The sequence below is a fragment of the Hyaena hyaena genome, unplaced genomic scaffold (genome assembly GCF_003009895.1).
Source record: "Hyaena hyaena isolate Hyena2069 unplaced genomic scaffold, ASM300989v1 scaffold_1112, whole genome shotgun sequence".
Lineage (NCBI taxonomy): Eukaryota > Metazoa > Chordata > Mammalia > Carnivora > Hyaenidae > Hyaena > Hyaena hyaena.
The window spans coordinates 200502-272590 of NW_024081748.1; the positions used below are offsets into that span (position 1 = coordinate 200502).

The 72089-nt window shown below is 44.2% G+C and overlaps 1 protein-coding gene across 1 annotated transcript; it reads right to left on the minus strand.

Moving 5' to 3' along the window:
- Window positions 1-2956: 2956 nt before the first annotated feature.
- Window positions 2957-53279, minus strand: PTCHD1 (patched domain containing 1). Its single transcript, XM_039222364.1, has 3 exons — window positions 52929-53279; window positions 15822-16482; window positions 2957-4611 (listed from the first exon to the last, which is right to left on the minus strand). The coding sequence occupies exons 1-3, from the start codon at window positions 53277-53279 to the stop codon at window positions 2957-2959; spliced, it is 2667 nt and encodes an 888-aa protein (XP_039078295.1).
- Between the last annotated feature and the right edge of the window lie 18810 nt (window positions 53280-72089).

Genomic DNA, 72089 nt, shown 5'->3' on the forward strand with positions numbered 1-72089 from the left:
GGAATATTTTTCTTTGGTAAACAAACACCAACTGAAAACCAACCAAAAAAGCTTCTTTGGTAAAGTGAACATTAATGTCTTGGTTGGAATTAATTGAAAAAGAAAACTTTTGCAAGTGTTTGCCAGGACTCTCCCCTCCCTCTTTGTAGCAATTGCAAAAGTAAAACTTCACCAGGTAAAGACTTAAATTTTATGGGGATGTGATTCTGAGTTGCTTTGAAAGTGGCTTCTCCATGGTGGGGCTAAACCAATGCTGTCAGAGCAATAATCATTAACAAATAATGATCTAACAGTAAATAATAAATCTTGGCATGCAGAGTCCCCTAGTAAAAAAAATTCATTCCACAGTCAGAATTCCATAAGCCTTGATTTCAAGTGCTGAAAAGGGAAGTTGACAAGGTTGAAAATGCCCTTCATTTAAAAATACAATATTCCAAGGTATACAGAGACTCAATCAAGTTGGAAAACTACTATCTGTCATAAAACAGAGTTCCACAGCAAGTCATTCTGGTTGACCAAATTGAATGATTAAATTCTCAACAAAATCCATTTAATTGGTGTGTGTGTTTTATCAGTTCTGTGGAGTAGCTTTAACCCGAGGTACTCCACGTGGCCGACACTAAATCAATGGCTGATTTAGAACACACTGTTCAGAAAATGATTTAGCAACATATGATTCAAGAATAAAACCAATCCCCTCTTCAGCTGTGTTTTATAAATAATAGCCTAGTTGCAGGCCCCTTGGAGAGAGAATTGATCGCAGATCTATTATGCGAACTTGCCCTTTTTTGAGGACTTGTACTTGTCCTCAGATTAAAGCTCATTATCTTCTAGTTGAGTGCATAACACTTTAGTATGATCGCTTAGTGTGTCTGCAGGAGAGATTGCACAAGTGTGTAGTAATGCACTAGCTATGACCCCCTGCACATGTATTTAGAACTGTGAGAACAACAGTACATGAAATAGAAAGCACAGATTTGCACTTGGTGCAGTTACATCTGAATCATTTGGGCATTTTTGCTGTTTGGAAAGACAATGGCAAACCTAAATCCCAAACATACCCAGACATTAAAAAAAAAAAAAAAAGTCTGCCTTGTGGCCAGTAAAGTCCTATGTTCTTTCCTTGGAAATGTACTTTGAAGGGAGTAATAGCCCTCTTAAGGGAAAATCTAAAAGTGGCCTGCCCTGTGTTAGGCATGCTAAAATGATGGAAACCCTCTAGTGGTGTGACCCTGGCCGAGTCGCTTGTTTCTCCTAGGTCTCGGTCTCCTCCTCTGCGGAGGATGGGGAAGTTGCACAGTACGTCCGCTAAGGTCCAGAGAGCAAAGGTGCTTTTGGGAAATGCTTACCACTATAGATGTCTAAATAAGCTACATCTCTAAAAGGGAAAAATACTGCAGACATTTGCCTCAAATGTGACCAGGAGTTAGCTTCATTTTTATAGACATAAAGAAATGCAGGGAACTGGGACAACATACACAGCCTCTTCCAATCAAGCTGTTTCTTTTTAGAGCCTGTGGATACGGCAATCAACAGTATAAACAGTATAAACTAGGTTCATTAATGTACAGAAGGGCCGTGCAGTGCATTAGAGGGGCGCCAGCAAAGGTATGTGTGTGTGTGTGTGTGTGTGTGTGTGTGCGTGTGTGTGTGTGTGTGGTGGGGGGGAGCGGTACCAGGAAGATGAAAGTGCAGCCAGCTTAGCAGGAACGTTTGACCATCACCAGTGATACTTGGTATTGGTGATTACATCTTCCGGTCATTTCCATATGTCTCCCCTTCAGTCATTCATCTCCCTGCCTGCGCTTCTCAACATTTTCTTTGTTTCAGGATTACACTGACCGGAGAACTTTCTTTTCTGCTCTGTGTCTCTGAGCAGCCATGTGTCATTGTGAAGGCAGACCGGCTCTACTAGTTGAAAGCTATGGCAGATAACCATTTCAGTGTTCATTTCTCCTTCCTCAGCTATGCGTAGGCAGATGTTGTTTCTGGGCATCCACGCAAAAACTGCATGTAGGGTCAGACTGCAAACAGCTGTACCAGCTGGCCATATATTTTTGTTAAAATGGAGACGCTGTTTCTGGGTTCAAGTAGACACCTGATTTTCCTCCATCGTGCCAGGTATTTGGGTTTGGCTCTGTTGTTTGGGGTACTCAGAGCCTCCTGCCAAGAGCTGTAACTAATAAAGCACATCCATTTGGTGACACGCAACAAGATATTCCAAAATAGAATCGCCCCAACTCCGCGATGCTGGAGCTGTCATTGGTTTAAAGGTGTATTAACCAAATCATACACACGTTGAAAATATACTGATGGAGTGATATGATCAATTCATTTGAGACAACAAAACTGCCTCACCTGGGTGAATTTAGAGATCACTCAATTTCACTCCGTGGGTGATGGCCACTCTACTGTGTGTCACTTCCAAGGTTCTCGCTTGTTTTTGCCAGCCAGAACTTTTGAAAGCATCTCCTTGGGGTGCTGGGGAGCTAGATGAGACAGCTAAGACCTCAAACCACAGACCCTGCCTGGAGCTACTGCTCTGCAGAAGTTCTGGAAGCTTTATTGTTTGAACAATGCTTAAAGCTATTTCTGCCTTGGCAGCTGACCTTTCAATCAGTAGGTTTTTGTCACAATACCAGCAACATCTGCAGTGTGAATAAAATAGGATTCTGCTTGCTAATAAGCTTTCTTCTATTTGATCTTAGTTTAAGACTGTGTGTATGTGTGTGTGTGTGTGTGTGTGTGTGTGTGTGTGTGTAAATCTTTCTGGTAACAGTCCTTTTGTTTTAAAGACTGGAGATATGCAATGCCCATTTCCCCCCTTGTCCTTTACTTTGGCAATGTCTGTTTCTTATACTTAAAAAAGAAAGAACAACTTTGAATTTGTTTCAGTAACATAATCTCTTTGCTCTCAATAAGACCTAGGGTGAAAATATAACAAGCAGAGACTCTATCACACTGTTGTAATTTGGTCAACCACTCGGGTACTGTCAATATCCACCATTTCCACACATTCAATTTCCTCCCGGTTTTCAGGGTTTTTCTTCTCTTTCCTTTTTTTCTTCGAGGGTGGCAGGAAAGTCAGTATCACAGGTAAAATGGCAAAGCAGTGAAAGAAGGTGACAAATGCTATTAAAAACAAGCACCTGAACAGTGTACAGGTCAGATTTGAAGGCACAGCTGCGAGAGGAATCAGACCAACAAGATAGCAGAGGTAACTCTGTAAAATAGCTACCCCATGCACTTCCAGGGCATTTTTTACCCACTTAGTTCTTGTGAAATCCTTGCCCAGAACGAATGTGGATAACAGTGGAGCACAGTTATCAATTGTGTAGTTAATTCCATAGATTAAGCAGAGCACAGAAATGCAGTCCAGTTCTACTTTCCATAATGTCATGAAACCTATAACTCCAAACTCCACGGACACCACCGTGAGAGTGAGCCAGACGTTAATCAGAGCATCTGCCACCAGGAATGCCGAGAAGAAGAGCAGGAACAAAGCACTGATGCAGGAGTTGTGCAGGGGGGCTCCCAGAGAGGAGGCATATCGATCCATATACACGAAGGACGGGTTGAAGACAATGAACTTCACCTTGGAGGTGACAGAAAGTCTCCTGAGGGTCTCCAGGAGATCATAGAGTTCTTCTCTGTTAGTTTCCATGGTCTTGGCCACCAGAAACATTCTGGAGGCCACTACATCAACCTCATCATTGTACTTTTTAGAGAAGATGATGTCCTCTTGAAAATGTGAAAATTGGGGAGCTTTCAGGAAGGAATTTCTCAACATGTCTGTGAAATTTTTCTTAGGCAAGCCAGTGGACACATTGAGTTTCCGAAGGTAATTTAAGTAGCTCTCAAACCAGGATATCCGCACAAACCCCTTGGTGTATTCTAGCACATCTTCTTGGACGCTAGTGTTCCAGTACTCTATTGACTCGTATATGTAAAACCCAATCACTGGACTGTAGTTACTAAAGTACTTTTGCTGGGCAGTAGTGTACTCGATGGTTTGCGTTGCGGTTGCTACGATGTTACTAAGGTCTGACCCTTCACTGACCTGCAGATAGCCCATTAAGGCAAAGGAAATATAAATAAGGTAAAAGAGAACTACAAAAGGCTTGACATAGGTGTTGGTTATCCAGTCACAGTAATAGCGTTTGAGGAAACATACCAATAGGTGACTCTCGTAAGTGTTCGCTTCCTCGCCATCAGTTGTGTCCTCGCTGAATCTGGCTGTCAGGAGAAACCTGTACCATGCCGGCTTCTCCTGCAATGCCTCGGGCTTTGGGACTTTTCTACAGAAGATACTATGCTGGTAATTGTTTTCTATGTAGCCAGTGAATACCAGGCTGGAACCATAAAACGAGAGTACATAGAGGTAGTTGAAGAAGATTGCAATACAGGAATTGCAGCAGAAAATCCTGGCTGCCTCAATGTTCGTGAAAGGGCTGGCCCCTATGCCAAAGGTGACCAGGTACATGGCAGTGGTGAGAGAAAAGGAGAGCATGGAGTCTGCATAGACTGCTGCAGTTCTCTCTTTAACATGTTGGTCTTCTCTAGTTTTCCTCCAGGAGGATAACATTTCAAAAGTCCCATATAATCCATGACCTGAGGGGGGCAGAAAAAGACCAGATCAAAAGTTGAAAAGACTGCTGTCTTTCAAGAGGGGAACCAACTTGGTTATGGGGGTCTACTGGGTCAAGGGAAATCTATCCAACCCTGGTGGTGACAGGTCAATGCTACTGATTTCTTCTGTGGAAGAGGGACCTGTGTTTTTGCGAATCCTCAATGTGAATGGCTAGTGAAAGGGGGGAGAGAGGAGCTAAGACCTTCACGTTCCCTTCTGGCTGAAGAATGCGGAGTGGACTTTTGCCTACAAAAAGCCGAGGAGACTTGCATCTGTCTCTTGGGGACTATATACGGTGCTAGTTTAGGGCTGGTGGTGCAGCTTGCAGTTTTGTTTGCCTTGGTTGGTGGAACACTCCAGAGAAGGCTCTTGGCCATTCATCCCTTGGCTTGTCCTCCCCCCAAGTCTGGCTGGAAGTTAGCATGGAGGAAGGCAGGGAGTGGGCAGAGGCCTCTGAATATCTCATCGCCTCATTTGAGTTTGGCCAGGTGGAGTGCTTTAGGGAGAAAGAGGCCATGTATTTAATTTGAGCTTTGACAGGAAACTAAACCAATAGCCTCTTCCCCCACCCTCCAAGCATCAGTTCAAGAAGTGCTAAATCTGAGACACAGAGGGAAGCACAATAGGTAGGAATGAGTTGGAGTGAACAGGAAAGATGGAAGATGGAACACAATTCACATGAGCCCTCCCTGCAACTGATAAAAATTAAAATTTGGCTTGTAGGTGTAGGGCTTGCATTTTGTCTTCAGAGACCTGTTTGACCAATTTTGCTTGTTCATAGATGACGCATCAAGCAGGGGGTAACTGTGCTGGCTTCTCTGCACTATGTGGCAATGGCCTCTGAGGGAGAGAGGCTGATCAGTCACCTCTTTCCGTCAGTACTCAGTGCCTCTGTCTCCTTGGTTAGTATTCCAGTAACCCTGGAATAGTGGAAGCACGGTACATGCTCACGTTTTGACTCCGTTCTACTGCTTGAGGCTTGATCTAGCTTGACTACTCCCACCTCTCCTGGTTGGAGACAGACACTTGCCCTATGCCTCTCCGTGGGTTCCCAGGCCACTATAACATCAGAAAGCCCAGCAAAAGTGACCTGTTGTGGCTTTCAGGAACCCCTGTCTTGGCACTGGCATCAGCAGATCTCATCTTTTGCGTCTGTGCCTTGGCATGTTCAGTCCCGTTATTGAGGATAATAAAATCTTTACCTGGTGGTACGACAGTCTTGTTTTTAAAAAGGAATTTAAAATCTCCAGCCAAGCGTAATGCTGGGTGAAGTGAGTCACTGTTATCTGTGTGCACAATAACTGGGTGAACATCTTCCCTTGTGCTCAGGCCTGCGTTTATATCCTGATTGTGAAGTCTTGCTCGGTCTCAAACCTGAATGCCCGTTTCATAGTCGTGATATAGACCTGTTTCCTCCAAAGGATTTGGCATTTATCTTAATTTACTAGGCATCCTTCTACTGCCACTTTTAGAGGTCAGGTCGAGACTGTCAATTTGATAACTAGTACCGTGGTCCCTATTAAATTGGAGACACCGAAACTCCCCAGACGTGCAGTAAAACATGCACTCTTTGACTGCCCTCCTGCTAATTATGTTTCAGAAAGCTAACATCTAGTCTCGGGAGGGAAAACTATTTATTAAGTGTGTTTCCACATTGTGCTCAGGGAGGACTGACCGACCTTCGATGAAAAGTGAACCATTCTAGGACAGTGAGAGTAAAAAGAGGATTAATACCCCCGAGGCATCTGCACGCCGGGGGAACAGTGCTGACCGTGTCATCTGTGGCCATGTAGACCAGGTTTTCAGGGGTAAGACACACTTTGGAGCTCCACTGAAGATGGCAAATGGCAGGTTTTTTCTAGTATTTACTTGCTAGAAACCAGAAAAATGTTTTAAAACAGGGCTTTAGTACTGAGTCATTAAATATGGGAAGAATGTAAGGAAGCATAGAGCAGGATTAAAATTAGTCATGGAGTAGAATTTAAGTGAAATCTGTTCTGCAGTCATTTTTTTTTTTTTTTTTTTTTTTTTTATTTATTTAAAAATTAAAATAATATTTTAATTATATAAAAAAAAATATTATTAAAAAATACCATAAGACTCCATTTCTTACCATGCTGTTGAGTAATCTTAGAGGCTCACTGAGGAAAGGAATTGGAATTAACAGAACTATTAGGTGAAGACAGTGAGGCTCGAAGGTCCAGAATGAAAATAATCAAACTCAAGGGAAGGTGGAACGAGGCTGTTAGCTTGGCTCCTGAGTTCTGTTGTTGCATTTTCAATGCCTTGTCCTTCTATAGTTTGGTCATTTTTATCAAGTCCTGACTCTCCTTGCATAGGTTCTTGGTCTTGGGGGCAGCTCCAGAGAGAATTTTAATTTTATTCTGAGGGGCTCTTGGAAACTATGCCTTTCCTTCATTCCTCTTGTGCCAGAGGTGTGCGTGCGGGCACTCAGAGGCAAGAAGAGGAGGCCCTGACAAAGCACCTGCTCTACCTGGTCACTCAATTTGTTGCTAGTCTTTGTCGGTCTTGCTTCCAAATGCCCCCGCCATCATTCCTGATAAGGCAGATTTTCTTGTTTCTCAAGCCACAAGTTCTGTTTCTCAAGTTCTGTTGAAGAGGTCATTTGAGGGTCTGTTACCCTCAAGGAACGCTGAACTATGGGGTCTCTGTTTTCTGGCCTGGACTCAAGAGAAGTCATATTCCAGAAGCCCTAGACCTGGGGAACACCTTGCCTACTCCCTCAATGCCCCAGAATGCCCGCCCAGCCCATAAATATAGCCACATCCCCTTTGGTTTGGGCTTTCAAGGATATTCTTAGAAATGCAAACCCCTCTGGGACAGTGGTCTCCTGAAGAAGCTTGCCTTAGGTCTGGGGGTAGGACAGAGGCTGGAGATGGGGAGGCAGTGAGGAGGAAATTACAGGTAGGTGGATTTCACAGAGATTAAATCCTTCACTGTTTCCTTCACAGCCAGTGCTGGCTGTATCTTTTGTAGCCACTTCAGAAGCAGGCCAGGGGAAATCAAGGAAAGGCAGGGAAGAAAGATTCAGGTAGGTTCTGTTCCTCTTCACTCTCCTCTCTCAGTGCATGCCTCCCTTCTTTAGCCTCGCCATCATCCACCACTCTCTCAACTTTGGGACTGGGGTCTAGCAAGCAGGACTCTGAGGCCAGAGTTTACAGAGGCAGGCAAACAGTGCGTGTGGATTGAGGATACTTTTCTGAGGTTTGGCTGTCATTTCCCCTATTTTTAAAAGGTGCTTTAAAAGCAAAAATATTGCTGTCTTCTTTGCACTCTAGTTTTTACATTTTCTCTATGAAGTTGGAAGTCTCTAAGCCTTTCTACTAAATCTGACCTCTGTCATTGGCTCAAAGCATCGTTTCGGCAAGGGACCATTATCTAACCTCCAGTGTCCCAAGCCTGTTCACCAGCATTCCCTGGTAGCAGCACTCATATAGGGAACTACCGAAACATGAAGTTCCAAACAGACTCAGCCTTTGGTGACCAGAGGCCCTGTGGTGGTAACAGGAGTCAAGGCTCAACATCGCCATGGCAGGTCCACAGCCCAAGACTTGGAAGTAAAGACTGTGTGATGGTGAGTGCGCCGGGAGCCGACCAATATCCCAGGCCATTCCCTCTCTTACAGTCACAGTATTTAAGGCTGAAGAGTTGCCAAAGGAAACAGTTAAACACTGCATATTGATTCTATCAAATTCTTAAGGTAAAGAAGCTTTCTTTTGAAAGCATAGGCAAGATGTTTGTTTCTGTTTCCGTACATCGCATGTCTGTATATTCCGTGCGTATCACTATGTGTTAAGATACACATCCAGGCTCAAGTTCTCATTAGTCATGAGTGAAGGCTTTGAGGCAACGGGGGCTGTTATCCATGTCCTGGGATGAGGGACCGCAGAGCTCTTCACCACTGTTCAGGTACGGTTTGTATCAGGAGTGCAATTTATATTTTATTAGCAGTAGGCTCTGGGATTGTCATCTAGTACAATCAAATACTCGAGGATTTAAGCTAATATTTTTCCTTCTTTTCCAAGTGATTTTATATCTTTACGTGAGCTTGACTTTCAGGCTTTGGGGCCAGTGATGAGAAAAAGCAGTACAAGTGGTTTACAGCACTAACGGTGGCGAGACCTCACCTGGCTAATCCTCCAGTCACTTGGGGGTGAGTCTCAGAAACACTCACGGATTAAATCTCACCCTCACCCAGACCCTTTTCTGGGGCCTGACCAAAGCCTTCAGGGCTGTTTACAATCAATCCACTAACGTAGGAATCCACCAATGAATTGTTGAGAGTTTACCCAGTAGATGGACTTCTGGAGAGCTGTTCATAAAATGAATCATAGTTTTTCAGGTATTTCATGGTTTTGCTATCAGAGGCAGTCTGGGTGGTTTGTTTATTAATTTTCTGTCAATGGATAATCGCCAGCTAATTGATCTATCTTGTACATCTGAATTCTGTAAGGCTGATTTTCCCTAGGTCCAGATTCCCGTGCCTTCCCCGACACACACACAGCACAGAGGCTGATCACGTTTTCACCTCTTCCATACTAGCAGGATTTCCTCATCTGAGTTCCTAAAAACAAGGAATAGCTGAGACAATAGGAGGTGAAACGGGATGGCTTGCTAATGGATGATCTTTTAGTTTCAGGGTGAAAACATTTAATACTGGGAGACAATGATGCCATTTACAGCATGCCTGGGCAGTACCAGATTTCATATGTGGAAATAAAATTACTTCATTCTTCTAGAAAATCCAGAGTATAATGAATGCATGAGCAAAATCTGCTTAAAACAAATTTTATTCTTAGATGAGGTTCACTAAGTAGCTCATGTTTATAAAATGCTTTTCTTTCAGTGACATCCACATAAATTCATGATTTTTGTTTCTTTGTGAAGAAATGTAAAGTGTATGTTTGTCTGGGTTAAGTAACATCTATTTTCAGGGAGAGTTCATTAATTGAGTTACATTTACACTTTGCCAGTTATAAACATTTACTTTCTATGCCGAATTGTTTGGTTTATCACCGCCTGTTTTGTGTCACAGTTAAGAGTGAGAGTAAAGGAAGATGTACTCTGTTTAAGATGGATGCACACATCAGGCAGGGCAAATACACACATCTTACGCCTTCTACCGGAGACTTGTCACAGTGTGCATTGGGTTTTAATCTGCAAAATGCTTTTTCCTTCATTAGAGAGCTGCAAATAAGAGTCCAGGAAACGAATATGCTAATAGCTCTTTCTTGTTGGAAGAAAGGTATTTAGATACAGTGTGTATGTGCATGTGCATGCACTATATAAAATCAGTGTGTATAAATGGGGCCCACTGTATATGCTATGGTCATTGTGTAATATCTTTTGATAGAGAAAACTATGTAATATATAAATATATGCATATATGTCATATCCTGTTCAGACGTGTTTTATGTATTTATAAAATGTGTGAATGTACACTATGTAATATATAAATAGATAGTATATGTATATTCAAATATTAAAACAATATGCACTACATAATGTTATAAACACATGAAATACATGTATATGCACATGAACTGATTGCATAATACATCACAGTACATAGAATATAGCTAAGGTGATATATATTATGCACCAAGATTATGCACACACACACATACACACCCAATGTGTATGTGTTTATCAGTAGGCTGAAATTTATCGTACTGATGAAGATGAGAAATGCTAGTGCTGCTATACCATTGGTGCAGAGAAGAGGCTAGAATGCCTCTCTCATGTTCCGTCTACAGTTTGGTTCTTGGCTGCTAAAGTAGCCTAGGTGAAATGCAGGGTTTCCTCACCAGTGACTGTGAATCTGCTTGCACTGTGAGCTCCGTAGACCCACGTGGTCCATGCTACCTTGCCCCGGTAGTGACTTTCTGAGATGCTGGTCCAAATGCAACACCAAACTGAGTTTTTTTTCTTTATGGTCCGTTTTTACCAGCTCAGTGTCCTGATGTTGCCTCCTGCTCCCTGACTTCTGTAGAATCTGCCATTTCCCCATTCCCTAGACTAGGTGGTCAGACCACCCAGAGTATACCAGCAGGCCTGGGTCAAAGAGGAAGTGTCATCGTACTCCTCCGCCTTACTGAGCGCTGACAGGACACTGTGCCTTCCTGGACCTGCCCCCTCAGTCCTGTTCTCATTCTCCTTTAAGGCTAAGAAGAGAACAATAAAACGTGATTTGTTCCATCTCCCCAAACCTATTTCTTCTCAACTACCCCATACTGTACTACGGTTGGTAGAGCATAATAAAAGGGTGAGAACTACCCACAAACCTAGATTACACAATCTCCTTGTAAATTAATCCCCAGATGACCCATCATGCATTATAAAAAGATACTCAGGGGAAAAACTTTGAAAATATTTTATGTAATTACTCTCTTAATCAGATGTTAACAAAACTGGGCAAGATTAAACCCTTAATAAAACCAGGTTTATTTCCCCTAGAAATTACTGAACCAGTTCATGATTTATATCCAAGCAGAGTATTTCCACAGTATTCTACTCCATCATGTACATTGTCATATTGTTGCAAATAATGGACCTCTACATTAATGTATTGGGTTGAACTATGAGAAATGATCACTTTGGAGTTAAAAAAAAATGGTTATATATTGGTACCAGTTTTGAGATAAAAAACAGCTGTCTAGTGGCAATTTCATATGGTTTGGACTTTATTATTTGGCTGATTCCCTCCCCCCCATGTTGTCTCATGACTTTAGAAATATACCAGAATGGGGCACCTGGCTGGCTCAGACAGTAAAGCATGTGACATGAGCTTTGAGCCCCACCTTAAGGAAAATAAAAGGAAATATATCAGAATACTCAAACCTTTCAGGTTTGCTTCAGTTTAGAGCAAAAATAATTAGGAATTCTGATTTCTCCAAACTCAATTTCCTGCCCAAGAACTTTTACCTCTTTAGAAGCCTGAGCTTCGTATACTGCAATACCACACCATAATCCAGGTGGCATCAAGTGAGAATGAATTCTTAGAGAATTGAACCTGATCTTCTGGTTTCTGCTAAATACAGATAATCTTAGACTATACCTGAAAGGAACCAAACATGCCTGCTATTATTCTCCTCCTAGCACTTAATTACGTCCTTTCTTCCCTTCCCATCCTCGAATTTGATTGGCCTGGCTTGATAAGTCAGAAGGAAGAGGGTACCCTGGATGTGGCATTTGACTGTCTCAAAATCCCAAAGATTCTCCAGATTCCATTCCCTTCCTGATTTGCATCTGGCCAGGAAAGCTGTGGAAGTAGTAGGCCTGTAAGGAGAGCTTGCATGCAAAAAATCTATGCCAGTTTCTGAAACCATAGCCAACTGTAGGACAATGGTGTAAATTCTCATCCTTTAAAGGAAGTTCTATAAAGGATTAAAATGATGAGTGTCATATGTTTACAAATGGCAGTTCAAGTACCTCTGTACCTGGCGTTAATATAATTTGGAAAGAAAGGATATTACTTTATGCAGAAGGGGTAGGGATGAAATAAACTCTTCTTCAAGTTTATAGTAACTAAAAAATGTCAATGGGCATTTATAATGCTGTAGACCGTTAAGGATTTCAGCTCTAAATATACTGATGTGACTCATATGGACAAGGGTTTTGGCAGAAGTGGGATTGTCTAATATGCATGACACTGATTAAAAACATTCTAAATCATGATGTATCTATGCTTACATCATTGCCAAAATGATTCATCTGTGTAGGATATATTCTTATTGCCAGAGATGTCACGTATCGTCTTGGCTAGAATCACACAGTCACATCCCATTATGGTGAACTCTCAGAGTTTATCCAAATTCTTTCCTATTCTGGAATTTTGTCAGGTTAATACTGCTTGACACACGTGGTCTTAAAATTTTCCATTCTAAATCTTCTGCCATTTTGGCATTTGGCTGGATCTGGCCTTATGTGACCGGCATCACACTGAGAATGTTTAGTTTGTTGAATTTTAAATGTAATGTTTATTGCATTATAGACCTGTTGTTGGCCAAGGAAATGTCTGTATACTAGAGATGTTGTATAAGATACTTTTCCTTCTAAGTGAGGCCATGTAGTTTTAAATTTTTATTTGATATTGTATTTATATAACAGAGAATCAAGAAGTTTTGCTTAAATCTTAACTTAAGCATAGCCATTTTATGGTATAGACAGGCAGATTTTAAAACAGGACAAACAGCTTATTGACTCCTAGTGCAAAAACCCTTAGCACTGCATTTCTCCTTGGTCATTTGAAGTATTTATTGGCATTTTAGGACTGGTCGTCAAAAATCCAGAATTAAACACTGGCCCTAAATGGAACATTTGCAAACATGCCCTTGCCTGTATTTCATTTTACAATCGAATTCTGAGAATGAAGAGTTTATCTGTGCAGTACAGAAGGGTAACCATCCTAAATCCAGGCACTGTTGGCTTTATGAGCATGTGAAGCACCCATTACGTGGTGCAAAGTATTTATTGCAAATGGGCCTTAGCTACTAAAATGCATAGCTTCCTTTCATGTTGTGACTAAGTAATGTGAGATGTCTTTGGGCTGAAAATGTACAGAAAGGTTGCATACCGACTGTCAGCAGGGAAAACCGCCATCAAATCAATGCATGTAACACTCTTCACAAATTGCCAACAAGGGAGTATTGGGTACCTGCAGTGCTTGGTCTCTTTCACCGCAAATGCCAGACTTTTGTGAACTGAACTCTGACGTACAGTTCAGTGATACTCAGTCTCTGTGGAGTTGTGGCACTCCAGTTGCTGGATTTGTTTTCTCAAGCCTCTTCTCAGCTCACAGAATCTTTCCATCTCTTACATCCCTCCCTGCACCAGTACTAGCTGCTATATTCCTTTTTGTGCCAACTTTTGCTTACAATATTTAAAACTTCTTTAAGAAGTACCAAAATTAGTTTTAAGAAATCTTAAATATCATAATCTCTTTTATTTAATAAAATTTATTAGGAGAAGTTTGGAATATTCAGTTTCATTTTACTTGGTGAAATTGATTTTAAGGAGTTTTGACTATTGTTTATTAAATTAATGTTTGTTTATTTTGAGAGAGAGACAGCAAAAGCAAGCGAGCAAGTGTGAGAGAGAGGGGGAGAGAGAGGATCCCAAGAAGGCTACATATGTACTGTCCACACAGAGCCCGATGTAGGGCTCGAACTCACAAACTGTGAGATCATGACCTGAGCCAAAATCAAAAGTTGGATGCTTTACCGCCTGAGCCACCCAGGGGCCCCTATTGCTATGTTATTTTATTTACAAACTAATTTTAAGAAGCCCTAAATATTTAAATTTTATTTTACTTAATGCAGTTAGTTTTTAGGAAGTTTAAATCCTGGATCATCCTCTGGGCCCACTAGTCACACCTTGTGGTGTCATAAAACCAAGGCCAGTAGTCCTTTTTCTAGCTCTGACATTCTCTTTTTCTTTACCTTCAAAACCCACGGTCTCCCTTCAGTTCCCCCCACTCTTTTCTTATTCCTGTCTCTCTTCCTCTTTCAAAACAATCAAAACAAAAAACACCACATTTTTTAAAATGAAAAGTTAAAAAAATAAAACCCAAGCATGGGCCTAATCATAAGCAAAACATCTTAACTTAAAGAAACCTTGACCCAGGCCTCCTTGGAAGCTGATACCCGGTCGCATTCAGTCCTCACGGAACCGCCGAGGATGCCGGCATCCGTGCATATGGACTAGGGGTTAACGAGGCGAGTTATGCTGCCTCCTTAACAGCCCAAATTCAGGAGCAAGTACAGCAGCCCCCTTCTCTGTAGCGTTCCACCTGTAGATGGGCAGCTCACTCGCTCTCCGCGGTGCCCTCTTGCCCAGGAGCCACCCTATATGTTTTGACTGCCCAGGCCTGACGTCCCTTAGGCCTCAGAGCACCCAACGCAGCACGTCAACCCAGGACCTCGCAGCCCCGCCACCCTGCTTGTCATTTGACTGTAATACAGCTGAAATTTCCCGAGTAAATTCTCCCCTTTCTTTCTGCTTCCCCCACACAGGGCATTAGGCATTCTTACAGACTCGAGCAGAGTTCTTTCTCATTCAGTGAAACATGCCACTTCATGTGTCATGTCAGTGTCTGATTCCAGATGACACTTTACTTTTGCTAAAGGAATGGACGAGAGCCTGCCACAGAGAATGGAGAAGCTAAGTCCTGGAGCCCTTGGCCCTCAAGAGCCCTGCCATCAGCCACCCTCCATACCAAATGAACAGAGCAACCGATGTGATATTATAACCACTGTGGCTTTGTTTTGACCATGATCTCTGTCTTGCAGCCCCCAAGAGAGAATGTGCTGGGATTCTCACACCACCATTTTCAAACATTCTCCTGAGTTGATAGCAAGGGTAGGAAAAAAAGATCCCTTCTTACTTAGGTCTTGCTTGTTGCTTTCAGGGTTCCTGTACACTTATCATGTCCCCTTCTATGATGTTCACATCCACTCCATTCATAGCGTGGGGAAACTGAGGGTAGCAGACACTGTCAGTGCCCAACCCACATGCCCTTCCATTCCCTATTCCTGAGCTCACTGAAGACTTCTTACTATAATACCATTCACCTGAGGGATTTTTCCAGCTGCGGAAATGTGCTCTTTCTCAGGGAGAGCCCTCAGTGAATCAGACACAGGCTTTCTGGGTACGTAGCCCAGGTGGCAGCTTCCTCACCCCTCAAGGACAACTCTCTGAGGTGTTTTCTGTTACGTCTCCCAAAGGTCCCCATTGGGATTGAGCCACAGGTGCCTAAAGCAGTAACCTGCCCGTTAACATAGCCTGAATGGTCTTCTCTCCCACCGGGGGCTTCCTGGGCTCACTTCCCAAGTAAGCTACTTATATCTAAATCCTTGTCTCAGCTCTGCTTCTGGGGAAGCCCCACCTAAGACACCGGGGCACCAGAGAAGATTAATATCTGCTAAATGTCATACAGCTACTTAATGGATGACTATTGCTAGGACCCAGGACTTTGGACTTCTGGCCTATTTACCAGATAAGGTTTTCCCTTTCGGATGGCCAGTGCATTATAGATTTGGTCCCAGGACATGTTAGCAAAAGGAAGACCCTCTAATGAAACAGAGTTGTTAGATGGCTACTCCTTGCCTTCTAGGAACCCACTCAGCACCACACAGCAGGAGGAAATAAAAAAATGAAGGGCAGTAATTACCTAGCATGACGAAAGGGACTCCCAGGAAGGTGGAATTGTATTTCCCACCAGTAAGATTGATGATCCCGGCTGCAGTGAGAGTGGCCAGGGTTATGGTCACCAACCCAAGCAGGCCTAGCCAGGGTTTGCTGCGGACGCAGTCCTGCATAGAGCAGCACAGGATGGCCATGGTGACCACCAGGATCAGGCTGGTGACCAGGTAACGTTCTGATACACGGCTGGTCTTCTGGAAATCTTCCCTCAGTGAGGAGGACGTGTAAGGGTACATTTTGACTTTGCTGTTGGATTTCTGGAACAGCCGGACAGTGTCGCAGAAGCTGGACTCCCACCTCTCAGCCACCATGTCGTTGAGACTGTTGATTGACTGAAGGTAGTAGGTGAGCTGGACAGCCTCTGCGGACTTGACCCGGTCCTTGCTGTGCACAGTGACGCCTCCAAGCTGGTGTCCGTTGTACACCGCCCTCCCGTCCTTTAAGTGAGTGATTGGGTAGGTGATAGCAAAATTGGTCCGGTTGGTGGCCCGAGCATTCTTTAGCTCCTCCAGAACATGCACTATGTCATCCACGATGCAAGTCTTATCATTATTCAGGATACATATGTGGGCGAACGTGTAATTAAAACCAGGCCTTGGGACCTGGATCCTGGTCACAGCAGCATGCAACTATGGGGGAAGAAAATGAAAGTCAGTGTTTATTACCCAAAATGTGGCATTAGTGCATGGCATCGGCTCTATGGATTCATGTATCTCTCTGTGGGGTGGGGAGGCTCTCACATGATCTCTAAGCTAAAGAGTTCACATTAAATGTTATAACCTTACATTAGAGATAGGTAGTAATGATTGAAAACCAACAGCAGCAGCACCACCTGGGAACTTACCAGAGATGAAAACTGTCAGGCTCCACCTCAGACCTAGGAGATCAGAATCTCTGGGGTGCAGCCTGGGAATCTGGGTTTTTGCAGGTTCTCCAGAGGATTCTGATAAAGGTACAGTTTGAGATGTGCTGGGTTACTGCACCAGCATTCTTTCTACACGTTCTGTTATTTGGGACTCAATTGGTCTGTGATGCCTGAAAAATCTCATGTATGTCCACTGCCTTGAAGATGTAAGGTACGGTGTGATGAGGCATGGCTTCAAGTGCAGAGGTCCGCCGTAGGCCCCTCCCTTGCTGCCAATTGGTAGGGGAGCCAAATGATTTCCCCATCCAACTCAGTCCCTGAGTGCCATAAAAGATGAGAGGTTCACCTTGAGGGACCTCATATTCTCTGGTGTTCCCTGTAGGCTTACATGCAAAGGCAGGGAAATGTAACTGCAGGAGACTGGCTGGGACACAGGGCAGTCATGCTAAAGGAGTACAGTGGGACTTATTCAGCGCGCCTCACCCCAAGTCACACTGGCCACGTCATGCTCTATCCACCTGTGATCGAAGCGGATACTGGGAAGATGAGCATTCATTTAATGGCTCCTACTCTAGCCAGGCATAGTTCTAGGCCCTTTACACAGATGGACTCATTTAACCCTTACAGAAAACTATCAAGTAGGTACAAGTCCCAGTCTCATTTTACAGATGAGGAAACTGAGACACAGTTACTTGCCCAAGGTCACACGCACAGTATGAGAGGACGCTTGGCTAGCCTGGGCAGTCTGTCTCCAGAACGCCAGCTCCCAGCCCCTCGCCCCACACCTCTAGGTTAACAATGCTGGAGGGCGGTTGAACCAAGGTACTTGCTAGCAACGAATCGCCACATTTATGCTTTCGCTGCCCAACCCCTAAAAAATCCCAAGTGCTCAAGTTCACGTATGTAGGAGTATGCGTACTCTACAGTCCAAGGCTTGTTCTTTGTGAAATGTGCCCAGTCTGTAAAATGAGGCCAGTGGTGGACATGTAATGGAGTGTTAGGTAGATGAGTGTGCCTGTGCCTAGCAATGAGTGGGATCTCTCAAGAAGAGAGGGAGCCACTGAGTATCTAATGGATGAAGAAAAACTTTTTGTATGTAAAGGGAATAAAGTTTAACATCCAATTGCCACACTGTGACTGTGCCACTATAACTCATAACCTTCTGAGCATCTCCATGACCCTGATATATTTTCTCTTAAATCTGCTCTAGATGGATTATTTGTGAAGACATTCTGCTGTGCACGTGCCAGGGTGTGTGGGATATTGATTATGCTCTTGGAAAATGTCAGAGGGGCACCAGCTGTCCGTCTTTTAGTTAGCACAGGGCATGAGTTGTTAACCCTGATTCTCAGTGTACCCTCTCCACATCTCCTTGTGGGCACCACCCTTCAGGCTGGGAAACACTTCATCGTATGACGTTTGGCCGAAATATTTTGAGTTCTTTCCTACAGACAGACAGACACACACACACACACACACACACACACACACACAATCTCCCAGAAATAACTAAGAGATTATTTTTACAAAACTCTAGCTAAATTTTTGTTTTGATGCTTTGGGATTAATGAGGAGCAAAATGTCTTACATGATTTTAATCTGTGAGTGTGTCTTTTAATCCACTCTTCTTTCTCTAAGCATGGCCCAGTGAATTTTGATTAAAAGAACTTCCAACTACAAAAAAATCCCAACTATAAAGTTATTTTGGGGAGAGAAGAACCAAGAGAACTTTAAAGACAAGAGAGAGTTTTGATAACTGTTAAAAGACACACTTTGCAGATTCAGAATAGGCTAGAAAAGGAGTGGTATTGAAAGCATGCATATGTGTAATATTTAGTGCATTGTTTGTTCCTATGAGCAGTCTAATAAATCTCCCTTAGAGTGATTACTAAATATGTCAAGAGAAAAAGATTGCCAAATAAGATGGTGTTAAGCCACAGGGTTGAACCCAGTTATAGCAAGGGGATATTTTCCATCCATTCTCTACGGCGACCATGCCCTGCTGGGTGGGGCACTGTAAACTATTTAGTGATCTGCCAATTCTGCAGATCTACTGCCATGGCCCCCGGGATGACAGACCGAAGAAAGCAGCCACTATGTTAACTCCTGTCCCAGCAGACCACGGGAGGGAGACTTGGGCAGGGAGACCTTCGTGAAGGTGGAGAAGGAAGGTTTCTTAGTTCTCAGGAAGAGAGCTGCTGTGAGACGCAGCTGCTTTGAATTTCCAATGGAAAGGTGGGTGGAACATGTGTCACTCTTCCTTCTGAGTGGCAGGGAGATGCTGAGTGATGAAGCATCCAGAGAGAGGGTGTTCGCTGAGGCCACCCACCTGGCAGGAGGAGTCTGTGGGATTCTGCTCTGGGATCAGAGGTGAGAGGGTGATAAAGGAATGGGGAAGAATGGGAGACTCTCTCCTGTGACTTCTGAAACTTCTCACTTCTGCTCTTTGGTTGTTGTGAGGGCACATCAAGCACACACACTGTCTACTCTTGCCTGGCCATGTGCTACCTGGGTATCAACCTGTATAGGGTTTTACTTTTCTAAAGGAGCCCTGCTCAGGACAGTAGAGACATTAGCAGGTGCCTTTGATACATTCACAGGGGAACAAGGAAGCCAGAGATTGAAGCTATGCTCTTTTTTTCTTTATATTTACTTTTAGTTCCTGCCTTGGAAAAGGAAGGTGAAAATGATGACAGGTTAGTTTGTGATTTTATCCTTTTATTAAATTAAAAAAAATTTTTTTAATGTTTTATTTCTGAGAGAGCGAGAGAGACAGCGTGAGCAGGGGACGGTCAGAGAGAGAGGGAGACACAGAATCTGAAACAGGCTCCAGGCTCTGAGCTGGCTGTCAGCCCAGAGCCTGACACACGGCTCGAACCCACGAACTGTGAGATAATGAGCCGAAGTTGGGTGCTTAACCGACTGAGCCACCCAGGTGCACCTATAGTGATTTTATCTTTGCCTTTCAATTATGCTCTTCTCTTGGGGCTGGAAGGGGTAAAGAAAGCCAGGAGAACATCAGAGCATGATGGAGAAATGGTGAGCGAGACACCTCAGTCCACCAAATGGACAACCTCAAGCTACACGGGCTTATTATTGAGCTAGGTAAGACAATGTCAGAAAAAAGCAGGGGGAAATGACACAAAGTCAGAGTCCTGACCCTTAATATAGTCTGAATCTGCCATGTGAATCAACACATAATCCGTGTTTCCATAACTGTGTATAAATTCTATATTAGTCACTCAACACACATTCAATAAGTACTCCTCAAGTCTACTGTGTTGTCAATAATAGGATAATTACCCTGAATTTAGTGTGCTCACACTCACACACAGAAAATCACAGAAGAGATACAACATTCAAAACAAAGGGAACATTCTAACAGTAGACAGTGCCAAGCACTTTGTACTGGTAAGGCCTGATGCAGTGTCAATCCCGATCACAATATTTTCTGTTCTGTGTTTGCTGCCAAAGAGGCCAGAACTGAATGTTAAATTGAGGTTGATTCCCAGGCTGTGAGTATGCTGCTTAAATTGTTATTAGCTGCTTTGCGCTCATCACCCTTCAGGTTAAGAATAACAGTAATAGTAACTAGTTTGCTAAGTACTTTCTTTACAGTTTACAAATGTATTCAGTACAAGGTCCTCTGGAAATGATTAAATGATTACCTTCATTTTCTACCTGGAGCAGTTGAGGCCTAAAGAATATCAATAGCTCACCTAAGCTGATCCAGTGAGTAAAGGGCAGAGGTAGGGTCTTGGGTGCAGTGGGATGCGTGGCCCTAGCCCAGCACAGACCACTTTAGACGACGACGAAGAGGACTTGAGGGAGGGTGCGGCACTGTCAGCCTGCCCGGTTCAAATGACTGGGCCTCGCTGTGACAGAGCTGCAAGCTGGCTGTATTTGGGGATCTGGGGTTCGTTAAGAGAGACCAGAAATAATCCCAAGAGCCAAACCTCATCTGTAGATGGCAGCGTTAGGTGGCCGTACTAACAGGTAGTGAAGGGGATCAGTTTTGACTTCTTTTTCTTTTTTTAAATGTTTTTATTTATTTCTGAGAGAGAGAGAGAGAGAGAGAGAGAGAGAGAGACAGCGACAGTGTGAGGAGGGGAGGGTCAGAGAGAGGGAGATACAGAATCTGAAGCAGGCTCCAGGCTCTGAGCTAGCTGTCAGCACAGAGCCCAGTGCGGGGTTCGAACCCATGACCCATGAGATCACGACCTGAGCCGAAGTCGGGTGCTTAACCGACTGAACCACCCAGGCACTCCGAGCCTACTGACTTTTCTTAACCTCCATCCAGACTCTGTAGTTGCCACATCAAACTTTGCAAAGACAGACTAACAAAGAAGAAAGGCTGTGGGACACAATGGAATCCAGCAGAAAGAAGTTTTGGCTTCAAGTCTGGCTTCTGCTGCCTATGTAGGAGTGTCAGATACCCTAAGAATGTCACTCTTTCAGGTCTCAGATTTATCAGTAAAAAACAGGAGGGTGGTTTAGCTAATCTTTATGGACAGACCCTTTTGGTTCTAACACGACCTAATTCTAAGATGAGTGACATCCATATACTATATGATCAGATTCTGGGTGAGAGAAAGTTAACTTCATAAATATCAATTTGAGATTTATTATAGCTGCTTGAAGCATGCTTTTCCAACACATTGAAGTTCTTTTTAGGTCAATGACAGATCTGATAGTAGTTGAAACCCAGAAAGGAAACCACAGGGTAGGGAAAATAGGTTTACTGAAAAAAAATAAAATAAAAAAGACTCCCTTCTCTGAGTGATTTCCCGTTCTAGGGAGGCACTGGCTCTTATAATCCCCTTCTGCCAGAGCCTGGGACAAAGCCAGTGTGGGCTGCCGGTCACGACAGGCCAGAGTCTAATTTCCTCTCTGCCTCTCCTTGGCACACTCAGATCTTCCTCAGAAGACAGCAGGGGCACCTTGTAGAGAGTACAGAAAGGATCTGGGAGGAAGGAAGTGTCTGCTCCTGAGCGGTGATTAACAGAGGAAAAATACCTGTGGGTTCACAGGATCTTTTACAATACCTTTCAGGTCTTTTTGTATTTGTTTTTTGTGGAAAAGGACTGGAAAGCCACTCTGCCAGGCAGGGCAGTTAACAGGCTCTGGGAGCAGCCTCAAGCTGTCCTTGGCAAGCTCACCTGTGAGGGGAGACTTGGAGGAGGCGAGGATCGCCTGATCCCCAGGGGGAGTCAGTCTGATGATCCACCTTTATCAGCTGCCTTCCTTTTCTTGTCTCACCTTCCCGTCCCCTCCTTCTGCCACTCACAAAGGAGCTGCATTCATTAAAACCATTTTTCAAACATCTTCTTTTTAAGTGATCTCTATGCCCAAGGTGGGGCTTGAACTTACAACCCCAAGATCAAGAGTTGCATGCTCTACCCACTGAACCAGCCAGCCAGGCACCCCTGTTAAAACACCTTAAAAGGGGAGGTTGTTCGTTTGCTTGTCTCACTCCTATCACTTGTGCCCAAATAATTATCTTCAAAGTGACACTAAATCAAAATTGCTTTAAAAATGCTTTCAAGGAATATCTGGTTTTCAACCCCAAATGAAATGTCTTCTTCATTGAATCCCTCCAAATTCCCGGGCTTAATCTAGGTCTCTATTCTGCAACTGTAAGTGGGTAGGAACTGACTGGCAAGGGATCCCCACCCAGGTCACAGGAAAACACCTTGAAGTGGACAGACCTGGTCTCGGCAGTTCATCAATTACGCTAGTTCCCTCGGTGTTATGTTCTGTCTTTGCAGGATCTCACTCTCACCCACTCTCTTTCCTCTTCTTTTAATAGAAATGCATTACATCAGAACACCACAAGTCGCAAGTTGGGGATTGTTACCGTGATTCATTTGTAGTGCAGCCAAAAGCAAGTTAGTCATCCCTTAATAAGTGAACAGAAATATCATTCTGCCTTTGAAACATTACATGTTTGGAGGACACCAAATTTAAGCTGTGGATGTAGCCAAACAAGTGACTATCTGTCTACACGCTTCTTTACATGTGTGCCTGGTGTCAGGCTGACCTGCTCTAGTGACAAAAGACAAATGGCGACCTCTGTCAATACTGTAGTGTCATTGGAGGTCCAGGAGAGTGGGATGTGGGATGTGTCGGTTCTTCTTGCTTTACCAGGGGGTAAATGCTCTTACTGCTGATGTTGACACTAAAAAGCAGCCAAGAAAGCCCCACATTGTAATTCCCAAAACACGGTGTTTGTCTCTGCAGCCTTGGCTGAAAAAGCAATGCAGCTTTTGACTTGAAGCAAATAAATATGAGATTTTAGAAACAAAAACATAGTAATGACGAAGGAAAAGGCAACTACAATATCTTCTTGCATCTTTTGCCCGATTCCACATTGGTCTGGAGGTTTCAAAGACAATGAGATCCAGTAATCTCTGTTTCTGTAGCCTGGGGAAAATTTCATTTGGTCTTACTTTAAAAAATTCCTTGATATCATGAAGACCCCTGGAAATCTGTTATGTTAAACTTTCTAATTAGAGTGGTTATCTTTGAATCCCATTGTCCTCACTTGACTTTCATGGTCAGATTTAAGCTTTGGTTGAGCAAGTCTGTGGGTCATGAGTTTGGCTGAATACCTGGTAAGAGGACAGAATGCTCTCAGAAATGGGAGAATATTAAAGCTGGTGGGCCAAGAGGCAAAGAGAAGTCCCAAAGAGCCAGACGCCTGAGGAATATGTAACAGCAGTTTTAAGGTTTGGTCGGGAGGCCACAAATAACTCTTCAAGGGACAGGAAAAACAGGGTACCAAGGACTTCCGGGTTTGGAAAATGACCGTGACCATGAGTGGGAAGAGCACTGGATCAGGAGTCAGAAGACTTCCATTTAAATTCTGGTGTTGCGTCCTTGCTGACCACACGAGTTAGAGAGAAGTAAAAAACAAGCCTTTTAGAACATACATCATGCCACTTCCCTGCTCTGAATCCTTCAGTGGTTTCCCACGGCACTGATAGCCAACACCCGAGTCCTGACTGTAGCCAACAAGGTGGCACGTTGTCCTCGATGATAGCTCGGGTCCTGTCTCACCATGCCCTAGTCATATGGCTCATCTTTCTCTTAATTCTGCTAGCAGCGTCCTTCCTCCAGATAGCTTTGCTTCCTTCACTTCCCTGCTCGGATGTCATCATCTTCTCTGACCCCACCCCCAGTTAGAAAAAATAGCATCCCTCACTATTTCCATCAGTTTTTCTCATTTAAAGTTTTTCATGGCACTAACTGTGATATGACATTGTGTTATGTATCTCTTTTTGTTTCTTTATTCTGCTGCTCCCCGTAAAATAGGAGTTCTGCCATGCTGGTGTGTTTGTCTACTTGGTCTACTTCTACATCTCCACTACCTAGAGCAGTTCCTACCACATATGCTCAATAGTTACAGAGTAAACATATGAAAATATAATAATCTTGTGAGTGAATGGATTTTAGTCTGTCTCATGGGCAAGAGGAGGGCCAAATGAAGTGATGGAGGGGATGCATTTTGTAAATCCTAGAGGGACACGCGAATGTGACTGCAGTTATTACACAGCAGGGAGGTGTGGAATGGTATTTTTTCTGGCACAGGTCCCACAGCTGTCCACATACAACCCTGGAGTTGATTCCTCATAGTCCTGGAGCCCCTGATCTTTCCTGGGGTTTGACAATATCTTGTGCTTTAGTGGGAAGGACATGAGTTACGAAGTCAGAACGCCACTAGTTCAAATCCTGCCTTTGTTAGTTCTACCTATGGGACCCTAGCAAACACAGCTGGGCTCTGGCCCTGTTGTCTCACAACTTCGTTGCCCGCTGGTCCTGCTTCCAGCCTGACGTGGAAATATTGGGGCACTAACATACTCTCTTAGTTCCAAGCAGGTTGGACCTATGACTAAATACCCCAGCTCCCTTGTCCTCAAGGTGGAATGACTGCAGCATGTGTTCCTTCCTGTTTCCAGAGTTCCCCAGCAGGATAACGCTCCAGCTACCCAGAGGGTAACTAGCTGGACAAGGTCCCTGTAACTTACCACTTCCCCTTCCCTGTTGTATGTTGCCATTCTCTTACCAGTGCTTGCTGGGATTGTCTTCTAAACATACTATTCGTATTGTGTCTCTGACTCTGGGCCAAGTTCTGGAGGAACCCAAACTGAGACGATGACTTCAGGCATTTAATTCAGTTTCATTATCTGTAAAATGGGGATCACTCTGACCGCATAGTGTCATTATGAGGATCAAGTGTGGAAAGATATAAAAGGTGTCTGCCCTGGCGTTTACTCTTGGATTAAACCATATGAAACTGCCATTTCTGTAGGTGACAGAGTGGTTCAGTGTTGGCAGTTTTTTGTAGTTCACCCAACTGACCTTCAGTTAGGGTCTGTTCTTTCTCCCTCTTGGCCTCTCTTCTTTTCCATGAGCCCTGACAGACCCGGAACCTCCCTTGTTGGAGTACCAGACAATTTTATTTGGTTTTCAGGGTACAGTTTGGTGGTATCGGGACAGGCTTTTAGGAAAAAGACAGTAGTTCTGGGCTAGGAAAGTTCTATCATATCCACAAATGAGACTGCAGATACCGCGGGCATGACGAGACCCTGCATGCAACTGGAACTCACACTTTTAGCAGCTGCGGCCTAAGAAAAATATGTAAAACGCTATATAACCCACATCCCTGAAATATCTGAAATGGCAAATCGTTAAAAACAATGTTAAATCTACAAAATTATGAAAAAGTGTCTCCATCAGATGAACTCTGGCAATTTTTATTTCCTTCCAAGGATTTACTAAGGTTCTAATGAGCACAGAGCTTGAGAACAGTGTAAATTATGGCTGATATAAGAAGGAACAAGAAAAAGAGTTACACATAATGATATGGTAATGGCACTCCTGAATGATGGTCCATGAGCTTTACAAGACTGAGCATGTGATGTAATTCAAAGAAGAGTATGTTACCTGATGGTGCATTTTCCCACCGGAAATAATGTCTTTTGTTTTGTTATCAAGGTTCTCCAACAAAACTACTGCTCTTAAAAATCAGAGTAGTGATGCCCGCCACTGCCCTCCTTTCCTGTATCTGGAAAGAGGCCTTATGGAGCGCAGAGTCAAGGCAGTGATGGTTTCTGGGATTCAGTTTTCTTGGGCCTGGGCCCTTCTGGAAAGTGCTTATGTTGGTGGCACAGTCTGGCTTGGTGGATGTAGTCTGCTTGCGCTCACATGCCAGCTTTGGCACTCAGTGATTGTGTGATCCTGGACACTAAGCTGGAACAGCTCTCTCTGCCTCACTTTCCTCATCTGTAAAATGGGACCAATCATAGTACCTATCTCAGTGAGATTGTTGGAGGATAAATGAGAAGTTGAATGTGCACTGGTCTATACGGTCTCCAACAAACAAGTGGTTCCCAGTAAGGGTTTGTTAGCAAAAACAAAACACACCATTTCTATCCTCTGTTTTGCCTTGCCCCCCATAACTTTTTTTCTTTAACTCAACAATGGTTCCTCAATTGGTCTTGAAAAGTATATTCAGTGAGATGTAAACATGACATATTTTTGCTCACATCTTTACTGAGAAACTAAGGGGTAAATGCATACATCAGTACAAATATTTGAAGAGAGTAGCTGGGTTGTATATGTTTAAAAGTTGCTACTCCCCAGTTGCAGGATCACCACCCAGCCTGACACCATCACACTGTTTCCAGGTTAGCTGCCTACTTAGATTACTGTGCACATCAGACCAGGCTGGGAAGTGTGGTGGGGGCAAAAGAAGAAAACTGAAAGGTATTAAGTGCATATTTCATGCTAGGCTTTGTACAGAGAATGCTACACCTGTTAACCTCATTTAATCCTCATGGGAATTCGGGGAGGCGGACTGTTACATCCCCATTCACAGGTGGGGAAACTGAGCTGCAAGGAGCTTAAATAAGTGCCCCATGGTCACAGATTTAGCGTGTGGATCAACCTACATTTAAATCCTGGGCTTGGTATGTTGTTCCCTAGCGGGAGGTCCTTTGGCAAAGTAAAGACTTCACCCCCCGATTTCTGTGCTTTGGCCATTTGGATATTGATACATTTGTGTCTGGGTATTAGGCTTCAGCACAGTCAAGCCACAGTAGGAGATGTTTAACAGCAGTTACGAACTGCAAGTGGTGATGACATAGCAAAGTCAAGGAGCCAAACATGAGAAAGCCACCCAGCAGAAGCAGGGAGACTCAGGTACTAAGCACTGGGACTCTGGAAAGATCTTTACAACAGAAAACTCAGAGAGGGGCCACAAGCCCATTACCAACGACAGGCATGCACAACCAGCTGGAGGTGAAGAAGACAGATATGTAGATGCAAGATTTTCATGAGTCCAAATGGCATCCTTTCTGTCTTGCATGTTTCCTGTGTGACAACATGCCGCCCGACCCCCCTCCCCCTCCCCCCCGCACACACAGAAGGAAAAAGAGAAAAAATACTGTACAGAACATACTAGTGAAAGGATCTGGCAATTTGGGAATTTATTGCAAAACATTGGATTGAGATTGGGGATCCTACAGGATGGGCATATTGCCCCTCCTCAAAGGCTGTTTAAGACCAGAATATATTTGCGCCCTAAGGGCAAGGACTCTGTCCCACTCTATCTTGTATCCCTGGCACATACAGGAAGCCCAACAAAGATGTACTGACTGAACCTTCCATGTTTGTTCCTTCTTGCTGATTTATATTTTCTCTGGTGACATTGAATGATACTTCATTTGTACCCAAGGGCTACTGTGCTACATGCATATCATTTCCATCTTAAATAAACAGATGACATTGAATTTAGTCCCGCCGCTTATGCTGCAGACAAATGGCTGATCTCATTAGATAAATGGATATGGTTAGGCTATAATCTAAAAAATGTAAGAGCAGAGAAACAATTTAGGTAGGAGATTGGGTACTGAAATAATTACGTATTATACTTAATTGTAGAGTAGTTTGAATTATTTTTGTTGTGTATTTGTTGGAATTCTATTTTTGGAGGAGAATTCTTTAAATACACAAAAGTTTAGAGATAGAGAGCTGGTGGCATGCACTAACCAATTCTGAATTCTGAAGTCCTTTTGCTAGACTCTTAAGTTTCTTAAGGTAAAACTATGTCTTAATGTTCTTTATTTTCCCAGGACTTATATTAATATCCAGCATAGGGTAGACACTTCATACATGTTCACTAAATAGTTCATAGCTATACTGGTGATGAAATGGAGAGGACTTTGTCCCAGCAAAGCAAAAGTGCTGTGGCCTCCCAGCTGCTGCCTGTCTGAGACCCATCACAGGTTTTACATGTGCGAGCCCTGCAAAATTTAATCAGCCAAGTGTGTGAGCCATTGCCAGCATTAAAGCGAGATAGAATCACCCAGAGTGACATCTTTGGACATGAAAGCAATCTTTGCTCCTGGCTGGGTGAAGCCACGTCACTCAGACAACCAAATGGAAGCCATCTGTCAATTCTAGCAGGGCTGGTGTGCTTAGGGCAAGTAGATGGAATGTCTGAGGACGCTGGAGATGCACTCCACCTCTGTAGTAGTGAGCCGAACTGGGTTACATGAGAGCCAAATTCCGCAAGACAACAGAGCTTTGCCATGGAAGAAAGTTGCAGTGGTAGGAGGGTGGGAAGTAGTTAGAGGTGGAAGGAGTTTTCCAGATGCCTTTCCCGGAGGACTGTCTGATAACAGGATAGTGTCACCTGTAATAAAAGTCTAGGTTCCATCGGCAGTGACGGGTCTGCAAACCAAAGGATTGCTGTCTTGTGCCCGCTGTGAGGCATGAATGGATGAAATTAACAGTGCCCTCCTGCACTCTCAAAAGTATTCCAGTCTGGATGATAAATTATCTGATCACCCTGCCCACTGACAGCATTAACATGGGGGGGGGGGAGCAGAATCCGCAAATAGACATGACATTGATGTAGGTACCTGAGAGTTTTTATATTTTATGTAGAGCTTGACGCAAACAAAGTCCAAATCACCCAGGGCCTTGTCTGCTGAACTTTGGAGACAGAGTTTGTTTTGCTGTCAACTGGGCCCCAAGAAGAGTTTTAAGCAGGGGGTGAGATGATCAGAACTGTGGGCAGATTACTCTGTGTGCAGTGCAGTAGGCAGACTGCGAAGGGTGGAGAGCAGAGGCAGGGAGTTGCAAATGAAGGTCTGAACCACCGTGGACATATTGGCATGAAAGAGGCAGAACACTGATGTCTCTCTCTCTCTCTCTTTTTTTCTTAAGATCTGGACAGCTTAGCTCAGAGAGTAAGCCAGGGAGTCAAATGTGATGACAATTCTTAGACCTAAGGTACTGATTAAACATTTGAGCTGCTACATCAATGGATTGCAGATTTATAAATGTACAGATCTAGCTGATGTGTGCCCTTGCTCCTTTCTGTTTGTATGCCTTCCAAGTGCAGCCATAGACCACACAAATACAGAAGTTCTTGGCCAATCGCTTCAAGTTCCTCTGTCGCAGATGCACTTGGCACCCTGCTCAGATCCTCTAGTGCTCACCTCTTGAGAGCACACCTGCCTGACTGCAAATGCCAGCACCCATGCTTCTTTGTCAGAGAGCCCACTCTGCCATCTGCTTGGCAGACCAGAAGTTCTGGGGCATTAACACCCCCTGGGGGCAGACTTCAACCAATGACAGATGGGACTTGGCATGGAAATACCCAGTTTTCTTCCCCATGGGTGGGACTATTCATGGGTGAGTGTGTTTTAAATTGGTTCCCAGAGCTTCCCCAGTAGGGCTGTGCTCCATTGCCTTCCAGCTATGGCCTGCCTGATCACATACCCCTTTAGGCTCCTTCCCCTTTCTGTCTCCTTCTGTTTGCTGCCCTGCACCCCTTCTGGTCGCCCTTCACCTCCCAAACCTGTACTTGATTTCCTGTTTCAAGGTCTGCTTCTGGGGGAACCCAAACTAAGAGAATGTCTAACAACGGTCAGAGTTTCTGGAATTCGTTTCCTGCTGTTCTCAAAACACTAAAGCATTCTAAAAGCAACTCCCAGTTTCCTATGTATTCAAATACAGTTATGTCAAAAGAAACAGACTCTTAGCTGTAGAGAACAAACTGATGGTTACTGGAAGGGATGTGGGAGGGGATGGGTGAAAGAGGGGATGGGGGGATTAAGGAGTCCGCTTGTCGTCATGAGCACTGGGTGTTGTAGAGAAGAGCTGAATCACTATTATCATACACCTGAAACCAATATAACACTGTATGTTAACTGGTTTTTAAGTAAGAACTTAGAAAAGTAAAGTATTCAGAGTTCCCTTCCAAACCCCCCAAACCCAAATATGGTTATGTCAAAATAAAACGCAACCCTTAGGGAGTAAAGTTAGGATCTTTCGAGCTTTCCTTCATACTCAATCTTTTGATGGTGGACAGATTTTTGGGGATGCTGCCAACTTGCATACTGTAGGTATGCAACAAATATTTCTCACCCAGCTCTGAAGTTCGCGAATGGAGATGGCCATGCTATCGGCTGCACTTCTCCCTCGTGTGGGATATAGTCCAGTCTTTTCATTTAAGTCTGAAGCTGATAGCATGTTGGGTCTAGGGTATACTCATGACAAGAATCACCATAACTCCTCCAGAAGGGCTTAGGCCTACATCCAGCCAGGAACAGAGAACTGTGAGATGACATGATCTTTCATCTTTCTTCCTGCTGACGATAAAGGAAGCAGGCATTTCTTTGGCTTTTACTGTATTTGAAAAAAAAAAATACTCAGACACAGCGGCCTCTTTGCTTCCTTCTGGAATATTTCAGCAGGTGAGGTCTGAGGCTTCGGTGTTCTCTGTTGACAGCAAAGGCTAGAATATTGCCCAAGTTGGATGTGAGTTCCTATCTTTACACTTCTAGATTTCTGCTGTTATGGTGGTAGGTATGTGGGAGAGACAGCTGATGTGTTCACTGGATTCCTTCCCAGGCAGTGATGTGCCTGGGGAGTCTGTGCTGGTGGAGGCAGATTCTTCATGCACCGGCCCTGCTGCCGGGACAGGTGTTGAAAGTCTCTATGATGGCGGTGTGTCGGATGTCAGTAAAACTAAGATGATCTTTCTGTCAAGATTCAGGCTGCCTTCTTGTCATTACTCACCATCACTGGATGCCCTGTGCTGCTGGGATGGTAGTCTGACTCTTCCACCTTATGAATAGGATCACTGAATACAATGTATGTGTGTATGCTCTTCATTATTGAGGTATAACATCTGTACAGTAACACATACAGATCTTTTATACTGCTCAGTGAATCTTTATACATACATACCTGTATGAGTATTGCTCAGATCGAGAACAACTACAGCATCCAGAAGTCCCCCCACAACCCCCAGAGCAAAGCTATTCTGATTTTTGTCAACGTTGATAAGGTTGCTTATTCTGAATTTCTGATAAACACAACAATGCCGTCTGCACTGATTTGTGTCCGCCTTCTTTTACTCAACCCACGGCTTGTGAGCTTCACCCATATTGTGTTTATCAGTAGTTTGTTACTTATTTTGGCTGTGTAGGATTTCATTGCATGAAAATACCACAATTTATTTTTCTTCTCCTGTTGGTGGACCTTTTGGGTTATTTCCAGTTTGGGGTTATCAGAAATAAAAGTGCAATGAACATTCTTGTGCAAGTCCTTTGGTGGCCATATGCAGTCATGTCTTTCAGGTATATACAGTGCTGTGTTGCTACACGTTTAACAGAAAGTTCAGCAGCAAAAGAAGCTCTGATTCCAAAGCATTTGTAAATATCCCCACTGTGGTCAGTTTCAAGCTACCTAGGGGATGTGGGTTAGGAAGGGAGATGCCATATCAACTTTCAGGAGCCAGTAGGAGCCAGCCTCATTATGCCCATAGAATTTGGGGATCAGAGGGTAAGCATGTATTTAAAGTTTTCCAAAGGGATTGTACCATTTTACATTCCCAAGAGCAATGTGTGAAAGTTCTAGTTGCCCCAGATCCTCTGCAATACTTAGTATTATCACTCTTTGAAATTGTTCCTGTTCTGGTGAGTGTGTACTAGTATCTTGTTTTGGTTTCAGTTTGCACCCAATGATGCCTGAAGGTAACTAAGCACCTTTGCACATGCATATTAGCTGTGTGGCTGTCATCTTTTCCAAAGGGCCTAATGTAGCCTTTTCCCTGTTTGGATATTGGGTTGTTTCATCTTTTCCTTATTGATTTGCAGGAGACTATCTAATTCAAGGTAGCTGAGACTGACTGTAGAGACTGAAAGAAAGAAGAGCCCTGGACGTAGCCTAGCATGCTAGAACCTGACACAGGGGTCACAGACACTGGTGTTCCTAGCTAAGTGACCACCTGATAACCTTGAGCAAATTCCCCTTCTTGAGCCTCACTGTCTTCATCATCAAGATGGGATGAATGTCTAGAAGTGCTGTTGATTCTGAATGAGACAATGCAGGCAGCGTGCTCAGCAGAAGAGCACATTGTGGGTTCTTTGTAAGTGTTGGCACCTTTCCTCACCACCATCAGAAAGTGTCACTGGCATCTTTACCCATAGTTTCCTGAAGCACATGGTGGTTTTAACGTAATGCCTGGAAATCCCCTATTCTTCCTGGCTGACCCATGGTATTCTTGTCGTAGAGTAACTGCCTGTCTCTTGATGTGAGGGTTTCACTGTTTGTGAGAAGCAGCATGTGTCTTTTTGGGGAGGCACGATGGCAAGGTTTGCGATCATGATATTCTGCAGTGCCATATTTGATGTGAGGCAGGAAGGATGTGCAGGGCACTTTTTAGAGCCCCATTCCTCTATTTGAGGGAGATGCTGCTGCAGGCCGGCAGCCTCGAGAAACGGGCCACTTTGGAAATGGCTGCTCAGTGAGTAGTCAAGTCCCAGTCCCCAGCCCTCCCTTCTGGGGGTTAGGACTTGAGACAAGTAATACGCCTGGCTCGTGCATCACCTCCTCCAGGAAGCCTGCCCTAGAAAATCAGATGAGATTCTCCCTGGTCCCCTGTGTGGGGACACATCTGTCTCCTCACTTGTCATATTTATAAGGACATCTTTCAGCTCTTTAAGCCTTGTTCTTTGTTACGTCCTGACTCCCAGCACAGTGCAGGCACACAATACCCAAGACAGAAATATTCTGGACAAGCCAACAGACTCTTGTCCAATTGCCTTAGCATCACCGGCATGCATTAAACAGCTTCCTCTTTCATGTCCTGAATCCTAGTTAGATACTGCGATTGAGTGACTGAGCAAAAGTACTAGCTACTTCACAAAAACTCAGAGGGGAAAAAAAAACAAATGGACCAAAAAAGCAAACAAGAGGAAGCGGAACATGTGGGGGAAAGGTGACTGCTACAATGAGTATATGTACTTTTATGTCTAAAGGTAAAGATGTTGTGGCAATTTACACACAAAACTAAACAGCACAGCAATGCTTTTCCAGCCCAGCCATCAGGGGAATACACAGGCAGGTATTAATATATGCTGCTCCTGAAAGAATGAGACAGTAGAATTAGGAATAAAGAGATTTTTAAATTCTCAGTCTATCATTTCCTCTCTCCTTTGCCAAGCTTTAGTAGCTTTATCAGAATCAATAGAAACAAGCCTGCAGATCTCAAACTAAGTTTAGGTTTCTTTCAAAAATGGATGAGCTTATGTGTTCCTCTGTTACCGTGTAAATACCATAGCTGGTAGAAAGCTGAGGGGTAATAGAACCTGGAACAGAGAAGTATCCTTGTAAATGCCACCTGAACATTTTTCACATTAACCATTTAACATAATCGTTAAACTCTGCCAGGTGCTTATGCATTATTGTAATGGGTATGAGAGGGTTTTGTAACTACTCTTTTTAAGTTAAAAAAGAAAAAAAGGCAAAAATGTCCTTGACAGAGAAAATCAGAATGCTAAAGAGCAGACCATTTTGAAACAGGAGCATTTTCACGGTGCTTTGCACACAACTTTATAGAGACAGCTCCCGATAGGCAGCAAGCAACTCTCAGGAGGGAAACCCCAGATTGTTCTTGTGAGCGGAGACTGGTGGCTTTGGCAGGTCACCCTGTAAAAGACAATCCATTAGCCATCGGCCGCTTCCCACTTGGGGCTCTGAAGGCTCGGTGCATTCTTCCAGAACACCTTCCATGGAGCCTAGGGGTTTATGAGCAGTGAGTGCTGACATTGGAGGCTCCGTGCGTCTGCTGTCCTGCCGTTCCAGAAGAGCAGGGTCAGTGACCACACTCGGCACCTGTTGCAGAGTTTGGAAGGGTTCCAAAAAACAGCCTCACCAACCAACCAACCCAACATGCAAGTCTCGGGTGGAGGAAGATGGATCCAGTGTCTAGGTGGATTTAGGAGAAAGGTTGGGCTAGCAGCACTAAAAACAAGCAGTTTCACCTCGTTCCTGAAGCTTTTAGCTCAGGCTCCTAAAGATTTCTTTGTTTGTATAAATATTTCACACTTTGAGTTCAACAGAAAGTTGTTGCTTTTAATAAGCTGAGGTTATGCTCAGATGGCACAAACAGTCGAACTAAGGTTTTATTTTCATTTAAGAATGTATTTGTTCAGATGAGCTATGGGAAGACAGCTGGGTTGCAAGGATTAGGGATTTCTGCACTTCAACTCCCAAGGTTTACAATTTTCCTCAACATAAAACAGGTGGAAGAGGAAGGGCTACTTCCCTAATTTATCCTGGCTGTCTCTTTGCTGCCTCCTCCTCCTCCTCTGCCGGTTAGCAGCACGACTGGATTGCAAACCTGTGAGGTTTACCCTGCACTTCCCGCCTCCTCAGCCTCAGCCAGCTGCTTGCAACCCTGCTCATTTGAACCACCTGTGGAGTGCTAAAAACTCAGATGCCTGGGCCCAGCCTTGCCCCTTGGAATTGGCATCTCTTGAGGAGGGTTCGGGCGTCTGTATTTTCAAAAGCTTCCCGGGGGCCTATACACACAGCCAACGTCGACAGTCCTTGAATCATTCCTCCAGTCCTGCTCATTCCACCTCCCAAATCTCTCCAATCCATCCTCTTCCATTTCCATTGCTCCTGATTTGGTGATAGCCCTGATAATCTATGCGGACGACAGAGACGGCTTCCCAACTCATCCTTTTTGCTTTTAGTCAATCCTCCAATCTGCCACCAGATTTATTTTTCTAAAACACAAATTCAAACCTGCCATCCCTCTGCTTTAAGTCCTCCAATGGCTCTCCTCCGAATGAATGACGGAAGCTGTTTATTTCTTAGATGATGATGGAGAACAGCTGCTCCTCATCCTAGGCAGGCTCTCTCTTAGCTTAAAATGCTTTCTTTTTAACCTTTTCTTTGAAAATAATTTAAGACTTGCAAGAAGATGTAAATGTAGATCAGAGCTCCTGTGTATCCATCACCCAGCTTCCCCTAATGATAGCTTCTTACATAACCATAGTACAGGATCAAAACCATGAAGCCAGCCGGGGGCACCTGGGTGGCTCAGTTCGACTTTGGCCCAGGTTGTGATCTCAAGGTCTATGAGTTCAAGGCCCGCATCAGGCTATCTACTGATAGCCTGGAGCCTGCTTCGGATTCTGTGTCTCCCTCTCTCTCTGCTTCTCCCCCACTCATGCTCTGTCTCTCTCTTTCAAAAATAAATAAACATGAAAAAAAAACCCATGAAACTAACTTTGGTACACTACTATCAACTACAGATCTTATTTGGATTTCTCTAGTTTTTACATGCACTCTTTGTACATGTCTGTGTGCATGTGCACATAGAATACTATAACATTTTACCATGAGCTAAATACAGTTTAAAAAATACCTCTTTTTCTGTGTAGTACTGGTTCTCAACTGTGGTTTCACATTAGAAGTTCCTAGGGGATGGGATGCTTGGGAGGCTCAGTTGGGTAAGCATCCACCTTCAGTTCAGGTCATAATCTCGTGGTTCATGAGTTTGAGCCCCACATCGGGCTCTGCACTGATGGTGCGGAGCCCACTGCAGATCCTCTGTTCCCCTCTGTCTCTCCCAATTCCCTGTGTTCTCTCTCTCTTTCTCAAAAATAAATAAACATTAAAAAAAGTTACTGGGGGAGCTTTAAAAAAGTACCCATCTCTGGCCCCACTGTAGACCATGCTTTTGGTCCAGCATTTCTCAGATTTTCACATGCACACAAATCACTTGGGGATCTTGCAGAAATGCAGACTCTGATCTAGTAGGTCTGGGTGGAGCCTGGGATTCTGCATTTCTAACAAGATGCCAGGGGATGCGATGGCTGTTACTGCTACTGTGAGTCTGTAGACCACATTTGAAGTAGGCCACCCTGTTGCCAGACCTAGAGAATGACAATCTTGGGGGTTGGGGAAGTGAAGACCTGGTATGTTTGAATTACTCCAGTGACTCTACCATGTTGCCAGGGTTGAGAACCACTGAGCTATGTGATGGAATTTGAAGGCTAGGTCACCCTTGGTGGTCACATAGTCCCAGCTTCTGTTTGAACCATTCTAGGTCATTTCCTTCTCCTCTGATGAGCCGTCCAAATGCCAACCAACCCTTGAAGTTAAGAATCCTTCTATGTAACCCACACTGGTTTTCTGAAATTTAAAACTATCCAGTGTGACCTCTCTCAATTTGCCTTTCAGTTCCACTTCTGTTTCTTTTCTATGCTTTTGCCCATCTTGAGACAAAAGGAAAGATGAGATTCTTTCAAACCAAAATTTTGCTAAAGAGATGGCTTCCTATTTACTACCCAGTCTCTTTTAATTCACTTGTCATTTGCCCTCCATGCCCATAAATACTAGACCAATGTTCACTTTCTTTAGCACTTGACAAGATGTTCTTTCAGCTACTGACCTTGTTTTCTGTCTTGTAGAGAAAAACCCAAGCCATCAGATGGAAATTACCTTCAACTTACTGCTACCATATCCATAAAAATATTCACATCTATCTGTTTCTGTCCTCTCTTCCTGTGGAAATCAAGGTCAGAACTCTTCCTCTAAGATCCGTTTCTTCCACTGGATTCTGGCTTTCCTTTCCTTCTTCCTAGTCATGTGTATCTCCGCCACCATGTCTCTGTTTCTACTAGTCCCTTCCCATGAGCTTTGAAATATGCTTATGTCTCTCCCATGTTAAAAAAAAAAAAAAGGCCCCATTGACCCTACTTCACTTCCAGCTTCTGCTACATCTTCCCTTCTTTCAGGAGCTCTTTATATTCTCTGTCTCCAGCCACACTTCAGAGAGTGATTCATGCTTGCTAACTTCATTTCCTCACCTCCCACTCACTCCTCAAACCACTCCAGACTCAACTCTATCCCAGCACTCAACCAAAACTCAACAATGACTTCTAAGCATGCAGCTCCAGTGGCTACTTTTCAGTCCTCCCTTTCCTAAACTCCTAGCAGATACTCACAGTTAAGTCAATAATGTGGGGCCAAAGTGGTACTTGAAAAATATGTAAGATGGTTAAGCATCCTGAGCCTTTCAGAGGGAAGCCAGTAGGCTCCATTAAAGCATGGGTGTGCTTTCTTCACTGCTGCATCCTCTACTAGGTGCCTGGCACACAAAGGTGCTCACTAAATATGTGTGATTTGACGCAAACTCTCCCTCTGCCACGGTGAATTCCATGACATGACCTTCTCCTCTCCTCCTACCTTCCGACCTTTTCACATTCAAATGAACTCATCTTAGGCAGTGAATGCCACTGCCATGGTTTGGCTTGTCACCTTTATGCCATCCAGTCGGTTCACATCAATCCCTCACCTCTTTTCCAGACTCCAGGCCTGTATTTCCATCTTTCTCCTAAAGATTTGCAAATCCATATTATGGCAATATTTCAACTGGTATATATCCAACGGCAGAATCTTTTCCTCCAGATTTGTTCTTCTACCTGTTTCCTATTATCTATCACTCACAGCATCCTCCTCTTTCTACTTACCCAGGTGAGAAACCTCTAAGCCAGTATCACCCTTTCCCCTTTGTTACTCATGTCCTGTTGATTCCATCTCCCTATTTTAGGGATAATATTTTCAGTATGTTCTGAAGCATATTAGTTCCTTGGGATATTGTTATGTGTCACCAAAAAAGTAAAAAGTATCAGTGATCACATAAACTTGAAAAATGCTGAGCTGGACAGAGTTAAATAGATTTCTTTAGGAGTAACTTTTAAAAACCTTTGATACACTAATGTGCATTCAGTAAGGGGGTTCTGATATTGAGATACCATAAACATTGTTTCCCATAGGTTTAGTCACAGACCGCCCCCCCACCCCCCCTTTTTTTTTTTTTTTGCAACATTGAAGGAAACTTTCCTAAAACACATTTTGGAAAATGGTGGCCTAATCCATCTCCTTTTTTCTTCTATCATCCTATTCAAAGCCTCTTGCTTACAGACTTAAAGGGTGGAGGGGGCGGATCTTTCTGTCGCCAATATCTTGCCTCTGCAACTTAACCCCTACCCTTCTATAAGAACTATCCTTATAAAAATTGGATCATGACTCTCCCCAGAATATAAGACACCCTGCCCCTTCCTTCTAAGTCATCTGTATCCTTACCGATTTTCTGCTTGCTTGCCCTGTCAATTACTAACAGACAAATATTAAAGTCTCCAACTAGAATAGTGGGTTTGTCTCTTTCTCCTTCCATTTCTATCAGTTCTATTATGTACTTTAATGCTTTGTTGTTAGGTGCAGACGTGTTTAGGGTCTAATGTCTTTTTGGAGAATCGATCCCTTTATCATTATATAATGCCCTCTTTATTCCTGACTCAATTTCTTTGTTTTGAAGTTAGCCACATCTGAAATTAATACAGCTAATCCAGCTTTCTGGTGATTAATGTTAACATGGTATAGCTTCCTCTACGCATTTAGTTTTAACCTATCTCAGTCTTTATATTTAAAGTGGGTTTCTCATAGACATCGTAGAATTGGGTCTTGTTTTTTCTTAGTCCACTCTGACAGTCACTGTCTTTTAATCAGTATATTGATAGCATTGACATCTAAAGTAATTACTGATACAATTGGAGTAATATCTGCTGTGATTGTAACTGCTCTCTATTTGTTGCATTTGTTCTCCCCCCTTTCTTTTTTCTGTCTTATCTGCTTTTAATTGATAATTTTTCCATTTTATATCTTACCTCGATAGATCAATTTTACTTCTTTCAAAAAAATGTTTAGTGGTTGCCCTAGTACTTACAACATCTATTTACACCTAATCTAAGCACATCTTCAAATAATACTGTAATGCTGCATGTGTAGTAAAGCTGGGTTATAAGAGAGTATTTCCAATTCCTCCCTCCTGTCCCTGGTGACATGGCTGACATTCATTCCACTTAATTTGTATGTTATAACCATATAATACATTGTTACTATTATTGCTTTAAATAGTTATCGTTTTGATTAATTAAGAATAAGAAAACTAAAAAAAAATAAAAAAAATAAAAAGATTTTACCTTTTATTCCTTTCTTTTTTATTTTTTAATGTTTTATTTATTTCTAGGAGAGAGAGAGACAGCGTGAGCAGAGGAGGGTCAGAGAGAGAGGGAGTCACAGACTGAAACAGGTTCCAGGCTCTGAGCTGGCAGTCAGCACAGAGCCTGACGCGGGGCCCGAACCCACGAACCGCGAGATCATGACCTAAGTGAAGGTGGGACGCTTAACCGACTAAGCTATCCAGGCGCCCCATTTTATTCCTTTCTTAATACTCATCTAATAGAGCTGAGATTTTGACCCATATAATTTTTCTTTTGCTTGAACAACATTCTTGCAGGGCAAGTCTGCAGGCAGTGAATTCTTTCAGTTTTTGTTTGTCTGAGAATTTTTTCTTATATCTTCTGCACTTTGAAGCATAATTTTGCTGGATATAGAATTTTAGGTTGGGGAGATTTTTTTTCTTTCAACTGTTTATAAATATTTCATTCCACTCTCTTCCTGCTTGTGTGGTCTTTTATGAGAAGTCTGATAGAATTCTTATCCCCGTTTCTCTATATATACAGAATTTCCCCCATCCTGTCTTCTACCCAGCTTCTTCAAGATTTCCTCTTTGTTTTTGGTTTTCTGTAGTTTGAATATGATACACCTAAGTGTGGCTTTATGGGCACTTATACCCTTGGTTCTCTCTGGCTACCTAGATCTGTAGTTTTGCATCCATGATTAATTTTGTAAAGTTCTTGGCCATTATTACTTTAAATATTTCTTCTGCTGCATTCTCTCTTCTCCTTTTGGCATTCTAATTGAGTCTGTACTTTGGTATTATTCTACAATTTTTGTATGTTCTGGGGTGTTTCCACTCTTCTATCTCTTTGTGCTTCAGTTTGTGAAGTTTCTATTAGCTTGTACTCTAGCTCACTGATTCTTTCCTGGGCAGTGTTGAGCCTACTGGTGAGTCCATCAAAACCATTCTTCATTTCTGCTACAGTTTCAGTTTCTAGCATTTCCTTTTGATTCATCCTGAGAGTTTCCATCTCTCTATTTACATCATCTCTTTGTTCTTAATGTCTGATTTTTCCATTAAAGCCCATAACATATTAAACATAGTTATTTTAAATTTCCTGACTGATAATTCTAACATCTGTGTCATATCTGAGTATGGTACTGATGCTTCCTTTGTCTCTTTGGACTGTATTTTTTCTTTTGGCATGCCTTATAATTTTCTTTTCCAACTCCGGACATGTTGTATTAGTTAAAATCAACTGAGGTAAACAGGCCTTTATAGTGAGGGCTTCTGTTAGTCTGGTGGAGTTGGGTGGAGTTGGAGATATATTTAATGTTTGCTGTGAATATATGTACCAAAAGCTTCCAATTCCTCCATTGTCATTGTTTTTGTTTATCCTCTTGAATTTGGGCTTCCCTATGTACTCCTTCTCAGAGAGAGTTTGTGTCTTGCAGCTATAGTCCACTATTATTATACTGGAACCTTGTTGATATGGTAAGATTTAGGGAGAGCAAACACTATATAAGCTCCTGATGAAATCTCAGTCTTTAAGTGGGCCGGTGTGTTTTGGGGCTGTGACTTTCACAAATATTTCTCCAGAGGTAAAGTTTTTCCCCTGTCCCCTACTTCCTTCCCTGCATATAGCATTTCTGGTCTATTTCCTTGAAGTCCTGACACCTGTGAATTCTTTTCCCCCACTTAGGTGACACAGAAAGGCTGAAGGGGGCTTCAGTGGGTAGGAACCTAGGACAAAGTTTCAGAATTGCTCTCTAGTAAAATCTCTAGACAGTAGGCCTTTGTTATGGAGGAAACTGGGTAGATTTCACAGTGATTACTCTTCCTCCTCTCCCTGCCAGACCTTCACCTTGGACTCTGATGGGGTTTCTGGAGGTGAAGCCCAAGAAAGTGTGGGGCTCCTGATTCCTCTCCCTTTAAAGACAGTGACCGCAGCTCCCAGGAGTCTCTCATTCTCATGCTACTCTACACTCATGGCTCCCCCAGTTTGTCAAAATTACCATTTAAGTGTTTCTACCAGAGCCTGCTGCTTCAGGTAAGCACATTATGTCTGTATCTCTATGGATGTGCCTGCCTCTACAGATTTTGGGATGACAATTTCCCTGTGACCTCAGTTCTTTGATATGTCCAAGAGCAGTCACTGATTTTCAGTTTGTCTATGTTTTTGTTAGTGTAAGGATGGGAGTGACCCGTTCCAAACTATTTACCTGTTGAAGCTGAATCCTGATACTGCAGGATTTCCCTGCTACTGCGCACCCTTACTCTGTTACTGATTGAAATACTGCCTCCAGGCCATCAGCCACTGGGGCCATGCCTCACTCATCTCTTTGTGTATTTTGTGGAGGCAATCTGGTGTAGTTGTTTTTAAATGATGCTTTAGAAGCCAGTCCTGTGTTTGAATCTTTATTCCACTGCTTATTAATTAAGCCCTATGAGGTAGCAGTTATTTTATCTGTGAAAAGCAGCAGTGTTGACTAGAACTTTCTCTGATGATGTAGCCGTTCTTTACCTGTTCTGTCCATTACAGGCACGTGTGGCTATTGAGCATTTGAAAAGTGGCTACTGCAACTGAGGGAATGAATGTTTAATTTTATTTATTTAAATTTAAGTCAAATTGCTACGTGTGGCTAATGGCACCTGAATTAGACAGTGCAGGTCTAAGGCTTTAAAAATGTAAACAGTGGATGAACAGATATGCTATTTTTTGTTTTCTTTGGGTCATTCAAAGTAAAACTAGAGGCAGATGTACTATTACACTATCTGGGAGTATAAGGCCATGCCAACAAAACTTTTAGTTAGTAAAAGGTAGCCATGGACTCTATAGGCACTTTTTACAAAAGGAGATGGTGATGTGAAATGTATCAGTGGACTGTGGTACTTTTTCTTTTCCCTTGGGAATCCTCAGAGACTTGTTCTCTTGCCCTGGACAAACGTGTGTTCATTGCAGATACTGTGAGATTTGTGTGGCTTTAGGCACGTGGCACTTTATGAATTTTGTTTCTATCCTTTTATCTTCTTATCCTGTGATGATGATATTGCTGGTCCCATTTTATGGGTGAGAAAATTGAGACCCCAGAGGGGTTAAGTGACTTGATCAAAGACACATTAATGGTTTACAGCCTCAAACCCAGAACTGTGGGGCTCTGAAATGCCTATTTCCACTATGCCCAAACTAGCACTTACTGAACGTGACTCCGGTTCTGCTTTCTCTCTCTTCAACATCACTGACATCAGTTAGTAGCTGAAACTGGACATTGGCTGCCAGGGCCCTCCCTGCAGACACCTCACCTCTGGCAACTACAGAGCTGATTCCTTGTCTCAAAAACACAACGTGCAGCTCCTTTGTGTACCTACTGTGCCATCTTGTTTGATGTGAAGAAAGTTTCTACAGAGGCAAATGGAGGGTCACCCGTGTGGGGAGTCTTTGGGAGAAATTCTGGAAGCCTTGGCAATTGCACATGAAGGGAGCAACGACATCCACAGTGTAGATGTGTGTGGGGGCAGGGGACTTATCTCCCCCCATTCCATCTCAGAGGGTCCTTTTTTCTGTTCTGCCGTCTTCTCCTAAACCCCAGCCCCTAGAGACAGGCAACAGAGCAAGCCCCTGTGTCCGATCTGTTCGCCTTGAACTGCACACTAAAAAGGGTCTGACTTATGTAGTACCTTTGCACAACAGGTGTTACACTGTCATTCACAATTAACTGCTGGGCAAATATATTTTGCACCCTGCCTATATGTGTGGGCCAAGTTCTACAGAGAGGGAGACTGTATTTTTGGAATTAGACCTGGCAGCTAATTACTAAGGTGCATTACAGAAGTGGTTCTCAAAGTATGTTCCCTGGACCAGCAGGAATGGCACCATCTTAGGAACCTGTTAGAAATGCAAATCTCGGGGCGCCTGGGTGACTCGGTCGGTTAAACATCCGACTTTGGCTTAGGTCATGATCTTATGGTGGGTGGGTTTGAGCCCCGCATAGGGCTCTATGCTGAAAGCTCAGAGCCTGCAGCCTGCTTCAGATTCTGTCTCTCCCTCTTTCTGCCCCTCCCCACTCTCTCTCTCTCTCTCTCAAAAATAAATAAATATTAAAAAAAAAAAAAAAGAAAAGCAAATTCTCAGGCCCCACCTCAGACCTACAAAATCCGAAACTCTGGGGGTGAGACCCAATGTCTGTGTTCACTGCTCTCATCAGTGTGGCCCTCAGGCCAGCAGCGATAGTGGCCCTGGGACCTTGTTAGAAGTGTAGGGACTCAGGCCTGCTCTCCCAGACCTACACCAAATCAGAATATGTGTGTTCGTATTCCCAGGGAATTTGGAAGCATATTCAAATTTGAGAAGAACTGCTAATCCTCACTTACACTGATGTTAGTTCCGTTTGAACGGTTCAGGCATAGAGAACCAGGTAGGCAGGGGAATTTTCTTTGGTGGATTTGATTTTGATCCTAAATAATTATAGATTTCTTTTATAACCCCATAAAAAGAAATGTTAGAAAGGATAAGGTGGGGGAAATGCATTGACCTAAATGATTAAAACCCCCCAGTCAGCAAAATGTTATATTTCACAGTTTCAAAGGGCTTTACAGTGATCACTCTGCCTGTGTCTCCTGATCTCTGACAATTCCGGACACACTTCTCTTTGAAGTGCTTGCAGATCTACTTACGTTGGTGAGATTTCTCAGGGAAACACTGTAGTCATGTAAATTAACTCTCTCACCTAAGTTGTTGGAGGATCCCTGCCTGGCTTGCTGTGAGGAGCGGTGAAGAAAACCTTCCAACAGGGCCTCAAGGCCTCCCAGAGCTGTTAATTCCAAAGACACTTCACAGGGCAGCATGTGAAGGCTTCCTTTGTGTGCGAAGCCCCGTCAAGCAGGAAGATGAGGTTCTGAACCCTGAGAAAGCATCTTGAGGAGGCAAAATGTAGTCCATCCGTTCCCCTCGCCCCCTGCCACAGCTCTGCCTGCCTGAGAACTTAAGAGCTGCATGGTCCACAGTAGGATGAAGCCAGTCGTTTGTTGTGACTCCAATGGAGTCATTAAAGACCAACAAATTGCCGATTCGAGTATTAAGAACCTAGATTGAGCACCTGTTATTGCCTGGTGGATCAAAGACAAAAATGCTTACGTGTGTATTTACTCAACAGGCAGTGATGGCTCTGGAAGGGTTGGCACATATGAAAAGATAACAGTCATTTTCAAGGCCAAGAGCAGAAATGCTAACCCACCCGGTGGAAGGGTGTAGTCACACAGTGCTGTCACATACCTTGTTGCAGTGCATCCTTACCATAGGTGGCTGCGGAGGATGGTATTACAGTCAGTGCACAGGAGGAACCTGCTTCTCAGAGACGTTAGGCAACTAACTCAAAGCCACATTCTTAGGAAAACTGGGACTTGAGCTTGGCTTTTCTGACCCCAGATCCAGTGTTCTGTTCACAACCGTGCAGTTTGAGCCTTGCCACTCAGAGTGTGCTCCACTGATCCCCAGCATCACCCAAGAGCATGTTAGAGATCCAGAATTGCGGGTGTCACCCCAGGCTGAATCAGAATCTGTATTTTCACAAGATGTCTGGGTCAAGTGTGGGCACATGAGAGAGTCTGAGAGCCAGTAATCTTTTACTCAGTACGACCGCTTGCCTAGGTGCCAAACCCAAAGCAAAAACAGAAACAGAAGGCAATAATGCAGACCTCACAAAACTAAGGTACTGAGTATCACAAAGGTTTTGGGGACCACTTATAGTGATGCATATTTTCCCCCTTGAGACAGTTAGATGGAATTGACATAGCTGTGGTATTTGGCAAAGTCGTGGAGCCTGTGAAAAAATGGGCAAAAGAATCTCATCTTCAGTGCTGACAAATGATCAGTTCTGGTGTGACCAATATAAATCAATAGGGAAGGGAGAGCACATTTTCCCTCCTAGAAGCCATCAACCAGCAAGAATTTATCAACTACCTGCCGCATACTCCACGTTATGCTAGGTTCTAGGAGAAATTCAAGAGTAGGAGACGTTCTTCCTGCCCTTGAAGAGCTTCCGATCTTGTTCAAGAGAAAGTATCCTGTGACAGTACAGCAAATTATATAATAAAGTATAGTGAAGCATTAAGGAATGTGGATATGGCCGAAAGCCTGATGGATTTAAGGAAGGGAAGGAGCCACGAATGTGGGAAGGCCTCATAAAGTAGGAGGCATGTGAGTTGGACCCAAAGTAAGGAATGAATGCATTTCTAGGGAGGAGAGCAACAGAAGCCCATGTGTGGAGGTAGAGCTATGAGAATCAGTCCTGCAGACTTCTCTAGGACTCACAGGGGGAAGGGGGGGCTAGATCCATGCCACTCAGACCTGGGGGTTTAGCATAGAAAACCCCAAGTCCTTGAGGCGAACTGGCCCTGTTGGGAAGCATCTTTACTGCTGTCCAGTGGCTGAACTGAAATCATTAAAATGGCAGTGGGTCAAGTCAAATTCAAGAATAACTAAACATCTGTGCTGGATCATCCTTGCCTGTAAGCTTCATGGAGATGGGGTCATGTCTATTTTGTTGAGTGAAGGGATGAACATCCCTGAGGAATGAGAGCCCTGAGATGTTAACTCTAGATGGGTGTGAGACCCTTGGGGCAGATGCTCTCAGGGCCCCACCCATACCCTCTCAGCTCACACTCCTCTCTACATGCCAAGTCCTCTCGCTCTGAACACCTGCAGCTCTTTGCCTGAGGGGTTTGTAAAACAACGATTCTGTTACAGGGACACTTACGGCATCTGGAATTGTCAAACACTTATTTAGTGCCCGTGGATATTGGGGAATAAATATCCGGCTTCTTCCACAGATGCAATAGTTTGGACGTGTGCTCTCATTGGCCCCCAGAGTTCCCCAGTGAGATGGAGCCCCAGGTGCCCACAGGGGACACTTGGCTCCTGTGATAGGCTGTCTGCTTCTCCATTTCCTGTCCCCACTTTCTTACCAATATTTTTGGATATCACCTTGCCAAGTATCTGCTTGTGTTAAAATCCTCATCTCAACCATACTTAGAGCCCACAAGTTCAACTGAAAGTGGAAGATCTAACAGTGGGGATCTTTGAAAAGACGAGAAACAATATTCTCAGGAGGATTTCTTACAGAGCAAGAAGATAAAAATAGCTTCCCCATTCCTTCATTGCCTCCTTTGTTTCAAAATATGAATTCTGAAGTTGGAGGCATGACACATTATCCAGGGCTTCCCATATAAAATAACAACCGGTGTTGATCCCCCCCCCTTTTTTTTTTTGTATCTGAAAGGTTAGAGATTACTCACCTCCCCTGCTGGTCATTAAATCAGTGTGGCAGGACTCCTCGGAAGTTCTGTGGCCTTCCGGGCATGTGGCGGCAGACAGGCCTGCTTGCTGTGATGTGCTACCAAGCAGGTGACTTCAAAGGTCGACTTCAAGCCTATCTCGAGTATCACTTGGGGCTCACACTGAGCCCCGAAGTCAGGTACCAGATGGCGTATCTCACCGAGTTAGAGCTGACCAGATCGCCAGCACCTTGCACCTCCCGAGCTCCTGTGCCAGCGGGTGCCTCCCCCTCTCCAGCAGGGCAGCAGGAACTTCTTTCAGCCTGCCTCTCCTTCCCTCAGGCATGGTAAGGAATCACCAGTTAGATGCTCAGCTGTTCTGTGAGGTTCAGGAGTGTGCTGAGTCCTGAGAGCTTCGGTTTTGGTGTTAAATTTTGAAAATCATGCTTCTCTTACTCTAATAGAGCATCTGTCAAGATACTAGGAGTCCTTAGAAAGGTGGCCTTCCTCTCACACTACCGCTTTAGTAGTAAACATTTGAGTTTAAATGAACACTTTACCCAGATTTGTCCAAAGTGCTTATCCACCTGGGGAAGTAAGAGATTGCTCCCCAAATCTCAAAGATACAAGCGGGGTGGGCATTAGAGGATACTATTTGCACCACTGAAATGTGCTCAGAAGTCGGACAACCTTAGAAGAACACTGTACTTGGATGATTGAGATGCACTCCTATGAAGTGCAAGGAGAATGAATAGCGATCTCTATCTCTCCTTAATTTTCCCCTAGTGCAAAGATAAAATGCAGAAGGCAATTGGCTGGCCTAGCAGATGCACGCACACGGCCCTTTCAGGCTCGTGCTCAATCTTTTCTAAGACTATCTGCCACTAGAATAACTCACTGGAGGGCCCGGGCTGCTCAAGTCATCAGAGCACCTGTCACCAGGAAAAGCGCCCTGAGATGCCAAGAGCAGATTCCAGCATCAGCATCTGCAGAGACGCCCCTGAAGGTGGCCTCCAAACCCAGGGCTCTTTGGTCTACTGTTCCTTGCGGGCAAGCTCTTTGTTTTTTCATTTAACGTTCAGCAAAGCCAAGCAGTTGGAGCAGGCAACAAGGCACCGCCTCCTGCCTCCTCAGTGGGCTACAGCTCACAGTGGCCCTGACACAGTGTCAGGAGAAGGCCAGCCTGGGTGCGGAGCGGTGACTGCTGCTGATGGAGGGGCAGGCCTGCTGCTGATGGAGGGGCAGGCCTGCCACTGAAGGCCACTCTGACAAGTTTCAAGGCCAGCGTCAATTCAGCAGCTTTGCTATCCCAGCAGTTAGACTGCATTCGGTTCCTTGGGCTTTAGGCAGGATTTAGACCATAAAGGACAGAGGTGTAGGGGACAGTGGGACAACCGCACCTCAGGGAAGCTTACCCTGGAGAATCTGATCTCTCCCCAACCGCGGAAAGAGCATCTCCTAAGAGGTGGTAGTATTTGGCCCCAGCCAAAGTTCTGTAACATAGGAACTTCTCTTTGGCATTCTTTCATTTTATATACTCAGTGCAGCTGGAAATAAAGCCCTAACAAAGCAAGAGAAACAAACAGACAAAAAAATCTTTCAAGCAGGGTCAGGGCCAGATAATCCTTTGCTGAGGGGTGCTGTCCTGTGCATACAGGATGTTTCACAGCATCTGTGACCTCCACCCACTAGATGCCAGCAGCAGCCCACCTCCAGTTGGGACAGTTGAAAGTGTCTCCACCTATTGCCAAGTGTCCCCTGGGCGGCAAAAGCACCCCTCAGTGAGACCCGCTGCCTTCCAGGTTATTTGATGGTGCTGACTTCCTGTAATTGCCCCAGTAACGGGGTTTGGAATACAGTACGGGATCTTCTTCATGTAAAAGACCAAAGAGTAAATATTTCTAGGCTTTGAGAGCCATGTGCCATCTCTGCCTCATTTTCTTTGTTTTTGTTTGGTTCTGTGTTAACTTCCTGTAATTGCCCTAGTAAAGGGGTTTAGAATATAGTACGGGAACTTCTTCATGTAAACGACCAAAGAGTAAATATTGTTAGGGTTTGAGAGCCTTGTGCCATCTCTGCCTCATTTTCTTTGTTTTTGTTTTGTTCTGTTACAATCTTTTAAAAATATAAAAACTCCTTCTGAGCTCAAAGCTAGGTTGGAACGTGCTAATCCTTAGCCTGTGGAGAGAGGGTGGTGATGGCCATTCCCACAACGACTGCAAGTGCTCAGGCGGTATTTAGAAACACTGGGGTCTGGATCCTGCTACCAGGTCTTCATGACCCTGACCTAGCAGTTATGCTGCCCTTCTTGGGAAGCCTGAAGTAATTAACCCCAAATTAAATTCTATTAATCTTGTTTTGCAACCTAGTTCTGTTTAATGTATTTAATCATAATAAGTTTAAATAAAGGACAAAGTCAGCATTTGAACAAAGTGAGATTCCCCCGTAAGCGGAAGAATGTCTGCATGGTGAGGATGTGTCCTTCTACTGGTTTGGAATAAACTATCCTGTGAGGGACCTCCGCAGAGGACAGTGTACAAGGAAATGCCCACACACAATTCCCAAACTAATTGAAATATGTTTTAATAGGACTACAGACGTTATCAAGGAAGGGTGAATCTGGAAAAAGAAAAGCCTAGAAACTGCTTGTGGAGCTATAAACATTTTTAAAATGTCATTTTGAAAATACATGTCAAAGTAGTTTCTATGGAATTTTCTGTGTCTATCCCTTTAGCGTCTGAGTAAACTAGGGCAAGTGCACTGGACAAGTTGTTTCTTGCAGGTTTACATGTGCCAGGGACTGTGTGAGGCATTGGAACTGAATCTACCTGGACAGTGATTTTTCCAGTGAAACATTTTATATTTCTGTCTTTGTGTATTGCTAATTCCAAATATCTGATGTTTTACTTTGGGCGTTTAGAGTTTTTACATGTGGATTTTCATGGACAACAGACAGAATCAGTCAAGAAACTGGCCTTATGATCTGGTTAATACTGTTAGGACAACACCATGAGATGGGCATGAGGCTCTGGTCAAGTATAGTTCATTTGAGTTTTAAAAATGTACATTTCAAAGCATTCAAGTGGTTTATCAGATGGGAGGCAGTGATTATAGTGAAGAGTACTGGTCTGAGAGTCAAAACCCTGTCCTGTCCTGATTCTGTCATTGCCTTCTTTCCATGGGTAAGTGAATTAATTTCTATGGTGATTTCTCATCTGTAAAATGGGATCATAGAATGTATACCCTCAGGTGTTTACCGTATTTAAACGTACTGTGTATGTATAACTTACAGAGTGCCATAAAAGTCATGTCATTATTATAAGGCCTGGGCTAAACAGGCTCTTCCTTCTCCACAGATGATTCTGGAATAAATCAAGTACTGTCTTGGTCACTGCCCAGGTCAATTACCAACAAGACCTTACACTTTATTTTCAGCAGTCAAGAAGAAACATACTTATAAAAGCTCATGAGGTGCTCCTCTGAAATTTGCTCTCAGATGAACATCATGAATTTTCTGTTAAAATATAATAATGAGCTAAATTTAATCTTCTAGTGAAACGAAGACATTTAAAGATGTTCAGAAATTAATGGTTGATCCTTTACCAGCACCATCAGGCCCCACCCACCTATACCCCCAAACTACATCTCTGCTCCAGAGACTTCCAAGGAAACCAGTGCTAGGGACGGTCATGCTTCTCATAGTTTGGGGTCGAAATCTACACTGCAGACTGAGTATGTGAACCATGTCACTTGCACAAATTTGAGAAAGCTTCTCCAAATGAGATCAGCTGGATTTTCAAATGTGGGTTGTTATTATTTTTTTGGTGATACTCTCAATTATATGAAAAAAAAAATCAACCTGGGTTTTTACTTTTTGTCATCATCCCTCTTCCATCTATTTTTGGTCAGAAAGTAGCTGTATTAATAGCCTGAGAAGGGGAGGGATCCCCTTCAGTAAATAGGTACAATCGCAGAGCACTATGAGGAGTAAATGACACACAGCCCTGCAACCTACTTCCTCCGGTTTCGCAGGGGGGCCCGTGAAAGCCTTTCCGAAACCCTGCTTAGCTCTGTCCACTTCGTTTCGAATGTGATGCCATCCAATGGGCAGGAGCCGGATGGAGTTGTGTGCAATGTGAGCTGTCAGGGCCGTCCTTGATGCCAGCAGCAAAGTACCAGGATAACACTAGTATGGGCAGGAACAGGGACTCTTTGACTCTTAACACCTTTTGTAAAGGACAGATCTTCATCCTATCTCTAATGGAAAGAAAGAAAAATAATGATAAGTGCTCATTCCCACACTTTCCATTTCCATGACTACTGGAGGTCCATCTTTCTGTCCCCAGCTCTGTACCTACCCAATACAGGAGTTGGATGTAGAAAGAAAAATGGATGTATAAAATTGAAGGCAATTCCCTCAGTTTCCTAGGTCTAAGTTATGAGTTTATATAAACTAAGTGAATTCATTTGACCAGAGAGCCATCAGCTAGAAATGGCTTCTGACCACACTGATTTGGTTTTGATTTTCCCCAGACATCTAGCATATGAAAAACATATTTCACATCTCGAATCTGAAAACAATTCACTGACAAGACCATTGTCCTTTAAAAGTTGCCCTTTAGCCATGAGGCAAAGACAGCCTCCCTTTCTCTCCAGTCCCAACTTTCTCAGATAATACGGTTTTCTGTCCTGAACAGGTCAAAATCAAATAGGAGAGAAAGAATCCTGTTGAAAAGAGACCTGATGTGCCTGTTGGTGTCTCATTAACCTTGAGAGTGAATGTAACTGGTGACTGCCCGTCACAAGTGGCGTGACAGTTTGTTGGGGGGAGGGGGAAGCCAGTGGAAACATCATCGGGTGGGGGTGGGGAATATAGACAGAAACATCATTTAGTAGACTATATATCAAAACACGGGGCAGCTTTCCAACCGTCGGGACTGGCTAAATTATAGTTTCTTTAAACGTGCGATGAAACTACTATGTGTTTTCTTGGGCAAGCATTTGAAGCAGTATTCTTCTATGTGTCATAATATGTTCACTGAAGTACTGGCGCGCACGCACACGCACACACACACACACACTCACACACCAGTTCGATGCTGGAAGCATGATCATAAGAAAAGCAAATATTTCCGGACTACTGTTACTAAGGTTCTGTGATGATGTGTGAGCCATTAAAAATATCACAAGCCACCCAATGTGGCAAGGTCCTAATTCCACCGAGTCCCCTGTCAGGTTCCCCTCATTACTAATTGCTGATTGATAACACATCGACAGATAGAAGAAGGAAAATAACATAAGGAAATTAGCTGGTCTCCAGGAATAAAGGGTTACCCAGAGAGGAAAAGAGGGTAGAGTTCCCCAGGTTCACAGGCTAACTCCCCTTGGCATAAGTAGACTAGAAATCTAATCGGCCTCTAATCCCAGATCTGGACAGGAGCCCTTCCTAAAACTAGCACCTTTCCTGGCTCTGCCCCAAGGCTCTGGCTGGGGCTGGTTCCTGCTGGCCCTCTGCAGAGGGGCACCTTAAGTAAACAAGCCCCATAATCCTCACCAGGGGCTTGAATGGAACATTCTCACCTCTTTCTGCTTTTCTCTCTCAAGGTCTCCACTTTTCCATCTTTAGTCCTCACTCTTCTGCTTTTCTTAGGAACTTCCTGAAAGTTATCACCATTAACCTCACTTTTCACATCAAATTCCCACCTCGGGCTGACGGCACAACCTGTTTCCACTAGTGTCACCCACTGACCAGCTGCTTCATTTCCTGTGCTCTTCTTGGAGCCACGCAGCCTGGCTTCTGACCTCCCTCTTCTGGCTCTGCCCCTCACCCTCACGTCCAAATGCACCCAAATAAAAGTGGATTAATCGAATTTCTATTTTCCCAAAGAAGTTTTTGCATTTCGAAAGAAGGGAGCTACGTGAAAGACGAAATAACTGCGAATTACAGACACCATTTCCTACCCCAGAAGACAGAGACGGCCACCTCGCTCTGGGGAAAAGGGCAGCCGGGCCGCTCCTTGTCCTCGCCAGGGACCACACTTCTTGCTTGGGTGGGTAGGAGGCATTTTCCTCACCATCCCGCTTCACGTTCCTTCGCCCCCTCCCGGCCCCTGCAAGCAGCCTTTCCCACATCACTCCAAAGGCCAGAGAAAGGGAGAAGAGAATGGGAGAGGGGACTCTGAATCGCCCCCAAGCATAATACTTTGTTTTCAAGTAGCAGGACTTTCCAGAATGTCTCCTCGGGGTTCGGCTCCTTCCTGGCCCAGTTACCCCCAAGTCTCCCCACCAAGACCACTGCAACCAAAACAAGCGCACAGACCACAGCACCGTGGCTGCCGCCGCCCCAACTGTTGCAGCAGCTGCCGGGGTGGCGGCGACAGTGGCGAGGGCAGGGCCGGGCCCGGACCTGGACGCTCCCCGCCCGGGAGGCTAGGAGGCTCCGGGCGGCCTCTGAGGGGCACGCGGTGCAGGGGAGCCCCTGCGGCAGCCGCCTGGGATGGTAGAGGCGGCGCTCTCAGCCCGGACCCCCGCGCAGAGCCTGCCCAGCCGCGCCAGCGGCACTGGCGGGAGGCTGCCCGCGCCCGCCCCTCTCTCACCTTTAAGATCAGGTCAGTGTGATGCTGGTCCAGCATGTTGGCTTTCTGGAAGGAGGTGACGATGACCCGGCCGTAGCGCCCGGGGGTCTGCAGGTCCGAGTAGAGTCGGTGTTTGGAGCGGTTGACAGGGAAGAGGCTGTTGACGAGGTTGCGCTCGATCTTGGCGAGGCTGTGCTGGGGCGCCAGCAGGTGCTCCACGCTCTCCTCGACCTGGTAGCGGCTGAAGCTGGCGCCGAGCAGGATGGAGATGAGCACGGGCGCCGAGGCGAAGAAGACCGGGTGACTGGCAATGAAGTGGCCGAGCCGGGAGAAACACGTCCTCAAGCCCCTGTGCAGAACCTGCCGCAGCATCCTAGAGCAGAGCGGGCGCGGGAGGAGGGCGAGGCGCACGCTCGGCGCGGGCTCGGGCGGCGGCGGCGGCGGCGGCGGCGGTGGCGGCGCCCGCGGCGGCGGCGGCGGCGGCGGCGGCGGCGGCGGAGGCGAGACCCGGAGCTCTCCCGGAGCCGCGGCACCACCATCGGGGAGTCCCGCGCCGCGCCTCGGGAGGGTCCCCTCGGGCCGGAGACACGCCCTCCTGCCCGCGGCCGCGCGGGCCCAGAGAGCCCCCCAGCCTGGCGGCCTCCGCGCCGCCCCCACCCCGCCCTACCCCGTGCGCCCTCCCCACCCCCCGCCGCCTCCCCGCACGAGGGGCTCTGCGCGGCGAGGCCGCGTCCTGGCTCAGCGCGGCAGGGGCCCGGAGCAGCCCCCGTGGCGCGTCATGACCCCACTCACCCGACCCCCAAGGCCAACGAGGGGTGGCGCGGGGAGCGGCGGCAGCGCTATCTCGGGGAGACTCTGCGCCCCAGCCTAGGAACACGAGGACGGAGAATTCCAGGCTACACCCAGTCCCCTCCCCTCCCAGCGCTCCCCTCCCCCGGCCCGGCCGCCGCGCACGCCCTCCCCTCCCCTGTCCTTCACCGGGGAGACCCAGAGATGAATAAAGAAATGGCCCTGGTTTTCCAAACAAAAAGTAAAGAGTTCTCCCGGGGGGCGTCGGGTGGACCCGCTCAGAGCCAAGTACCCCCAGAGGCGGAAAGGAGGAGGCTGAAGACTGCGTGCGCCCCGGCTCTCGCCAGGCTCAGGTGGTGGCGCGCACTGGCTGGTGCGGAGAGGGGGTGGGGAGCGAAGACGCTCGAACGTGGATATCACGCCTCCTCTCAAGTAAGAGCCATTTAAATTATCCCCAACACTGCAGCTGCCGCGGGACCGCGGGGTCCAAGTGTGCGTCTTGGGCACGTCCACCCAAAAGGCGTCCGTGGAGGATCATTCTTCTTGCCCTCAGGGTCGCTCCAGAGTGTATTGGAGCAGTTCTGCTGCGCGCCCCTCAACCTGCGCGCCCACCCTGTCCCCCAGTAATAAAAGTGCTGGTACTAATGGTCAGTCGGCGGAGCTCCCGGACTCCCGGCTCTCCGCCTTGCCTCCTCCTCCTCCCTCTGTCGTCACAGGCGGGTCTGGGGGACCTGGTGCTGCAGGGCTGGAGCGGGCGCCCCTGCGGGCGGGCGTAGAGTGTTTGTGAACCGGGAGTCTGTAGCGTTACTCTTCTCTCCAACACCCCGCCGTCTCATTCTCAAAGGCGCAAGTGTGGGAGTGGGGGACACCTTATCTCAGACCTGGAAAGATACTGGTCTCCGAGCATACCGAGCCGCAGGGGGCGCGGGGGAGCCCGGGGGGCGCCGACGTCTCGGCAAAGTTGGGCGTGTGCGTGTGCGCGCCAGCCTCGAGCTAGCAGGCAGCCACTGTGGTTCCCCTCGCACTCCCCTTCCAGAGAATTTCCCGAGAAGGCGGGCGCCGGCTTCGGGCCCGGGATAGACCTGCGGCGGCGGCGGGAACGGCCACGCACAGGTACAATTTAGCGCGTTTCGTTGTGCGCTGTAAGCCCTGGGGTCCATGCATTGCAACTCAAACTGAGCCGGATCTCGGAGTCTGGGTTACTGAGGCGTTCAGTCCGGCTAAGGGGGTGGGGACCGGTGCGCGGTGGAGGGGTCCCAAGGTTCGGCGCTCCGAGCGCTGGGTTTTCCCGTTCCACGCCTCCAGTCGCTCCTGCTTGGCCTCCTAGTGCCAAGGGTCAAAGGAAAGGCGGTGGCGACTGGAGGCGCGGTCCCTGGAGTGTAGCCCGCACTACTGAGCATGGACTTGGATACTGAAGCTGAAGGGAGGCGGAATAGGGAGAGGAAGAGGAGAAGTACGGGGAGGAGGAAGCGGAAGAGCGGGAAGAGCAGAGGGAGAGAGAGATGGGTGGGAGAACGCGATTCAGGGAGGTGTTCCCCTAATGTTCCTATTCCAGACTCCCCAGTGCCAGGCGGCCCTCCACTTCTCAAACTGAACTTGGGAACTTGCATGTTAGAAACAGGAAGTCTTGGGCTGGGAAATCCTCCTTTTTTGGTTTCTCTCCTCCCTTCCCCCACACCAGACCCTCCTTCCTACATTCCCTCAGCAACACCTGCAACTGCTGCGGTGCCCACCCCGGGGGCGCACCCGCTCAGCTCTGACTGCTCCCTAGGTCCTTCTACCCAGCTGTACTGTAGTCCACTTTCTCTGCCCACCGTCGCTCATTCCCCACACCGATCTCTTTTTCCAAAGGCTCCCCCGGGCGCCTAGGTTCAACCATAAGCTTCCAGCCAACACCCCCACCCCCACCCCAGTACCGCCGTCCCCAGGAGGGACACATTGGGAGCGGCTAGAAATTCCCCTGCAACACTCCACTCGTGCCCTTCCCCCAACATCGTAATTTCTGCTCGAGGAGACGCCGCTGCTCTGCAGCGCTTTGCTGATTCACGATGATCGCGGAGGGAAAAGCCTCTTTGACTTGTGCCCCTGCAACTGGCAAGGCAAGCGCAAGTGGCTGCGAGGGCACACGTTTCGGGAAACCACCCACCACTGCGCCGCCAAGGTGCTAAATGGCAGGGTGGATGCCCTGCGTGGCTCTCAGCTGGGGCAGAAGGAAAGGCAGAAAGGGCGGGGTTGCGGGTGCGGTGGCAGTGGCAAATACTGTGAGCCCAGTTCTTTGCCGCTGAGCTGGCGGCAGCTGGTGGGTGGGCACCTCTCAGGAGGCCTAAAGTCAGTCATTGGCGCGGGGAGCGAACAGAGATGTTTCATGTGCCCTGATGCCAGCGCAGTGGCAGAAGCGAGAGAAGGGAAACCAGCCGCCGACAGGTCTCCTTGGGAGCCTTTAACATTTTGGCGAAGCTCTTTTCATTCTGAAGTCTTTGTCCTTCCAAATGATTCCCTCCTAACCTTGGTTCGCTCTGGTCCCTGGAATTTCTGGTCTTTTAATGGTGGCCCTCGCGCAGGGTGCAGAGCAGATGCCCCCTTTCTCAGCGCCTGGGCCGAATCTTTGAGCGGGATAAACCCAGCTTTGCTCAGCTGGCGGGGGTGGGAGTGTTGTCCTCCCACTCAGAAAGGGCCTTTCCTTTGAGACCCTGGAATTTGCTTCTAGTCCTTCCTACTCTGTTCCTAATCTTCATGTATATGTGGGGCAACTTCCGCGGTCCCTCATTTAATTCAGAAACCCCCAATGGCCTGGGAGAGTATCTTCCTGCCACTTTTTATTGCAGGAAATTCTATTAGCATTACCTAAATTGAGTTGGAGCAAGGGGGGGGGGGGCTTGCCTTGTCCAGATTTGATTTTTCTTCTTTTGATTCAGACGTTGGAGGGAGGGTTGCCACCACCAAGACCTGGGTTTGCATTTGGGGCAATGACCTTGGAAATAGAGTTTCCATGAGTACATTCATAAATTACTCCTTTTTGTGATGAAGAATTAATACATATTAATTGTAGAAGATTTAGAAAATAAGAACTAGAAAAAGAAGGAAAGAAAATGACACCCCTATCCCTGTTACTCCCGCCACCTTTCAGAGGTAGCATCTGTTGCTAATTTATTGTACACACAGACAACACAATATAGAGGTTCAGGCCGTGGGTTCCATAGCCACTAAGTTAATCCGTGCTCCACTACTTACTATGATACATTGGGTGAGTAACTTCACCTCCTTATGCCATACTTTCCTGTTCTGGAAAATGGGAATGATTAATAAGACCTACCTCATAGAGTCGCTGTAAGGAATAAATAAAAGATCTAAGGCACATAAAGCAGTGCCTGGTATATCACAAACACCTAGTTAATGATACTTGTCATAATTCTAGTCTTTCTTGAATATGTGTATGTGTGAAAAAGAAAATCAGTCCCTGCCATCCAGAAGTTGGCCTGTTATTATCATTTGGGACTAGGTGGCACTAGGAGCTGCGCTGTTGCTCCCAACTAAGTTTCATTGTTTTCCTTTTGAATAAAAGCCATTCTCTAAAACACTAATGTCGGGTAAGGTCATTGTGTAACTGTGATGGATCCAGACAAAATTAGGACCACTCCATAATCATGTCTGAACATAGATGAAGCATGAACCTTGTCCACATCCCCAAAATGATCAAACATGCCCCTATCTTGGATAATAGGAGTGATTATCATGTTTTTTATTTTTAAACAAATTGGAGCTTTAATTTTGGTCTGACCTTGTCTCCTAGATAAAGATTTGTTAAGACACCCAGTCATGAAACTACCCCTGCTTCCTGACAGTATCCAATCCACAGCAAGCCCCACTGCCTTAAATCTTCCCCCAGATTACTTAATACAAGCCCAGGTCCTTCTTATTGAGATGCTCCTCAGTTCCCCATGGTACATGTTCTTGTCATGGTACATGTTCTGAAAGAAAAATAAACCCAATTCATTCAACTGCTGGTGTGTTCCTGGTGGTCTTTGGCAAGAGGGCTTAGGCAATGTATGTAAAATGTTTATATTCTTTTTTTCCTAAAATTGAAAGTTATAATAAACATTCTGTTTGGTAAACATTTTCTTCCATTATATAGATTGTAACCATTTTCTCATGTTGACCAATACCGCCACAGAACATTTTTAAAATTAATTTTTAACGTTTATTTATTTATTTATGTATTTATTTATTTATGAATAGTTTATTGTCAAGTTGGTTTCCATATAAGACCCAGTGCTCATCCCCACAAGTGCCCTCCTCCATGCCTATCACCCCCTTCCCCCTCCCCCCACCCCATCAGCCATCATTTTGTTCTCAGCATTCAAGAGTCCATGAGAGACTCTTGAACGTTTATTTATTTTTGAGAGACAGAGACAGAGCATGAGTTGGGGAGGGGCTGAGAGAGAGGGAGACACAGAATCTGAAGCAGGCTCCATGCTCTGAGCTGTCAGTACAGAATCGGATGCAGGGCTCGAATTCATGGACCACGAGATTATGACCTGAGCTGAAGTCAGACACTTAACCAGTAACTGAGCCATCCAGGCACCCCCGGAAAATTTTAATGGCTGCATAGAATTCCATCAGATGGCTAAAACTTAATTTATTTAACTTAAACTCTATTGTTGGAAATTTCGGGCTTTTAAAAAAATGTTTTACTGTTATAAATAATACTGACATGAACATCCTTTACATAAATCTCTCACCTACATCTCTATTTTCTTAGGGTCAAATATCCACCACAACATTTTAGACTGCTCCTAACAGATGACTCTCTAACTTTTGTTAAATTGGAAGGTACAAGGGCATTCCTTCACGGGGATCAAATTTCTTGATAAAATAAATGAAGCATTCTCATTTGGGAAGGGATTCCTATCATCTGTTACATTTGGAGTAAGTCTCAGCTCAGTCTTGCTCAGAGATGCCAGAGGGATTAGTCATGGTGTAGAGGGAGTGTGGACCCAAAATAAAAGCTCATTCAGCTTGATAAGGTTAGAAACAAGGGGCTATTGTTGTGTAGCAAGCGCGTCGAACATTAGCTTTCAATCATCACACCACCATTTTATTTTGCCTGAGAAACAAAATATTTCCATTCATATAATCTTAAGTCTAAACAGTTCAATGTTAACTATGAAATCACCATGCTTAGTGAGATCATGCAAAGAATAGGCAGCTGCAAGTTAGGGTGGCACTTAGGACAGTGTGCTTATCATTACTTTATGTTACTCCCGTCTCAATAACACTGATCTTTTTTAATGTTTTATTTATTTCTGAGAGAGAGATAGAGACAGCGTGAGCAGGGAAGGATCAGAGAGAGAGACACAGAATCCGAAGCAGGCTCCAGGCTCTGAGCTAGCTGTCAGCACAGAGCCTGACGCGGGGCTCGAACCCATGAACCGTGAGATCAATGACCTGAGCCGAGTCGGACGCTTAACCGACTGAGCCACCCAGGTACCCCAACACTGATATTTTTTTAAGTGGTAGATGTTTCTGTCATCCTGAAAGATCTAGGTAAGATTTCTTGGAGAATGGAAACACCTGTGGGGGAGGCCAAAGTATAATAAGAGTTTTCCTTTAGAGTGGGGAAGGTCCCCTGGCAAGCATCATTGTTACCTTGAATGGGGATGTCCCCATGAAATATCTGCTGGGACTCAGTCCTATTTTGACCAAGAAGCTGTTTTATACATAGCAAGACTGTACTCCCTGATATTTTACCCAAAGAGAGTCTTCTGAAGATAGTTTAAACTTGCAGTTGAAGAGAGAACACGTGTGGCAAGTCCTAATAGGCTGCTTAAAATAAGGAGTCACACCGCTATGTGTGGATGATCCCCATTCAAAAGTGTGCTAATTGGATATCTGTATTTTTCAGGATTTTCCAACTCAGTAGGATCTCAGTATCATCATGAGCCTTTTAAAAAAGTGGTCTGAGTGCCTGCGTGACTCAGTTGGTTAAGTGTCTGACTTCAGGTCAGGTCATGATCTCGCAGTTTGTGAGTTTGAGCCCTTTGTTGGGCTGTGTGCTGACAGCTCAGAGCCTGGAGCCTGCTTTGAATTTTGTGTCTCCCTCTCTTTCTGCCCCTCTCCTGCTCACACCTGTCTCTGTCTTTCTCTCTCTCAAAAATAAATAAAACATTTAAAAAAAGTGGTCTTTGATGACATAGGAAAAAAGTCATGCAGAATTATTTTCCTGAATAAACATAGGACTCCTGGCTAAGAGAGGGATAGGCTATTTCATGCATTGATTCAAGGAGAGACATTTTGGAACACAGTATCTGGGTCCGTTTGTGTTTACCCAGGTCCAAGTCTGCTTTGCTTTTTTCTTCTAACAGAAAGCATGGCCTTACCTTCTCTTCACCTTCCAAAATCCTTCCATCCTCAGTGTTCTCTTAAGATCATAGCTCACATATCTAATAAGCTTTCTCTGACTGGCACACCAATATTGATTAATTTAAGTCGATTAAGTAATTTTATTTGGATTATCACTAGGTTCCTACTGTAGTCAACAACTAGGAGAAATTGAACAAAGGATTTCCTGCTCTCAATGAATTTTTAGTTTAATAGGTTTGGATAAATATACTGAGCATTAAAATATGAACCTGATGAGGCACCTGGGTGGCTTGGTCGGTTAAGCATCTGACTTTTGATTTTGACTCAGGCCATGATCTCACGGTTCATGGATTCAAGCCCATGTCAGGCTCCACGCTGACAATACAGAGCCTGCTTGGGATTTCCTCTCTCTCTCTGCCCCTTCTCCACTCATTCTCTCTCTCTCTCTCTCTCTCTCTCTCTCAAAATAAACTTAAAGAAATATGAACCTGAGTAAGTGAAACACCAAAGGAGAGTTCACAATAATGGTGTGGGGTCTCAAAAAAGCATGATATCTGGTTGGTCTCTAGTTTTAGAATACCTTTAGCCTAGAATTAGCATCTTGCTTTTATGAACATCTTTGTTATCTAATGTTCTAGATATCTATGTTTTAATAATGTTATAGGTCAGGGTTTTTTTTTTTTTGGATAGCCTTTTGATTACTTGGCTGGGCTGCTAGAGGATCCCTTTCTCTCCTTCCTTGGGATGGTCCTGAAGTTTTGGGAAATCTTGAGTAATTCCACTTTCCTGATATCAAACTAAGTGCAACTCAGGCTTTTTTCATTAAGTTAAGCTAGCTTTCCTTCTGTTGCACCTAAACCAGGAGAGTTTAGGTACATTATTCACTTTCAGCACCAGGGACAGATCCATTTAAATCTAGTTACTCCTCCCCCTTCCAACCCCCATAGCTTCTAAATTGTTATTAGAGAAAAATCAGAGCTAAAGAGATTCTTTAGAATAATATAATCCAAGAGGTAGATCATTTTTTCTAAGCCAGGTCAAATAAATGGAAATATATTTAAATTGGTTGGCCACTAAATCAATAGAATCACACTCAAAATTGTGCCCAATACTTTTGCCTTTATGAGGTGTTTGTTTGGGGAGGGGGACATTTAAAAATATACATTAGAACTGCCTCTAAATTATAATCACTTGAAGTTTGAGAGTAATTGTGTGGAAAACTTACAGGAAGGCTAGAACAAGGGGGAAAGAACATTTTAATGAGTTTTATGTGCTAAGTTTAGCCCTAGGCACTTTCCCATATCTTACCTTTGTAATTTGCAAAATCACTGCAGGCTATTAAGAATTGTCGAACCCATTTGAAAGAGAGGAAACTGAAGATTAAGATTAAATATCTTGTGCAGGGTTACACTGTAATGGAAGCATAAATAGAATCAAGTCTATCTGATATCAAAATCTATGTTTTTCTGTTCTGTCATTCTTCTAAGCAGAATTGACTTAATTCCTGTTCTAAAATGCCTTGACTGGGTATCATAATATGTCAAAAACATCTTAATCAGATAACATGATATGCTATGAATATTATAAACAACTTAATGCTATTTCTGTATTTGGGGTCCATATAATAGTGTTGTAAAGTGGCAATTTTGTGGCCTATCCATTAATCAGGTTTTCAGTGTTTGGATTCATTTCTGATGTTGATATTCCTCAGAGAAGTTCTGTGGAGCAACAAAAATATTGTTATAGAACCCAAAGTGTTTGCTGATATAATCCAACCCACTCTTTTTGCAGATGGTAAAACTTCTGCAGTCCTTGTCTGGATTTTTCTACCAAGAAAAATCCCTCAAAATGTTAAAATGGAAAACTGTCAAGTGGTTCAAAAATGCGTAATCGAAAAAGCAACCAAATAGACTGACCTTATGCCCGTTGAAATTCTTCCATTTTTTAATGGTTCACCAGCAGTCATTATTCTGCAGAGGGAAAAATTCTTTAATTCTCTTCCTTTACTGTGTAAAGCAAGTAGAGACCATTATAATCACCAGATTCACTGTCTTATGTATGAACATAGGGGACATAAAAAAGCAGGGGGTTTCCTGATACGACTTTTAGCTTCAGGGCAGTCTTTCTTTGATGTTTATATATTTAATCCCTTTAAAAATTGTACTCCAGAGCATAACCTAAGAACAAAGCACTTCATCCCTTCTGTTATTAGAACTGTGTACTTCTTGCTTTGACTTTTAAAAATGACAGAGCTACAAGGCATTCTGTTCCCCATGGCTGATCACTTCCTTCCAGTGAATGGCAGTATGTTGGTGAATTAATTAATAGTAAAATCTGATTTACATATTCACAAATATTAGAATTGTAGAAAAATTACATCAGGAGGCAGCTCCTTAGAGAAGCTAAGTGAGAAGAGAAAAAGAAAATCAAAGGTTCCTCTTTCAGATACAGGACTTGGCATTTTTAGGTCTGCTTTGCTTCCACCTTCAGGCACCTTCTGAATATTGTAAAGTGGATTATTCTAGATGTGGAAAAGTCTGTCCTACCATGGATTGAAAGATTTAGCCTCAGGTGAATGCCATTGCCTCCTACAATATGCTGAGTAGCAGAAACTGAAGTAGTTTGGCTACTGGCCTAGCCATCAGCAAATGTGGTCCTTCATCTAGCTCTGTCTCATCACTGAATTTTAGATTTCTGCCCCTAAAATCAGAATGATAAAGATGATGATGCTATGACTCCTGTAAGGAGATTTTCAGGTGTAAAATATGATAATGAATATAAACTGCTCTGAAACAATCTCACACATTGTTGGGCTAGGTAGAAGGTCCAAGGCACTTTGCTAATTGTGGAGCATGAAGGCATGTCAAGACTTTGCCTTTGAGGTATCCACAGTGTAGTGGACCAAGGCCAAAAAAATGAAACAACAAAATTGTGTAATGTGGCAAGGACATTGGTACTATGGGACCTGTGAGAACATTCCCCTAACCCAAGCTGAAAAGTAGAGGTAGGGGTTGCAAGACTTGGAAGAGGGTGTGTAGAGATGCTGTCTGGTGCTCCACCTTACCCTCTTGGCCTAGAAGTTCACTCTAGGTGGTTCCTATATACACTAATGGCTTCCTGTCTCTCTCTGTTTGTGATATTCTTTGGTCATGGGGCAGGCTGGAAGTGCCAGTGGACTAACACTCCTAGGAGTGACCCTAAATCAGTGAGGGACAGGAAAATAAATACTCACATTTCTTTGCCTGTCTCTGGGATGACTCAGAGATGTGTTTCACACAGGCTCTCAAAGATTTCCCAGCAGAGTTGACTGCCCCAGTTGTCCCTTTATTGGCTTTCTCTCTTCTCTATCTCCCTTCTCTACTCCCTCACTTTGCTGGGAATTCCGTTCTAAATAAACCTCTTGCACCCACACCTTTGTTTCAAGACCTTTTTGGGGGGGAACCAGTCAAAAACAAGAGATGACATCCAAATGGAATCTCAAAGGTTAGTAGTTAGTCAAGCCTAGTGAATTTAATGGTATGTAAATTATACATCAGGAGAGCTGTTTGAGAAAGAAAAGAATTAGCCAACCCACCATGGAAGGAAGGAATATTCAAGGCTACCTGGGGGAATTTTCAAGGCAGAGGGAACATTATTCGAAATTATAAGGATGGGATAAATAGAGAGCTTAGCTTGTTGGGGAACTACACATAGCTCAGAATGGATAGGTAATAGTTTGGAAAAGTAGACAGAAGCTGGGCTAGGAAGGGACTTATAAGCCTAGATAAAGAGCTGGGTGTTCACTCTGAAGGTGAGGGGAAGCCATTTCAGGGCGTTAAACAGGGGAGTTTATGGCCAGGCTTACGTTCTATAAAGTTACTCTGGTGTCCATATGGAAAGTGGGTAAATGAAGGGCAAGACTAGAGGCAGAAAGACCAATTGGGAGGTCATGATACTAATTAGGACAAGAAGAAATTGGGCCTGAAGCAAGGTAGAGGCCTGTGAGATGGAGAGAAAGGGAAGAAGGCAAAACTGGCAAGACTTGGATGATTGCAGAATGGAGCTAAGATACTCCACTATGGTTTCTGAAGACACATTGTCATTCCAAAGAGGTATGCTAAAACCATGCCCAACCTTAAAGATATTAGTGTATTTTTACCAAATTTCCCTGGAGATCAGAGCTTTTTGTCAGACTGAGTAAAGGAAAGGGGGGACCATGTTAAGCTCTAAGCTACAACAAATGGGGGTTGAATGTAAAGGTTTGGTCATGAGAGCTGGACAAGAGAGGTCAGTGGCCTGGAGGAGTTTACAAGGTGGGGGCTAAAATCCATCAGGTCAAATCCATAATATGGTGATTCATGTGGATTCATAAATGTCCTTATTCCCAGGGAAATTGAGTTATATCTTATGGCTCCTGCTTACATAAGACCATTTCATTTGGAGGAGGAGGAAAGAAGGTAAATGAGAAGAGGGTTTGGGAAAACGAGCTATGTGAATTTCATGTGTGAGATTCCCCCAGCAACCTACATCTTTGTTTCATAGCAATTTGCTTTTTCTTTATAATGCACACCTGCAATTTCCCTTCTGACGACTCTCTAGAACCCATCACTGAAGGTGACTAAAGACCATACTCTCTATACAAAAGGCCCCCATTTCTGGTGGCAGCTCATACTTTGTTAGGTCACACAAACACACACATTTCACATGTGTGTGCTTTCATTTACACAATTAGCAATCACATTAAAAAAATAGGTGCCAATTTTGCTGTATTAGACCTTCATTCTTTCATTGACACTTGTTTAGGGGCACTATAAATATGAGACCATTTTGATGAAGTATTTTTAGTCCTATTATAAATTACACTGTTATTAACGTTTGTGTGCAAGTTTTTGTATGGATATATGTTTTTGTTTCTCTTGGCTGTATAACTAGCACTGGAATAGCTGGTTCACATGGGTGACTCAATGCTTTACCTGTGAGGAACTTTGGAGCTGTTTCACAAAGGGCCTCAACCATTTTGTGTTCTTACCAGCAATGTTCTATGTTTGTTTGCTTTAATCATTATATATAATAGTTGTTTCTCTACTTATTGTTAGATGTTAGTTTCACAAAATCTTTGCAATACCTTTCTTGATTTGTCTTCCTTTTAAGTTCTCCTTTTTGGTGAAATACTTTTTTAACGTCTTAAAATGTTACTTGAAAATCTCCATAATATCCTAATAAGAATTAGGATAATGAGATTATCTAGAAAATATGCCAGATTTAACCAACATATTAGTTTATTATTTGGGAATTCTGAATTTCAGATCGAAATGTCCGCATCTTGCTGTGGAAACCCAAATCTTTCATAGAGCCTCCAACTTGGAGGGATTCTTTTAAGCCATGGAACAGCAAAGATGGAATGTGGGGACCACTATGATGCTCTCTCATTTTACACTCAAGGGGAAATAAAAGGGGAGGGGCCAAAAGATAGAGGGAGATGTGGCAAGGCCACAAAGATGTAATGTGCTAACTCTCGTCATGGCTCTGACTGTAGTGGACGGCCAGTGCCTGAGATACAATAGTGGGTCTGGTTTGGACCACTTGGAAGCCTACTCATTTCAATTATTTCCCCTTCTCCAGTTCAGACCACCCTCCACAGTTTACTCTTTCTGGTTCTACCCTACCTTTATCCATCCATTTCCCATCACTCTGGCCAGTGGGTGGTAAGGAAAATTGGGAAATGGGAAAAAGAAATATGAGAACATATATGTTCATGACCCTTCCCCCACTTCTTCACCTCTCTGTTATTAGTCTGGTAGGCTTTCTGTTTAATTTGCATCATTTGAAGCAATAACACATGGATCTCCATAAAACTGTAGTATCACCAAAGCCATGGTAATGAACTCCCCTGTAGAACAATAAAGGTGAAATAAGATGGTGACATAATCCCACAGGAAGGACTATTAACTAATGTTATTAGGTGATACTTTCTTAGCGAAAATTCCCTCCACAGTAATATTTCATTATTAATAGTCCTTGGGAGTTTAAAGAAAAGAAGTACCTTTTTATTTTTCTGGCTCAATCTCCTGGTACTCATATAGGAATCTAGGCTATGCTCTGTGATGCCAAAAATCACTGGTCAATCCAATTTGGTAATAGAACAACAATCAATCACATTATTTGGAGCTATGTAGACAAAACAGCTAATTGTTTGACTGAAATATTCACATGCAAATCAGTTTTTTTGACATCATATGGGCACAGTCCAAGTCAATATTTAAATAGTAATTTGAAAAATCATTAATTGGAGCCATATTTGTGGATTATCTCACATATACAGGAATTTTTCTCATTAAGCAGATGGCTTTGCATCAATCCCATCTTAGAAATTAGTAAACACAGATTTTTCTAACTGTGGAAAGGAAGTAAATACATAAGGAGGGGCTGGAGGCAGAAGGCAACCTAAAGATAACTCTAAAAACCGAGGCAGTGCTAATTCTTTACTGGTGGTAAGATCATCTGTGGAGGAGATGGCCCTTGGCAATTTAAACTTTGGAGGCTGCAATTAGTAATCAGCCATTTTAGTTTCCTAGGGCTTCCTTAATAAAATATCTAAAACTGGGGTCTTAAACAGCAGATGTTTATTGTCTCTTCCTTCTGGAAGCTAGAAGTCCAAGATCAAGGCATTAGCAGGGCTGGTTCCGTCTGAGGGCTGTGAGGGAGGCTCTGTTCCACACCTCTCCTCTAGATTCTCGTCCTCTGCTGGCAACTTTTGGCTTTCCTTAGTGTAGACTCCTCGAGTTCACATGGTGTTCTCCTGTGTACGTCTGTTTCCAAATTTTCCCCTTTTTATGAGGACGTCTGTTACATTGGGTTAGGGGCTGACTCTTCTCCAGTATGACCACATTTTAACTAACTACATCTGCGTTGACCCTATTTCTAAATAAGGTACTGGGGGTTAGGACTTCAACATACAGATTTTGGGTGAATATAGTTCATGCCATAACATCTGGTAAGTGATTAATACCACATCCATAGAGACCCAGGGGTCTCTGTCAGCTCTGGCAAGAGTCATCTTGTTTTTTTCTTTAAATTAATTAATTAATTAATATTTTTTAAAAAATATTTTTATTTATTTCTAGGAGAGAGAGAGAGAGACAGCGTGAGCAGGGGAGGGTCAGAGAGAGAGGGAGACACAGACTCTGAAACAGGCTCCAGGATCTGAGCTGGCAGTCAGCACAGAGCCCGACACGGGGCTCGAAACCACGAACCGCGAGATCATGACCTAAGCGAAAGTGGGACGCTTAACCGACTAAGCCACCCAGGCGCCCCTAATTTTTTAAAATTTACATTCAAGTTAGTTAACGTATAGTGTAATAAGGATTTCAGGAATAGAATTTAGTGATTCATGACCTACATGTAACACCCAGTGCTCATCCCAACAAGTGCCCGCCTTAATACCCCTTGCCCATTTAGCCCATCCCCCCCTCCCACAATCCCTCCAGTAACCTTCTGTTTGTTCTCCATATTTAAGAGTCTCTTATGTTTTGTCCCCATCCTGTTTTTATATTATTTTTGCTCCCCTTCCCTTAATGTTCATCTGTTTTGTATCTTAAATTCCACGTATGAGTGAAGTCATATGATATTTGTCTTTCTCTAGTTTAAACTCTAGCTCCATCTATCTTGTTGCAAATGGCAATTTTTCATTCTTTTTTTCTTTTTAATCACCGAGTAATACTCCATTGTATATATATGTATACCACATCTTCTTTATCCATTCATCCATCGGTGGACATTTGGGCTCTTTCCATACTTTGGCTATTGTTGACAGTGCTGCTATAAACATTGGGGTGCATGTGCCCCCTTTGAAACAGCACTCTTGTATCCTTTGGATAAATACCTAGTAGTGAAATTGCTGGGCCATAGGGTAGTTCAATTTTTAGTTTTTTAAGGAACCTCCATACTGTTTTCCTGAGTGGCTGCACCAGTTTGCATTCCCACTAGCAGTGCAGAAGGGTTCCTCTCTCTCCGCATCCTTGCCAACATCTGTAGTTGCCTGAGGTCTTAATTTTAGCCATTCTGACACGAGTGAGGTAGTATCTCATTGTGGTTTTGATTTGTATTTCCCTCATGATAAGTGATGTTGAGCATCTTTTCATGTGTCTGTTAGCCATCTAGATGTCTTCTTTTTTTTTTAATATTTTTATTTCTAGGAGAGAGAGAGAGAGAGACAGCGTGAGCAGGGGAGGGTCAGAGAGAGAGGGAGATGCAGACTCTGAAATAGGCTCCAGGCTCTGAGATGGCAGTCAGCACAGAGCCCGACGCGGGGCTTGAACCCACGAGCCGCGAGTTCATGACCTAAGCGAAAGTCGGACGCTTAACCGACTAAGCCACCCAGGCGCCCCCATCTAGATGTCTTCTTTAGAAAAGTGTCTCTTCGTGTCTTTTGCCCATTTCTTCACTGGATTATTTGTTTTTTTGGGTGTTGAGCTTGATAAGCTCTTTATAGATTTTGGATAATAATCCTCCATCTGATATGTCATTTGCAAATATCTTCTCCCATTCCGTCGGTTGCCTTTTAGTTTTGCTGATAGTTTCCTTCACTGTGCAGAAGCTTTTTATCTTGATGAGGTACCAGTAATTCATTTTTCTTTTATTTCTCTTGCCTCTGAAGACATGTGAAGTAAGAAGTTGCTGCAGCCAACGTCAAAGAGGTTTTTGCCTGTTTTCTCCTCTAGGATTTTGATGGCTTCCTGTCTTACTTTAGGTTTTTTATCTATTTTGAGTTTATTTTTCTGGATGGTGTGAAAACAAGTGGTCCAGATTCATTCTTCTGCTTGTCCAGTTTTCCCAACACCATTTGCTGAAGAGACTGTCTTTTTTCCATTGAATATTCTTTCCTGCTTTGTCGAACATTAGTTGGCCATATGTTTGTGGGTCCATTTCTGGGTTCTCTATTCCGTTCCATTGATCTGAGTGTCTATTTTTGTGGCAGTACCATACTGTCTTGATGATTATAGCTTTGTAATACAACTTGAAGTCAAGTCATCTTTGCTTGGATGCTTCTGGGTAAAGATAAGGGTAAAGTAGAAATCTACTGTCAACTGGATGGTAGGAACATTTAATTCTTTTGTTTTTCACTTAATGCCCTTCCATGATTCTTCACATTGAGAGGACTGGGACAAAAAGTTGCTTTAAGATTTGAGGTCCAAGAAACCCTTGAACTTTGATGACTCTCACATTTTATGAGGGTGCTTTGGGTGTCCCCTTGGCCTGAAAATTATAATCTGAGAATATTCCTATTTAGTGTGCTTCATATGTTTTCCAGTCTAACTTGAAGTTTTGTGTCAGAAGATTTATGAGTATTTTCTTTCTTTCTTTCTTTTTTTTTTTTTACTTTTTATAAAATTACTATCTCCCACAGAAGGTATTCTCCCCAAGTATTTTCATATCCTTAAACCTAACATGTGCTTTCAGAGTCTTTCCATCTACATTATTTGAAAACATATGCCCCAATTGCCCAGTTTACCTGATGCATTCCCTTCCTCAGCCAACATCATGGCCATCTCCACCCCGTCCTCACCCTTGTGTGGCTTTCGAACTGAATGTGGGTGAATCACTTTACTACCATTTTCCACCTGGAAGAAAGGGGATGGTGATCATCCTTTTAAATATCCTAAACACCTTGGTGAGAACCATCATGTCTGAGAAGTCAGCCCTTGCTGTAGTGATGGATTGTGTTTTGCAAGGCCATCTCTTTCCCAAGAACATCACTAGCAGTGCCCTGGACTTTCTGTGAGTGATGTCCAGAGGATGTTTGTATCCATATTAAACTGGCCTTCGAAGGTGCTTTTCTCTTACCTACAATAAACTCTCATATGTTGCTCTGCTTCATCTGAGAACTTCATCAGAAGTGGCTCGTCTTAACTGTGGATGATTTTTGTTACAAAGCTTTTAGTAAGACAATAATAGAGGCTATGTATGCATGCCACAGGAACAGGTGGAGCATTGTGTCAAACCGCTGGGCAGTTGGGTGGGAAAGAATCATCAGGCCAAGCTTTCATTTGGCACCTTTTGGCTATGTGTTATATATATCTATACATACATATTTCATGATTGGATGTTTGTATATGTGCATATACAAACAAAATCATGTTCCTTAGATGTTAAGTAGAAGTTATTGAAGTAAAACCTGCATGTCTCTCTATACAAATTAATGCATTACGGGGTGGGTTGCTAGGAGGCAAAAATTCAGACTCTCTTCTCAACGAGCTTGGTATCTTAGTAGAGAGATATGATTATTCACTCAGGAAAATTTTTAAACATCTAATATATGCAGGTCCAATTTGAGAACTGATATATGTTGTAAGATACCATCCCTCTGTGAAGGATCATAGTTTACCAGAGGATGTAAAAGAGTTGACAGAAGGTGATAAAAGTCTGGTGAGGACTTTGATAGGGAAACACATAGAGCATTGCAAGAGTTGGTGTTAGAGGTGTTTCACTCAGACTGAGAGGGCCAGGAAGGCTTCTTGGAGGTGGAGTTTAACTAAGACCATTGCCTAACAGTGCCATGAATGTTCCACCCTCAATGAGTGGTACAGGTGTAAGTGGCATTCAAAGTTGGGGAGTTCACTTCATGCTGGGATGACAAGGGGGTGATTTCACAGGGGAGTGGGGTTGGAGATAAAGTGTGTAAGTTAACATCAAAAACTGTACAAGCCTGGCCACTCTGCAACTGTGCATCATGGAAACTCTCTGTGGGGAGTTGGGTGATAAGACAAGCCTGGGATGTTGCATAGGTTGGAGCTAGAAGAGATGGATTTGACATTGAATCTGAGCCCAGCTGGTAGTGCTATCCAGGAGCTGTCATGTGTGTCAGCAGTACTTGTGTAGATTCACGGGTTGCTAGGGAAGGGAAGGCCTCACAGCAGATGGGTTTGGGAATGGAGCAGTGTGGTTACTTTGAGTAATGGATGGCTATTGGAAGAAAGGAGCTACTGATTTCTGGTGTATGAGTTACGATTGCTTTTGTCTAGAAGTTACAAAACCCAACTAAGAATAACTTTAACAAGGGACTGATTTTTCCTATGTAATCCAGGATGTGGAGGTAGCCACTGGGACATTAATTGAGTGCCTCAAGAATGTCAGATATGCCCATCTCTCCCATTCCTCAGCCTTTTTTAAATGTCTGTTGCCTTATGGTTGAAATATAACATTCACAATACTGGACATCACATATGCAGGCTCTCATAGGATTTTCCTGGACAGGGAAAAGGAGGAAAGTTACATCTACTCCTTTAATAGTAATACTTTCTCCAGAAGCACCTCAGAAGATTTCCCCTGATGTCTTCACTGCTAGACCTTTAGCACATGGCCACTCCTAAAGTCAGGAGAGGTTGAGAAAGAGTTTAGGGTTTTTACCCTGTCCTAATAGGTAGTGGGGGATTGTACATGAGTGTTGGGAGGACCAAACAGGAACTAGGATGTGTGTGTGTTGCGGTGGGGGGGGGGACGCCGCATTCAGAATTGCTAGGGTAGCCTCTGGCCTGAGCTGGGGTACAGGGACCAGGTGCAGTACCAGTAGTGGCCTCAAGGGGGAGCCAAAGGGAAGGAGACTTGGCTGGGTCTCCACACAGTACTCATTTCAAGACTCTTTGGGTCGCTCCTCTCCACTATCATTGCTTTTATACCTCTGCCCTGAATCCAGATCCTTGCCCTTTCTCTCAGATGTTGGCTTTCTCTTCGATGCTGTCTTTGGCTTCTTTCTCTTCTCACTCTGCACACACCTGGAGAGAAGTCAGGAAGTCGACATTAGCAGGGCCTGAGACTCTTGCCAGGCCTAGAAGCTGTGCCAACGATGAGGTCCCTCTGGGTAAGGTTAGGTTCGGATTTGCCCAGCCTCACATCCCAGCCAGCCAGAGAGGAGGAAAATAACAGGGACTCGAGTGCCCACTGATTAGTGCCAGGCCAGTCAGCAGGAAGCCAGACTATAGTCACCTGGCATAAAAAATCTGTTCCTGAAGACAGGCTTGATTCTGGACTTCTGCATTTTCTTCATGGTTTCTGCCT

Excerpts from the sequence above, each read along its gene's own strand:
- PTCHD1 (XM_039222364.1), bottom strand. The coding sequence starts at position 53,279 with ATGCTGCGGCAGGTTCTGCACAGGGGCTTGAGGACGTGTTTCTCCCGG. Across the intron at positions 16,483-52,928 it reads ACACTGACCTGATCTTAAAG|TTGCATGCTGCTGTGACCAG; the intron begins GTGAGAGAGGGG and ends CTTCCCCCATAG. Across the intron at positions 4,612-15,821 it reads AGTCCCTTTCGTCATGCTAG|GTCATGGATTATATGGGACT; the intron begins GTAATTACTGCC and ends TGCCCCCCTCAG.